General features: G+C 46.9%; 3 protein-coding genes and 2 pseudogenes across 3 annotated transcripts; 1 reads left to right on the forward strand and 4 right to left on the reverse strand.

Moving 5' to 3' along the window:
- Positions 1–3,493: 3,493 nt before the first annotated feature.
- On the reverse strand, positions 3,494–23,217 carry LOC123425188 (annotated as a pseudogene).
- Positions 23,218–24,841: 1,624 nt separating this feature from the next.
- LOC123424632 (putative kinase-like protein TMKL1) lies at positions 24,842–29,397 on the reverse strand. The gene has a single exon (XM_045108267.1). The coding sequence runs from the start codon at positions 27,258–27,260 to the stop codon at positions 25,236–25,238; it is 2,025 nt and encodes a 674-aa protein (XP_044964202.1). The 5' UTR covers positions 27,261–29,397; the 3' UTR covers positions 24,842–25,235.
- Positions 29,398–43,357: 13,960 nt separating this feature from the next.
- LOC123424633 lies at positions 43,358–46,830 on the forward strand (annotated as a pseudogene).
- A 10,850-nt stretch (positions 46,831–57,680) lies between these two features.
- On the reverse strand, positions 57,681–58,645 carry LOC123424634 (senescence associated gene 20-like). The gene has a single exon (XM_045108268.1). The coding sequence runs from the start codon at positions 58,299–58,301 to the stop codon at positions 58,002–58,004; it is 300 nt and encodes a 99-aa protein (XP_044964203.1). The 5' UTR covers positions 58,302–58,645; the 3' UTR covers positions 57,681–58,001.
- Positions 58,646–68,568: 9,923 nt separating this feature from the next.
- LOC123424635 (senescence associated gene 20-like) lies at positions 68,569–69,416 on the reverse strand. Its single transcript, XM_045108269.1, has one exon. It carries the CDS (start codon positions 69,107–69,109, stop codon positions 68,807–68,809), a length of 303 nt encoding a protein of 100 aa, XP_044964204.1. The 5' UTR covers positions 69,110–69,416; the 3' UTR covers positions 68,569–68,806.
- Positions 69,417–72,089: the final 2,673 nt, after the last annotated feature.

Genomic DNA, 72,089 nt, shown 5'->3' on the forward strand with positions numbered 1-72,089 from the left:
CGGGAGTTCACCGGAGGGGGGCAACCCACTCCGGGAAAGCCCATAGGCTTTTGGGGGACACACCAGCCCTTAGTGGGCTGGTGGGACAGCCCCAAGGGAGCCTATGCGCCAAGATAAGAAAATCAAAGGAAAAGAAAAAAAAAGAGGGAAGAAGTGGGAAGGGAGGGGGACTCCTCCCACCAAACCAAGTCCAACTCGGTTTGGGGGGGAGTCCTCCCCCCCTTGGCTCGGCCGACCCCTTGGGGATCCCTTGGACCCCAAGGCAAGGTCCCCCTCCCTCCTCCTATATATATGGGGCTTTTAGGGCAGATTTGAGACGACTTTCTCACGGCTGCCCGACCACATACCTCCATAGTTTTTCCTCTAGATCACGTTTCTGCGGAGCTCGCGCGGAGCCCTGCTGAGACGAGATCATCACCAACCTCCGGAGCGCCGTCACGCTGCCGGAGAACTCTTCTACCTCTCCGTCTCTCTTGCTGGATCAAGAAGGCCGAGATCATCGTCGAGCTGTACGTGTGCTGAACGCGGAGGTGCCGTCCGTTCGGTACTAGATCGTGGGACTGATCGCGGGATTGTTTGCGGGGCGGATCGAGGGACGTGAGGACGTTCCACTACATCAACCGCGTTCTCTAACGCTTCTGCTGTACGATCTACAAGGGTACGTAGATCACTCATCCCCTCTCGTAGATGGACATCACCATGATAGGTCTTCGTGCGCGTAGGAAAATTTTTGTTTCCCATGCGTCGTTCCCCAACAAATAGATATGGCAGTAAATGTACTAACATATTTGTATCTAAAGATATGTGCACCTGAACATATTAGTAACTGAAAAATGCAATAGAAATGAACACTTGTTAAAAATGCAGAAGTGAAAATAGGAGGGCCGGCCGGCGGCGGCGGGAGGGAGGCCGGGGCTGCGGAGGGCCGGCCGGGGCGGCGACGCTGCGGAGAGCCGGCGGGGACGGGGCGGCGCTGCGGAGGGGCGGCGGGAGTGGGGGCGGCCGGGGCGTGCGCGGCGGCGAGCGCGGCGGGAGCGGGGCCGGCAGGGGCGAGCGCGGGCCCGGCAGGGGCGAGCGCGGGGGCCGGCAAGGGCGAGCGCGGGGGCGGCGAGAGCGGGGCCGGCAGGGGCGAGCGCGGGGGCGGCCGGGGCGTGCGCGGCGGCGGGCGCGGCGGCGGCCGGGGCCTCCATGGCGGCGAGGCGGGCGCGAGGAGGCGGCGGCTGGAGACGGAAGCGGGATGAAAATCCCTCCCGCGCTGGAGAGGAAGTGGAGTGCGGGATGGGGACAGTTTCTCCCCCCAACCCTCACTTCTACAGGCTGCGATGGCGTTTGCGGGTTGGACCTTTAAAAAAATGTACGGGTTTAAGGGTTCTAGTCTACGTCGTTTTGTCGACAAAAACTGTAAAAAAACGATTATTTTTAAGAATTTGAGGGTTTGAGGGTTCTACTAGACTTGCTCTTAAAAGTGTCAAAAATGTGCAATTCTCAATCCTTAAAACTAGTTTTTGTTTTAAAGGTTTGAGGGTTCTACTAGACTTGCTCTTAGGCACCCGTAACTAGGGCGCTTCTTCACATTATCCTTTTGTGGCCGGTGTCGCTGGCCGCTCCGTCCCCGACCACCCCCTCTTCTCCTCCTAGCACACGTTCTAGATATGATTCCTCCCATCCACCTTGAGCCATAGTGATCCTCCCATTCTTCCTCTACATCCTCCAACAACGTCCTGGTCCAAGGAATCTAGTAGGAAGATCTGCTTGTTCTCTTCCATCAAAATTATCCACCGGTAATTCCCTAGCCATGGCGAGAGCTTGTGGCTATCCCCTTCCAATTTCTCACGGCAATATACCCAGGAGGTCCAACCGAACAATCGCTCGTCGTCAGTTTCAGCGGGGAAACGTTGCTTGCCTTTGCCCGGAGATGCCCTGCCATGGCCACACCTCTTGTGTGCTGGGGTGCCTCTTTCATGGCTTCTGTGTGTCTAGGCTACCTCCCGCTTGTGCGGTGAGCTACGACGGTTAGTACATCTTCATCGACGGGATCTGTCGTGCAACAGAATGATGTCGGTGCCCTCGGCTCCTCTATACTATGCTTTGGGCCAGAGATTAGAGATGGCTGAAGCTAGCACAGGGAGGCAAAATTTGTGTTTTGACCCTTTTAATGAAGTAAATCGAGATCTGACCCTTGTTTGCAAAAAAATTGAGATATGATCCTTTTCTTACCGCTGGGCCCATGACGGTAGGATATAACAACCTACCGCCAAGGTCCCTGGTGATAGAAAAAGGGGCCACATCAATGCAGTGCATCCCTACCGTCATAGATGTTGACGGTAACATATGCAACCCTATTACCAAGGTGTCTCGCGGTAGGGTGCGTGCACACACTATGTCTGAAACTTAGAAATTTTTACGATAGGGTGCGCAACCCTACCGCTAGAGAACTTAGCGGTAAGTTGTTATACCCTACCGCTATAGAAGTCCTCACAGAAGGAAAAAAGCTCAGATCCTGATTTTTTTTGTAAGCGAGGATCAGATCTTGATTTAATTCAACAAAAGAATCAAAACATGAAATTTAGCCGACCATGGACCCCTTTTGTATGCCACACAGGTGAAAGGGTAAGCAACTGACAACCCCCAAACCCGTGTTATTTTAAGTTTTAACTAGGCACGTGGCCCATTTTCCATCTAATCTGTTTTTACCATAGTTATTTAATTTTAAAATATTAGGCTAGTCATAATGAAATTATCATAAGTAGTATCATACATGATAATTAGGCCATTTTAATGAGGCGATGTAGAATTAATTGTAGAAAGAGATGGTTAAGTATCATATCATGATACCGTACCATATTAAATTATGTGCTACTATGTGTTATGCATATCCATAAATAAACTATCTTATAATACTAACATGATACTATGCACTATAAATATAGGATCATACACTAGTATCATAATCAAAGCCTGTCGTTCGAAGAAAGCATGATAAGGGCTCTTGACTTTTACCAACTCAAAAGTCATGAACTCACACTGGTAGTTAAATTTTGTGTCTAAAGCGACGTCGGGTATGATTCGTCCAATTGGATATGCTGACTTTCCAGACACGTTTCTGTGAAAAACCATGGTTGATGATTGAAACTTGCTTTCAAAAAGATTTATGTGTCGAAACATGTCATAATATAAGATGCTGATACTACTTTTCCATCCATGAATACCTTTGTAAGCGTATAACCCCCAACTTGAGGTGCTGCTACCAGGGGAAGACCACCTAGGTTGTCAACCCGAGGAGGATGATCCTCTCTACTCCAAGTGATTGAGTATTCATACCAATTTAAGTATGTTGGGACAGCCAGCTGAACCATATTGATGACTCTATAGTAACTAGTTAGCATGCACGTGCAACGCACGACTAACCGAATAATTTATAAATTGCTTTTTATATTAAAATTTTTAGTATATATATATATGCAAAAATATTGAAACACACACAATATACACATTACTTGCACTCCATTGAAAAATTGAAAACAAATGTATTCAGTGGAATAATGGAAAAAATGTTTGAAGTAACATAAGACAAGGAAAAACATTGGGCTCACTTGAAGGTTGCAGCAAGCTGGAATGAATCCTAACTTCTTCACTTGATGCATCATATCTAACTTCGATGTTCGAAAAAATAGCAAGCATATTGTCAGCAAATGCCAATAATTGGAGCATAAACAGTAACACTCTAAGTGCAGTGTAAAAATTTACCTGTCCCGATGACACAATGACAAGATCTCTCATCAGGTCAAGAGATATTGGGCAACGGAAATCTTCACGCATAGCTACAGTGTCAGACTTCTTAACTTTGTCAGGTGAGTCTTTTGCTTCATCACTTGTTTGGCCATCACCATTGGTCGGTTTTGCAGAAACAGAATTTGTAGTGTTTTCAAGTTCTTCAATTAGCTCAGATGTTATTTTTTTTAATGACAGATTTAGATATCCCGCTTATTTCTGAAATTAGTAAAGCAACATGTTGCAACTCCAGGTGATCACTGCTGACGTTTTCCAACGGCAATGTCTCTCGCTGGCTGTTTGGTTCTTCAGATTGTGACCCGACATTATCAACATGATGAGCTAAGATATCATGAATTTTTGAAAAAATATTTAGATCAAGGGCTCCCTTCTTCTCCATTTCTCTTTTAAGCTGACCCCGCACTAAATCAACCTACAGATTAATCAAATTCAAGCCGGTATGATTAATTAACAAAGGATCAATCTTAGTAATGTACCAGTCAATCGGGTTAACTATACCTCCTCTTGAACTTCATCAGATATTTGAAAGCAATTATGTGGTAGATTTGTTAGAGCTGCTTGCAACTGCCAAGTCACATACTTGAACTGAACAACAATATTCTTGTCGTTGACATCCTACAATGAAAACAATGAAGCATAAGAATTAAAGATACTACCATGTTATCACATGCAAAAGGACTATATAAAAGGGCATGAAGCATGTCAGACTGTACAGATTCGATACAAATGCATATGTGGTCATACCAAAAGGTTGTTTTCAATTGAGCCAACAGACATGCACATACCAAGCCATTAGAAATTGTATCTAAGTTGCCGGTAACACATAAAATGTCAATGTGATAAGAATACAATGTTGGAAAGAATAGTGAGCTAGATTTCATATTCACATGTTGTATGACAATTTAATTATTTAGACATGACAATTTTACATTATTATGAACTAACGCGAGAAAAGGGTTTTTCCTATATCCAATCTTGTCAGTTAGTATAATCATTGCTAGATTTCTAGGAGATATGGGATAAAAAGAAACGCGTGCTACTTATATCCTTCAAACAAGATCAGTTTGGCCCCACCTATATAACCAGCATGTGGAGAGAAGAATCCTGCAGGTAACACAAGCTAAAAGTATGATACTATTGTGCCTCCTAAAAGTAAAAAAATAGAATGATAACATCAGTTTCATCTATCACTCCACGTCGTTATCCATTTGTCTAACGCGGACACGCGGTGGAGTCGTCAATGGCTTACAGCCGAAGGAAACGACGTACTGAATGACCATAATGCTTCTTCCGCGAAATTCCACGCATTATTTAGGCATTTGGGTCGGAGTCAAGCATGACGAACGTGACATCCACGGCGATAATTAACACTGCCAGAACTATTTCCCTTCCGCACGAAGCATCTGCCTCGTTTTATGCCGCCGCAGCCCCGTGCTAACTTGCGAGTATCAATTTTCGCAGCAGCCTGCAGTTGCAGTTTCAGAGATGGAAGGCCCTGACCAGGTAATCAAATGGATCATTTCTCCGTTTCATTTTGCTATGGATAGGCACTCTTCATCGTCGATTTGATTGATATTTCGCTCCTGGATCAGAGCATCTTAATGATGTGTTTTTTTTGCGCATGCGTAGGAGAATCCTTGCGCCATCTGCCTCGGCGGCATGGCCGCCGGCGGCGGGCATGCCACCTTCACGGCGGAGTGCTCCCACACCTTCCACTTCAACTGCATCTCTCGTCGTAAAGGGTTACGTCGATGCAAGCTTTGACACTAATCCGAATAAACTATGAGTAGTGAAATGGATTCGTATAGTAGAGTAGACATTTGGAGTATTTCCGAATAGCACGTAGTAGCAACATCTATAAGATGACATAAAGTTTTGTAAAGAACACACGGATCTGAAAATTTCAGAACCGCTGACTAAAACCTCTCTCATGAGCAAGACGTGATCAGACCCCATAACTGTATGGGTGTTGGATTCGTTGGAATCACATGGTGATGTGAACTAGATTATTGACTCTAGTGCAAGTGGGAGACTGTTGGAAATATGCCCTAGAGGCAATAATAAATTAGTTATTATTATATTTCTTTGTTCATGATAATCGTTTATTATCCATGCTATAATTGTATTGATTGGAAACACAATACTTGTGTGGATACATAGACAAAACACTGTCCCTAGTAAGCCTCTAGTTGACTAGCTCGTTGATCAAAGATGGCCAAGGTTTCCTGGCCATAGGCAAGTGTTGTTACTTGATAACGGGATCACATCATTAGGAGAATCATGTGATGGACTAGACCCAAACTAATAGACGTAGCATGTTGATCGTGTCATTTTGTTGCTACTGTTTTCTACGTGTCAAGTATTTGTTCCTATGACCATGAGATCATATAACTCACTGACACCGTAGAAATGCTTTGTGTGTATCAAACGTCACAACGTAACTGGGTGACTATAAAGATGCTCTACAGGTATCTCCGAAGGTGTTAGTTGAGTTAGTATGGATCGAGACTAGGATTTGTCACTCCGTGAGACGGAGAGGTATCTCGGGGCCCACTCGGTAATACAACATCACACACAAGCCTTGCAAGCAATGTAACTTAGTGTAAGTTGCGGGATCTTGTATTATGGAACGAGTAAAGAGACTTGCCGGTAAACGAGATTGAAATAGGTATGCGGATGCTGACGATCGAATCTCGGGCAAGTAACATACCGAAGGACAAAGGGAATGACATACGGGATTTTATGAATCCTTGGCACTGAGGTTCAAACGATAAGATCTTCGTGGAATATGTAGGATCCAATATGGGCATCCAGGTCCCGCTATTGGATATTGACCAAGGAGTCTCTCGGGTCATGTCTACATAGTTCTCGAACCCGCAGGGTCTGCACACTTAAGGTTCGACGTTGTTTTATGCGTATTTGAGTTATATGGTTGGTTACCGAATGTTTTTCGGAGTCCCGGATGAGATCACGGACGTCACAAGGGTTTCCGGAATGGTCCGGAAACGAAGATTGATATATAGGATGACCTCATTTGATTACCGGAAGGTTTTTGGAGTTACCGGGAATGTACCGGGAATGACGAATGGGTTCCGGGAGTTCACCGGGGGGGGCACCCACCCCGGGGAAGCCCATAGGTATTGGGGGTGCCGCACCAGCCCTTAGTGGGCTGGTGGGACAGCCCAAAAGGGGCCTATGCGCATTGGGAAGAAAATCAAAGAGAAAAAGGAAAAAAAAGGAGGAGGTGGGAAAGGGAAGAAGGACTCCACCTTCCAAACCAAGTAGGACTCGGTTTGGGAGGGGAATCCTTCCCCCTTGGCTCGGCCGACCCCTTGGGGGTTCTTGGACCCCAAGGCAAGGCTCCCCCTCTCCCACCTATATATACGGAGGTTTTAGGGCTGATTTGAGACGTTTTTTCCACGGCAGCCCGACCACATACCTCCACGGTTTTTCCTCTAGATCGTGTTTGTGCGGAGCTCGGGCGGAGCCCTGCTCAGACAAGATCATCACCAACCTCCGGAGCGCCGTCACGCTGCCGGAGAACTCTTCTACCTCTCCGTCTCTCTTGCAGGATCAAGAAGGCCGAGACCATCGTCGAGCTGTACGTGTGCTGAACGCGGAGGTGCCGTCCGCTCGCACTAGATCGTGGGACTGATCGCGGGATTGTTCGCGGGGAGGATCGGGGGACGTGAGGACGTTCCACTACATTAACCGCGTTCACTAACGCTTCTGCTGTACAGTCTACAAGGGTACGTAGATCACTCATCCCCTCTCGTAGATGGACATCACCATGATAGGTCTTCGTGCGCGTAGGAAAATTTTTGTTGCCCATGCGACGTTCCCCAATAGTGGCATCATGAGCTAGGTTCGTGCGTAGATGTCTTCTCGAGTAGAACACAAAATTTTTTGTGGGCGGTGATGTGCGTTTTTCTGCCCTCCTTAGTCTTTTCTTGATTCCGCGGTATTGTTGGATCGAAGCGGCTCGGACCGACATTACTCGTACGCTTACGAGAGACTGGTTTCATCGCTACGAGTAACTCCGTTGCTCAAAGATGACTGGCGGGCGTCAGTTTCTCCAACTTTAGTCGAATCGGAATTGACCGAGGAGGTCCTTGGATGAGGTTAAATAGCAATTCATATATCTCCGTTGTGGTGTTTGCGTAAGTAAGATGCAATCCTACTAGATACCCATGGTCACCACGTAAAACATGCAACAACAAAATTAGAGGACGTCTAACTTGTTTTTGCAGGGTATGCTTGTGATGTGATATGGCCAACGATGTGATGTGATATATTGGATGTATGAGATGATCATGTTGTAATAGTTAATATCGACTTGCACGTCGATGGTGCGGCAACCGGCAGGAGCCATAGGGTTGTCTTTAAACTAACGTTTGTGCTTGCAGATGCGTTTACTATATTGCTAGGACGTAGCTTTAGTAGTAATAGCATGAGTAGCACGACAACCCCGATGGCGACACGTTGATGGAGATCATGATGATGGAGATCATGGTGGGACGCCGGTGACAAGAAGATCGTGTCGGTGCTTTGGTGATGGAGATCAAGAAGCGCATGATGATGGCCATATCATGTCACTTATGAATTGCATGTGATGTTAATCCTTTTTGCACCTTATCTTGCTTAGAACGACGGTAGCATTATGAGGTGATCTCTCACTAAAATTTCAAGACGAAATTGTGTCCTCCCCGACTGTGCACCGTTGCGACAGTTCTTCGTTTCGAGACACCACGTGATGATCGGGTGTGATAGACTCAACGTTCACATACAATGGATGCAAAACAGTTGCACACGCAGAACACTCGGGTTAAGCTTGACAAGCCTAGCATGTGCAGACATGGCCTCGGAACATATGAGACCGAAAGGTCGAGCATGAATCGTATAGTTGATATGATTAGCATAGAGATGCTTACCACTGAAACTATTCTCGACTCACGTGATGATCGGACTTGAGATAGTGGATTTGGATCATGTACCACTCAAATGACTAGAGAGATGTACTTTTTGAGTGGGAGTTCTTAAATAATATGACTAATTGAACTAATTGTCATGAACATAGTCTAATGGTCTTTGCGAATTACGATGTAGCTTGCGCTATAGCTCTACTGTTTTTATATGTTCCTAGAGAAAATTTAGTTGAAAGTTGATAGTAGCAAACTTTGCAGACTGGGTCTGTAAAACCGAGGATTGTCCTCGTTGCTGCGCAGAAGGCTTATGTCCTTAATGCACCACTCGGTGTGCTGCACCTCGAGCGTCGTCTGTGGATGCTGTGAACATCCGACATACACGTTTCTGATGACTACACGATAGTTCAGTGCAAAATACTTAATGGCTTAGAAGCAAGGCGCCGAAGACGTTTTGAAACATCGCGGAACATAAGTGATGTTCTAAAGAAGATGAAATTGTGATTTCATGCTTGTGCCCTTGTTAAGAGGTACGAGACCTCCGACAAGATTCTTTGTCCACAAAGTAAATGAGAAAAGCTCAATCGTTGAGCGTGTGCTCAGATTGTCTGAGTACGACAATCACTTGAATCAAGTGGGAGTTAATCTTCCAGATGAGATAGTGATGGTTCTCCAAAGACACTGCCACCAAGCTGTGAGAGCTTCGTGATGAACTATAAAATATCAAGGATAGATATAATGATCCTTTAGCGATTCGTGATGTTTGACACTGGGAAAGTAGAAATCAAGAAGGAGCATCAATAGTTGATGGTTTGTAAAACCACTAAGTTTCAAGAAAGGCAAGGGCTATAAGGGATACTTCGTGAAACGGCAAAACAGTTGCTGCACTAATGAAGAGACCCAAGATTAAACCCAAACCCGAGACTAAGTGCTTCTGTAATGAGGGGAACAATCACTGAGGCGGAGCAACTCTAGATACTTGGTAGATAAGAAGGCTGGCAAAAGTCGAAAGAAGTATATTTGATATACATGATGTTGATGTGTACTTTACTAGTACTCCTAGTAGCATGAGGGTATTGGATACCGGTTCGGTTGCTAAGTGATTAGTAACACGAAATGAAAGCTACGGTATAAACGGAGACTAGCTAAAGGCGAGGTGACGATACGTGTTGGAAGTGCTTCCAAGGTTGATATGATCAAACGTCGCATGCTCCCTCTACCATCGGGATTGGTGTTAAACCTAAATAATTGTTATTTGGTGCTTGCGTTAAGCATGAACATGATTGGATCGTGTTTATTGCAATACGATTATTCATTTAAAGAGAATAATGGTTACTCTATTTTCTTGAATAATCACCTTCAATGGTTTATTGAATCTCGATCGTAGTGTTACACATGTTCATGATATTGGTGCCAAAAGATACGAGGTAATGATGATAGTACCACTTACTTGTGGCACTGCCGCTTGAGTCATGTTGGTATAAATTGCATGAAGAGGCTCCATGCTGATGGATCTTTATACTCACTTGATTTTGAATCACTAGTGACATGCAAATCATACCACATGAGCAAGGCCTTGTTTTCATTGAGATGAAATAAGATAGTAACTTGTTGGAAGTGATACATTTTGATGTATGCAATCCAGTGGGTGCTGAGGCACGCAGTGGATATCATTATGTTCTTACTTCACTGACGATTTGAGTGGATACAGGAGTATTTACTTAATGAATCACAAATCTGAAATATTGAAAAGTTCAATTCTGTTTCAAAGTGAAGTTCGTCATAACAAGAGGATAAACTGTCTACGATATGATCATAGAAATGAATATCTGAGTTACGAGTTTTTGCACGCAGTTAAGACAATGTGGAAATTGTTTCGTAGTTCATGCCACCTGGAACATCATAGTGTGATGATGTGTCTGAACATTATAGCCACGCACTATTTGGTATGGTGCATGCTATGATGTCTCTTATCGAATTACCACTATCGTTTATGGGTTATGCATTAGAGACAACCGCATTCACTTTAAATAGGGCACCGCGTATTTCCGTTGAGATGACACAGTATAGACTGAGGTTTAGAGAAATCTAAATTGTCGTTTCTTGAAAGCTTGGGGCTTCGACACTTATGTGAAAAAGTTTCAGTATGATAAGCTCGAACCCAAAGCGGACAAATGCATCTTCATAGGATATCCAAAACAGTTGGATACATCTCCTATCTCAGATCCAAAAGCAAAGTGTTTGTTTGTAGAAACGGATCCTTTCTCGAGGAAAGGTTTCTCTCGAAAGAATTGAGTGGGAGGGTGGTAGAACTTGATGAGGTTACTGAACCATCACTTCAACTAGTGTGTAGCAGGGCGCAGGAAGTTGTTCCTGTGGCGCCTACACCAATTGAAGTGGAAGCTGATGATGGTGATCATTGAGCTTCGAATCAAGTCACTACAAACCTCGTAGGTCGACAAGGTCGCGTACTGCTGCAGAGTAGTACGGTAACCCTGTCTTGGAGGTCATGTTGTTGAGCAACAGTGAACCTACGAGTTATGGAGAAAGCGATGGTGGGCCCAGATTCCGACAAATGGCTGGAAGCCATGAAATCCGAGAGAGGATCCATGTATGAAAACAAGGTGTAGACTTTGGAAGAACTACTTGATGGTCATAGGACTATTGAGTAAAGACGGATCTTTAAAAGGAAGACACACGATGATAGTGATAAGCCACTATTAAGAAAAGTCGACTTGTCGCAAAGATGTTTCCGACAAGATCAAACAGTTGACTATGATCAGACTTTCTCACTCGTAGTGATGCTAAAAGTCTGTTAGAATTATGTTAGTAGTTGCTGCATTATTTATGAAATATTGCACGTAGGATGTCAAAACATTGTTTCCTCGACGGTTTCCTTGAGCAAACATTGTATGTGATACAACCAGAAGGTTTTGTCGATCCTAAAGATACTAACAAGTGTGCAAGCTCCAGCGATCCTTCAATGGACTGGTGCACGCATCTCGCAGTTGGAATATACATTTTGATGAGATGATCAAAGATTTTGGGTTTGTACAAGGTTTATGAGAAACTTGTATTTCCAAAGAAGTGAGTGGGAGCACTATAGAATTTCTGATAAGTATATGTGGTTGACATATTGTGGATCAGAAGTAATGTAGAATTTCTGTAAAGCATACAAGGTTGTTTGAAAGGAGTTTTCAAAGGAGTACGTGGATTGCGCTACTTGAACATTGAGCATCAAAGATCTATGAAGATAGATCAAAAGCGCTTAATGGAAGTTTCAACAAGATGCATGCCTTGACAAGTTTTGAAGGAGTTCAAAATACATTAGCAAAGAAGGAGTTATTGGTTGTGTTGTAAGGTGTGAATTTGAGTAAGACTCAAAACCCGACCACGGCAGAATAAAGAGAATAGACGAAGGTCATCTTCTATGCCTTAGCCATAGACTCTAAAGTATGCCATGCTGAGTACCGCACCTGATGTGTGCCTTGCACCAAGTCTGTTGAGAGGTACACAGAGTGATCCATGATTGAATCACTAGCAGCGGTCAAATATTATCCTTAGTAACTGATGGACTAAGGAATTTTTCTCGATTATGGAGGTGGTTAAAGAGTTCGTCGTAAAGGGTTAAGTCGATGCAAGCTTTGACACTAATCCGAATAAACTATGAGTAGTGAAACGGATTCGTATAGTAGAGTAGACATTTGGAGTATTTCCGAATAGCACGTAGTAGCAACATCTATAAGATGACATAAAGTTTTGTAAAGAACACACGGATCTGAAAATTTCAGAACCGCTGACTAAAACCTCTCTCATGAGCAAGACGTGATCAGACCCCATAACTATATGGGTGTTGGATTCATTGGAATCACATGGTGATGTGAACTAGATTATTGACTCTAGTGCAAGTGGGAGACTGTTGGAAATATGCCCTAGAGGCAATAATAAATTAGTTATTATTATATTTCTTTGTTCATGATAATCGTTTATTATCCATGCTATAATTGTATTGATTGGAAACAAAATACTTGTGTGGATACATATACGGATACTGACGATCGAATCTCGGGCAAGTAACATACCGAAGGACAAAGGGAATGACATACGGGATTATATGAATCCTTGGCACTGAGGTTCAAACGATAAGATCTTCGTAGAATATGTAGGATCCAATATGGGCATCCAGGTCCCGCTATTGGATATTGACCGAGGAGTCTCTCGGGTCATGTCTACATAGTTCTCGAACCCGCAGGGTCTGCACACTTAAGGTTCGACGTTGTTTTATGCGTATTTGAGTTATATGGTTGGTTACCGGATGTTGTTTGGAGTCCCGGATGAGATCACAGACGTCACGAGGGTTTCCGGAATGGTACGGAAACGAAGATTGATATATGGGATGACCTCATTTGATTACCGGAAGGTTTTCGGAGTTACCGGGAATGTACCGGGAATGACGAATGGGTTCCGGGAGTTCACCGGGGGGGCCACCCACCCCGGGGAAGCCCATAGGTATTGGGGGTGCCGCACCATCCCTTAGTGGGCTGGTGGGACAGCCCAAAAGGGGCCTATGCGCATTGGGAAGAAAATCAAAGAGAAAAAAGGAAAAAAAAGGAGAAGGTGGGAAAGGGAAGAAGGACTCCACCTTCCAAACCAAGTAGGACTCGGTTTGGGAGGGGAATCCTTCCCCCCTTGGCTCGGCCGACCCCTTGGGGGTTCTTGGGCCCCAAGGCAAGGCTCCCCCCTCTCCCACCTATATATACGGAGGTTTTAGGGCTGATTTGAGACGTTTTTTTCACGGCAGCCCGACCACATACCTCCACGGTTTTTCCTCTAGATCGCGTTTCTGCGGAGCTCGGGCGGAGCCCTGCTGAGACAAGATCATCACCAACCTCCGGAGCGCCGTCACGCTGCCGGAGAACTCTTCTACCTCTCCGTCTCTCTTGCTGGATCAAGAAGGCCGAGACCATCGTCGAGCTGTACGTGTGCTGAAGGCGGAGGTGCCGTCCGTTCGGCACTAGATCGTGGGACTGATCGCGGGATTGTTCGCGGGGCGGATCGAGGGACGTGAGGACGTTCCACTACATCAACCGCGTTCACTAACGCTTCTGTTGTACGGTCTACAAGGGTACGTAGATCACTCATCCCCTCTCGTAGATGGACATCACCATGATAGGTCTTCGTGCGCGTAGGAAAATTTTTGTTTCCCATGCGACGTTCCCCAACAAGTCTCCCAACGAGCCGATAGCATCGCCCCCCATGCATTCCGGGATGCCTCCGTTCCCGGCGCAGGTTCCGCCGCCGACGAACATGCATATCTTGCAACATCATCAACCACCGCCGCCCGTGCATACCATGCAGCATCATCAGCCGCTGCATGTACCTACGGTCGCCTTCGACGACGATGAGCAGGTGGAGCCGGCCTCCAGGGAGCGACCTGACAGCACACCGGCGGCTGCGTCAACTGGAGCAGTGGTCGTCAATACGCACGCCGAGTACCCGGCTGTCGCCAGGGCCTCGTCCAGCGATAGATTCGCCGTGCTCGTGTTGGGGAACGTCGCAAGGGAAACAAAAATTTCCTACGCGCACGAAGACCTATCATGGTGATGTCCATCTACGAGAGGGGATGAGTGATCTACGTACCCTTGTAGATCGTACAGCAGAAGCGATTAGAGATCGCGGTTGATGTAGTGGAACGTCCTCACGTCCCTCGATCCGCCCCGCGAACAATCCCGCGATCAGTCCCACGATCTAGTACCGAACGGACGGCACCTCCGCGTTCAGCACACGTACAACTCGACGATGATCTCGGCCTTCTTGATCCAGCAAGAGAGACGGAGAGGTAGAAGAGTTCTCCGGCAGCGTGACGGCGCTCCGGAGGTTGGTGATGATCTTGTCTCAGCAGGGCTCCGCCCGAGCTCCGCAGAAACGCGATCTAGAGGAAAAACTATGGAGGTATGTGGTCGGGCAGCCGTGAGAAAGTCGTCTCAAATCAGCCCTAAAACCTCCGTATATATAGGTGGGAGGGAGGGGAGGAGGCAGCCTTAAAACCTAAAGGTTTGGCCGAAATTGGAGGTGGAGGAGTCCTACTCCAATCCTACTTGGAGTAGGATTCCACCTTCCCACTTGGAAACTCTTTCCACCTTGTGTTTTTTCCTTCTCAAACCTTATGGGCCTTAGTGGGAACTTATTCCAGCCCACTAGGGGCTGGTTTATCTCTTCCCATAGCCCATGAGACCCCTTGGGGCGTGACACCCCTCCCGATGGTCCCCGGCACCCCTCCCGGCACTCCCGGTACACTACCGATGAGCCCGAAACTTTTCCGGTAATGCACGAAAACCTTCCGGTAACCAAATGAGGTCATCCTATATATCAATCTTTGTTTCCGGACCATTCCGGAAACCCTCGTGACGTCTGTGATCTCATCCGGGACTCCGAACAACATTCGGTAACCAACCATATAACTCAAATACGCATAAAACAACGTCGAACCTTAAGTGTGCAGACCCTGCGGGTTCGAGAACTATGTAGACATGACCCGAGAGACTCCTCGGTCAATATCCAATAGCGGGACCTGGATGCCCATATTGGATCCTACATATTCTACGAAGATCTTATCGTTTGAACCTCAGTGCCAAGGATTCATATAATCCCGTATGTCATTCCCTTTGTCCTTCGGTATGTTACTTGCCCGAGATTCGATCGTCAGTATCCGTATACCTATTTCAATCTCGTTTACTGGCAAGTCTCTTTACTCGTTACGTAATACAAGATCCCGCAACTTACACTAAGTTACATTGCTTGCAAGGCTTGTGTGTGATGTTGTATTACCGAGTGGGCCCCGAGATACCTCTCCGTTCACACGGAGTGACAAATCCCAGTCTTGATCCATACTAACTCAACTAACACCTTCGGAGATACCTGTAGAGCATCTTTATAGTCACCCAGTTACGTTGCGACGTTTGATACACACAAAGCATTCCTCCGGTGTCAGTGAGTTATATGATCTCATGGTCATAGGAATAAATACTTGACACGCAGAAAACAGTAGCAACAAAATGACACGATCAACATGCTACGTCTATTAGTTTGGGTCTAGTCCATCACATGATTCTCCTAATGATGTGATCCCGTTATCAAGTGACAACACTTGCCTATGGCCAGAAAACCTTGACCATCTTTTGAACAACGAGCTAGTCAACTAGAGGCTTACTAGGGACAGTGTTTTGTCTATGTATCCACACAAGTATTGTGTTTCCAATCAATACAATTATAGCAAGGATAATAACTAATTTATTATTGCCTCTAGGGCATATTTCCAACAGTCTCCCACTTGCACTAGAGTCAATAATCTAGTTCACATCACCATGTGATTCCAACGAATCCAACACCCATATAGTTATGGGGTCTGATCACGTCTTGCTCGTGAGAGAGGTTTTAGTCAACGGTTCTGAAACTTTCAGATTCGTGCGTTCTTTACAAATCTTTATGTCATCTTATAGGTGCTGCTACTACGTGCTATTCGGAAATGCTCCAAATATCTACTCTACTATATGAATCCGTTTCACTACTCATAGTTATCCGGATTAGTGTCAAAGCTTGCATTGACGTAACCCTTTACGACAAACTCTTTAACCACCTCCATAATCGAGAAAAATTCCTTAGTCCATTAGTTACTAAGGATAAATTTCGACCGCTGCTAGTGATTCAATCATGGATCACTCTCTGTACCTCTCAACATACTTTGAGTCAAGGCACACTTCAGGTGCGGTACACAGCATGGCATACTTTAGATTCTACGGCTAAGGCATAGAAGACGACCTTCGTCTATTCTCTTTATTCTGCCGTGGTCGGGTTTTGAGTCTTACTCAAATTCACACCTCACAACGCAACCAAGAATTCCTTCTTTGCTGGTCTATTTTGAACTCTTTCAAAAACTTGTCAAGGCATGCATCTTGTTGAAACTTCTATTAAGCGCTTTCGATCTATCTCCATAGATCTTTGATGCTCAACGTTCAAGTAGCGTAATCCAGGTACTCCTTTGAAAACTTCTTTCAAACAACCTTGTATGCTTTACAGAAATTCTACATTACTTCTGATCCACAATATGTCAACCACATATACCTATCAGAAATTCTATAGTGCTCCCACTCACTTCTTTGGAAATACAAGTTTCTCATAAACCTTGTACAAACCCAAAATCTTTGATCATCTCATCAAAGTGTATATTCCAACTCCGAGATGCTTGCACCAGTCCATTGAAGGATTACTGGAGCTTGCATGCTTGCTAGTATCTTTAGGATCGACAAAACCTTCTGGTTGTATCACATACAATGTTTGCTCAAGGAAACCGTCGAGAAAACAATGTTTTGACATCCTACGTGCAATATTTCATAAATAATGCATCAACAACTAACATAATTCTAACAGACTTTTAGCATCGCTACGAGTGAGAAATTCTCATCATAGTCAACTGTTTGATCTTATCGAAAACATCTTTGCGACAAGTCGAGCTTTTCTTAATAGTGACTTATCACCATCATCGTCTGTCTTCTTTTAAAGATCCATCTTTACTCAATAGTCTTATGACCATCAAGTAGTTCTTTTAAAGTCTACACTTTGTTTTCATACATGGATCCTCTCTCGGATTTCATGGCTTCCAGCCATTTGTCGGAATCTGGGCCCACCATCGCTTTCTCCATAACTCGTAGGTTCACTGTTGCTCAACAACATGACCTCCAAGACAGGGTTACCGTACTACTCTGCAGCAGTACGCGACCTTGTCGACCTACGAGGTTTGTAGTGACTTGATTCGAAGCTCAATGATCACCATCATCAGCTTCCACTTCAATTGGTGTAGGCGCCACAGGAACAACTTCCTGCGCCCTGCTACACACTGGTTGAAGTGATGGTTCAATAACCTCATCAAGTTCTACTACCCTCCCACTCAATTCTTTCGAGAGAAACCTTTCCTCGAGAAAGGATCCGTTTCTAGAAACAAACACTTTGCTTTTGGATCTGAGATAGGAGATGTATCCAACTGTTTTGGATATCCTATGAAGATGCATTTGTCCGCTTTGGGTTCGAGCTTATCATACTGAAACTTTTTCACATAAGTGTCGAAGCCCCAAACTTTCAAGAAACGACAGTTTAGATTTCTCTAAACCTCAGTCTATACTGTGTCATCTCAACGGAAATACGCGGTGCCCTATTTAAAGTGAGTGTGGTTGTCTCTAATGCATAACCCATAAACGATAGTGGTAATTCGATAAAAGATATCATAGTATGCACCATATCAAATAGTGCGTGGCTATGACGTTCAGACACATCATCACACTATGATGTTCCAGGTGGCATGAACCGCGAAACAATTTCCACATTGTCTTAACTGTGTACCAAAACTCGTAACTCAGATATTCATTTCTTATGATCATATCGTAGACAGTTTGTCCTCTTGTTACGACGATCTTCACTCTGAAACGGATTTGAACTTTTCAACATTTCAGACTTGTGATTCATTAAGTAAATATTCCTGTATCTACTCAAATCATCAGTGAAGTAAGAACATAATGATATCTACTGCGTGCCTCAGTACCTATTGGACTGCATACATCAAAATGTATCACTTCCAACAAGTTACTATCTTATTTCATCTCAATGAAAACAAGGCCTTGCTCATGTGGTATGATTTGCATGTCACTAGTGATTCAAAATCAGGTGAGTACAAAGATCCATCAGCATGGAGCCTCTTCATGCAATTTATACTAACATGACTCAAGCGGCAGTGCCACAAGTAAGTGGTACTATCATCATTAACTCGTATCTTTTGGCACTAATATTATGAACATGTGTAATACTACGATCGAGATTCAATAAACCATTGAAGGTGAATATTCAAGAAAATAGAGTAACCATTATTCTCTTTAAATGAATAATCGTATTGCAACAAACACGATCCAATCATGTTCATGCTTAACGCAAGCACCAAATAACAATTAGTTAGGTTTAACACCAATCCCGATGGTAGAGCGGGCGCGCGACGTTTGATCATATCAACCTTGGAAACACTTCCAACACGTATCGTCACCTCGCCTTTAGCTAGTCTCCGTTTATGCCGTAGCTTTCATTTTGTGTTACTAATCACTTAGCAACCGAACCGGTATCCAATACCCTCATGCTACTAGGAGTACTAGTAAAGTACACATCAACATCATGTATATCAAATACACTTCTTTCGACTTTTGCCAGCCTTCTTTATCTACCAAGTATCTAGAGTTGCTCCGCCTCAGTGACTGTTCCCCTCATTACAGAAGCACTTAGTCTCGGGTTTGGGTTTAATCTTGGGTCTCTTCATTAGTGCAGCAACTGTTTTGCCGTTTCACGAAGTATCCCTTCTAGCCCTTGCCTTTCTTGAAACTTTAGTGGTTTTACAAACCATCAACTATTGATGCTCCTTCTTGATTTCTACTTTCGCAGTGTCAAACATCACGAATCGCTCAAGGATCATTGTATCTATCCTTGATATGTATAGTTCATCACGAAGCTCTCTCAGCTTGGTGGCAGTGTCTTTGGAGAACCATCACTATCTCATCTGGAAGATTAGCTCACACTTGATTCAAGTGATTGTTGTACTCAGACAATCTGAGCACACGCTCAACGATTGAGCTTTTCTCCTCCACTTTGTGGTCAAAGAATCTTGTTGGAGGTCTTGTACCTCTTAACAAGGGCACAAGCATGAAATCACAATTTCATCTCTTTAGAACATCACTTATGTTCCGTGACGTTTTAAAACGTTTTCGGTGCCTTGCTTCTAAGCCATTAAGTACTTTGCACTGAACTATCGTGTAGTCATCAGAAACGTGTATGTCGGATGTTCACAGCATCCACAGACGACGCTCGAGGTGCAGCACACCGAGTGGTGCATTAAGGACATAAGCTTTATGCGTAGCAACGAGGACAATCCTCGGTTTTACAGACTCAGTCTGCAAAGTTTGCTACTATCAATTTTCAACTAAATTTTCTCTAGGAACATATAAAAACAGTAGAGCTATAGCGCAAGCTACATCGTAATTCGCAAAGACCATTAGACTATATTCATGACAATTAGTTCAATTAATCATATTACTTAAGAACTCCCACTCAAAAAGTACATCTCTCTAGTCATTTGAGTGGTACATGATCCAAATCCGCTATCTCAAGTCCGATCATCACGTGAGTCGAGAATAGTTTCAGTGGTAAGCATCCCTATGCTAATCATATCAACTATACGATTCATGCTCGACCTTTCGGTCTCATGTGTTCCGAGGCCATGTCTGCACATGCTAGGCTCGTCAAGCTTAACCCGAGTGTTCCGCGTGTGCAACTGTTTTGCACCCGTTGTATGTGAACGTTGAGTCTATCACACCCGATCATCACGTGGTGTCTCGAAACGAAGAACTGTCGCAACGGTGCACAGTCGGGGAGAACACAATTTCGTCTTGAAATTTCAGTGAGAGATCACCTCATAATGCTACCGTCGTTCTAAGCAAAATAAGGTGCATAAAAGGATTAACATCACATGCAATTCATAAGTGACATGATATGGCCATCATCACGTGCTTCTTGATCTCCATCACCAAAGCACCGGCACGATCTTCTTGTCACCGGCGCCACACCATGATCATCCATCAACGTGTTGCCATCGGGGTTGTCGTGCTACTTATGCTATTACTACTAAAGCTACATCCTAGAAAAATAGTAAACGCATCTGCAAGCACAAACGTTAGTACAAAGACAACCCTATGGCTCCTGCCGGTTGCCGTACCATCGACGTGCAAGTCGATATTTCTATTACAACATGATCATCTCATACATCCAATATATCACATCACATCGTCGGCCATATCACATCACAATCATACCCTGCAAAAACAAGTTAGACGTCCTCTAATTTTGTTGTTGCATGTTTTACGTGGTGACCGAGGGTATCTAGTAGGATCGCATCTTACTTACGCAAACACCACAACGGAGATATATGAGTTGCTATTTAACCTCATCCAAGGACCTCCTCGGTCAAATCTGATTCAACTAAAGTTGGAGAAACAGTCACTTGCCAGTCATCTTTGAGCAAAGGGGGTTACTCGTAACGATGAAACCAGTCTCTCGTAAGCGTACGAGTAATGTCGGTCCAAGCCGCTTCAATCCAACAATACCGCGGAATCAAGAAAAGACTAAGGAGGGCAGCAAAACGCACATCACCGCCCACAAAACCTTTTGTGTTCTACTCGAGAAGACATCTACGCATGAACCTAGCTCATGATGCCACTGTTGGGGAACGACGCAAGGGAAACAAAAATTCCCTACGCGCACGAAGACCTATCATGGTGATGTCCATCTACGAGAGGGGATGAGTGATCTACGTACCCTTGTAGATCGTACAGCAGAAGCGATTAGAGATCGCGGTTGATGTAGTGGAACGTCCTCACGTCCCTCGATCCGCCCCACGAACAATCCCGCGATCAGTCCCACGGTCTAGTACCGAACGGACGGCACCTCCGCGTTCAGCACACGTACAACTCGACGATGATCTCGGCCTTCTTGATCCAGCAAGAGAGACGGAGAGGTAGAAGAGTTCTCCGGCAGCGTGACGGCGCTCCGGAGGTTGGTGATGATCTTGTCTCAGCAGGGCTCCGCCCGAGCTCCGCAGAAACGCGATCTAGAGGAAAAACTATGGAGGTATGTGGTCGGGCAGCCGTGAGAAAGTCGTCTCAAATCAGCCCTAAAACCTCCGTATATATAGGTGGGAGGGAGGGGAGGAGGCAGCCTCAAAACCTAAAGGTTTGGCCGAAATTGGAGGTGGAGGAGTCCTACTCCAATCCTACTTGGAGTAGGATTCCACCTTCCCACTTGGAAACTCTTTCCACCTTGTGTTTTTTCCTTCTCAAACCTTATGGGCCTTAGTGGGAACTTATTCCAGCCCACTAGGGGCTGGTTTATCTCTTCCCATAGCCCATGAGACCCCTTGGGGCGTGACACCCCTCCCGATGGTCCCCGGCACCCCTCCCGGCACTCCCGGTACACTACCGATGAGCCCGAAACTTTTCCGGTAATGCACGAAAACCTTCCGGTAACCAAATGAGGTCATCCTATATATCAATCTTCGTTTCCGGACCATTCCGGAAACCCTCGTGACGTCCGTGATCTCATCCGGGACTCCGAACAACATTCGGTAACCAACCATATAACTCAAATACGCATAAAACAACGTCGAACCTTAAGTGTGCAGACCCTGCGGGTTCGAGAACTATGTAGACATGACCCGAGAGACTCCTCGGTCAATATCCAATAGCGGGACCTGGATGCCCATATTGGATCCTACATATTCTACGAAGATCTTATCGTTTGAACCTCAGTGCCAAGGATTCATATAATCCCGTATGTCATTCCCTTTGTCCTTCGGTATGTTACTTGCCCGAGATTCGATCGTCAGTATCCGTATACCTATTTCAATCTCGTTTACTGGCAAGTCTCTTTACTCGTTCCGTAATACAAGATCCCGCAACTTACACTAAGTTACATTGCTTGCAAGGCTTGTGTGTGATGTTGTATTACCGAGTGGGCCCCGAGATACCTCTCCGTTCACACGGAGTGACAAATCCCAGTCTTGATCCATACTAACTCAACTAACACCTTCGGAGATACCTGTAGAGCATCTTTATAGTCACCCAGTTACGTTGCGACGTTTGATACACACAAAGCATTCCTCCGGTGTCAGTGAGTTATATGATCTCATGGTCATAGGAATAAATACTTGACACGCAGAAAACAGTAGCAACAAAATGACACGATCAACATGCTACGTCTATTAGTTTGGGTCTAGTCCATCACATGATTCTCCTAATGATGTGATCCCGTTATCAAGTGACAACACTTGCCTATGGCCAGGAAACCTTGACCATCTTTTGAACAACGAGCTAGTCAACTAGAGGCTTACTAGGGACAGTGTTTTGTCTATGTATCCACACAAGTATTGTGTTTCCAATCAATACAATTATAGCATGGATAATAAACGATTATCATGAACTAAGAAATATAATAATAACTAATTTATTATTGCCTCTAGGGCATATTTCCAACAGCTCGTGCACGTCAAGGCTCCTGGGATGGCCGACACCATGGCGGACGGCAGCGACAAGCCGCAGCCGCGTGCGCCGCTGGACCTCGTTACGGTGCTCGACGTCAGCGGCAGCATGAGCAGGGACACCTGGCGCGCGAGGCGGCGGCAGTCGGCCCGCAGCGGCGCCCGGAGCAGGTCGGGCACCCAGGCCGTCGCCTCGGGCTCGGCCGCGCCGTCCTCCCCTGCCGCCTCGGCGACCTCGGCGACGAGGTGCGTGAGCAGGAACACCTTGCGCGCGAGGCGGAGGCAGTCGGCCCGCAGCGGCTCCGCGGCGGCGGCCAGGTCGGCGGCGCCCACGGCCGCGATCTCCCGCACGATCTCTGCGGCTGCCCCGACCGCCTTCGCCGCCATCGCGCCGCCCCGGGTCAGGACTCCGCCCGGAGGACGGGAAGGGGAAGCGGAGGGGGGAGGGGGCATGCCAATCTCCAATGTCAACGTCACGCAGTAATGTAGGAGCGGTAGTGGTGGTGGAGGTGGAGCACGGTCAGTTATGGGAATTTGCTAAGTGCACACATAGATGTATTAGGTAAATGCTGGATGTTGGATTAGGATTTGTGGGACTAATTGTGTGATGCTGATTGCTTCGTGTATTTTGTTGTACTAATTGCTGGGTGCACGTAAGAAAGTTTTTGTTTGCTTGTTTAATAGTAGTATAGAAGCTTGCGATCACGTCTGTAGGTACTGGTGATAAATACATGGTACTGAGCTCCGTTCAACTATTTTAGATTACTCTAGAAACCACTCCCATTACAATCAGCCTTACCCCGCGTTCGCCAAAAACTGTGCATATAAATATTTGCACATAGATTAAGGAAAACCTTCATACATATTTAATGCCTACGAATAGCAGACTTATGTGTATATATAAGCATTGAAAAAAGAAGATTAAATAAAAGCTAAATTAACTATCGGTTGATAATTAATGCATGCAATAATTAAGGATATACATGCAGCCAATAGCACGAGCACAAGTTGTTACATTAGTCACTTAGGCTGGTCACAATGAAGAGGAACTTAGCAGTAACATCACACACTCCAATACAACTTTGCTTATGTGGCACGTATTTAGTGAAGAGAGAGGTGCTTGTGGTAACTAGCTAAGTTACCGGAACATCACACACTTTAAGAAACAATGAGTCTATAGCCTAATAAATGCATTGTTGCATGACACTACATACATGTTACTCCCCATTATGGAGGTAGGAACATAGTCTAGGAAAGCGTGTAGGTTCCTACCTTATGTTACTCTCCATTGTGACCAGCCTTATTAATACCGATTAAATTAAAGGCTAAACGCATAGAAAGTGTAGATGCACATTCTATATAGGAAAAATTATAGTACTAGATGCACAGTTGTTTACGGAAGAAGGGAGTAGGGGCTAATTATGGGGGGAAAATCATTCTCCGAATCTAATACTGTCGGTCAGTGCAGTGATCTGGCGGGCAATTGGTCAAATGCACGAACATAACCATGCCTCGTCATCTAGGAAGCACCGATACGGGTACAACGGTATGTGCTACGATAATTTCTAAAAATAGTAATAACGCGATACTGCAAGCATACATAAGTAATCATAAAATGACATGTATAGAAACTAACATAATAAAATGTATGAGATGAAATTAAAATACCGCTTCACTGGTTGCCTAATTGCTTTCATGATTCATTGTTTTTCATTTTTAAAACCTCATTATCATCAAGGGGTAACACGGTCATAGACTGTCCCAATTTATTTTGAACTGTAATACCTATTAACATGATTACATAAAATCAATAAATCTTTTAAAGTTAAGAATTTGAGATTGTCAAATGACAAACATATATAAAGAGCAATCTTGGATTTCAGGAGTGAGCCAAATAATGAAGGGGGTACTGCTCTTCTTTCAATGTTTTAAAAGTTTTTTCATGATAACAATATAAAAAGCACAATCTTCATTGAGCTCTTTATTTTTATAACGATAAATATATGGACTCTCACCTATAAACATGACGATAATTAAAATCAACAAGAAACACACATCAATAATACTCAAATGATAATGAAAAAAAGCTAAAAATGTCATGATTTATAGTTGTATCTTTTTTTATTTTAAATTAAAAAAGACGATACTTCAAGATATCCGTATCAGTGAAATACTGAACGGTGATACGTAGATTTTTTAAGTATCGGTGCTTTGTAGCTCGTCATTTCTCTCTCTAATTAATTATGAGTTGTACTCTCCTACTACACATCTTGAAGTAGGAACACCTAGGATTCCTGACTGATCCATCAAAGCAGAAAGAAACCCATCAATGTTGTCGGAACGGGGATCGACCAGCATGCATCATGGACAATTCACTGGGCATCGTAAAAGCTATAGCTATACAGCTACGCGGCGGTCGTCGGCGTGCCGGCCTCGCTCCTCGTCTCGGCGGGGCTGTACAGCGCCGACCGGCTGGCCTTGGGCCGGCTCTCCTCCAGCTGCCGCGCCACCTCCGCCATGCTCGGCCTCGCCGCCGCCACCGGCGCGCAGCAGCCCATCGCCAGCTTCAGCGCCTGCACGAGGCCCTCCTCCGCCGGGCTCCGCACGCCCTTCGCCACCTCCGGGTCGAACACCTCCGCGGCCGTCTCCTCCAGCACCGCCGCCTTCACCAGCGACGGCAGGTCGTCGCCCCCGTTCGCCGCCGGGGAGGGCTTCCTGCCCATCAGCAGCTCCAGCAGCAGTATCCCGAACGCGTACACGTCGGTCCGTGGAGCGCACCGCTTCATCGCCAGCAGCTCCGGCGCGCAGTACCCGTCCGACTTCGCCGCCGACAGCACGGCCTCCGCCGCCGACGGCACCAGCAGCCTGCCCACCACCGCGTATTCGGTCACCCTCGGCACGAAGTATTCGTCCACCAGCACGTTCGACGACCGCACGTTGCCGTGCACCACCGGCGCGTCCCCGTGCCGGCTCTCGTGCAGGTACGCCAGCGCGCGCGCCGCGCCCAACGCGATCTTGTGCCGCCGCGGCCATGTCAGTGCCGGCCTGCTCTCGAGGCCGCCGCCGTGGAGGAGGTCATGGAGCGTCCGGTGAGGGAAGTAGTCGTACACGAGCAGCTTCTCGCCGCGCCGGCCCTGGTAGAAGGCCCGGAGCGGCACCAGGTTCTCGTGCCGCGCGCGCCCGATGCGCCGCACGGCCGGCCCGCACGACGCCGCGTCCTTGCAGCTCCCCTCGCGCAGCAGCCGGAGCTCGATGCTGCCGCCGGCGTCCGCCAGCTTCGCCTTGTACACCGTGCAGTAGCTCGCCTTCTCCACCACCTGCCCCGTCGCGTTCAGCACCTCCTCCAGCGTGAGGTGCTCCCCGCCCTGGAACACCACCAGCTTCCCCTCGCCGCCTTCCTCGGTCTCCACCCCCTCCTCCGCCGCTCGCCTCACCCTGTTCCGCCTCCACCTCCCCTGCGCCCAGCCGATGCACACCGACGCAAGCACGACGCCGCCGGCCATCAGCCCGATGACCATCCCCGCGACGCTGCCGGAGCTGAGGCCCGAAGGGGACACGCACGGCTGCTGCAACGGCGGGCCGCACAGCGCAGGGCTGTTTCCGAGGAACGATTCGGCGGTGAAGCTCGAGGCCGCGAAGCCCGGAGGCAGCTGGCCGGAGAAGTTGTTGTACGAAAGGTTGAGCATCTGGAGGCCTCTCATAGCGGCGAGTGACTCCGGTATGGGTCCCTCGAGGCGGTTGCCGCCGAGGTCGAGGCGCCGGAGGCCACGGAAGTCCGTGAGGAACGCCGGGAAGTCGCCGGAGAAGCGGTTGGCGCCGAGGTCAAGAACCCGGAGACCGTCACACGTATCATTCGGCCCCGCCGGCACGGGAATCGCCCCCGTGAGAGCGTTGCCGTGGAGGCGGAGCCCTGCGAGGCGGTCGCAGAGGTTCCATATAGAGGGCGGGAGCGCGCCGGAGAGGGCGTTGCCGGCGAGGTCGAGGTCGGACAGCGCGGGCGCGTTGCCGAGCTCGAGCGGGATTTCCCCGGAGAGCGAGTTGGCGGCGAGGTAGACGGACTGGAGGGCCGGGAAGGCGCCGAGCTCCGGCGGGAGGCGGCCGGCGAGCGCGGCGGCGGGGAGGCGGATGGAGGTTAGAAGCAGGGAGGCGTCTGTCGCGAGCGAGAGGTTGGCCCGCGCGCCGGGGGCGTCGCAGCGGAGCGGTCGGCCCGCGGGCGTGGACCAGCGGAGGCCCCGCCAGAGGCAGAGCGGCGTGGAGGCGTTCCAGGTGGCTAGCTGCGCGTTGCCGGCGGCGGCATTGCCCTGCAGCGCCGGCTTCAGCTTGTCGACGACGAGCGCGACGTCTCCCGCGGCCCCGGCGACGGACAGCGGGGTGCAGAGCAGGAAGAAGCCGGCGACGAGGAGGTACGAGTAGCTTGGTAGCGCGCGCATCTTGTGTGGAGCACTGTGCAGGGGGGGTCTATGGCTTGGCTAGCTGAATCTGAATGGAGCTGGAGTGGGCAAGTGAAGTGAAGTAGAGCAAGAAAGAAAGAAGAAAGCGAGGCAGGGCAGCTTGGTCGGTCGTCTCGTCTCAGTCTCGTCTCGTCCTTGTGAATGTTCTCTCTTTAGACGGCTAGCTTTCCACGCACACCACGCCAGCGGCTGCTAGTGGCGACGCGAGCGGGCCTGCTGCATGCTGCATGCTGACTGACGCGCGCACAATTTCTTTCATTTTGATTTTCGAGGATGGGAACGGAGGCGTTCACGACACACTTTGGTCGTCCTTGGGGAGAAGGTCAGCACGCAGCATTGCAGTGGCAGAGGGCGTGGGCGGCAGGCAGCCACTACGCACTCTACAGTTGCGCTCGTCGTGCGTGTGAAACGTCCAAGGAGCAGTACGAGCATCACACCGGGCTCACGTGTGGTGGTGGTGGTACGATGGATTGCTAATTGGGACGAGGCATGCATGAGTGGCTTCCGACATGAGCATGGGAGCATGTGATCCAGCAGCTACGTTGCCGAGAGTCAAGTGTGCACGCACGCACGCACGCACGCACGCCAACTTAAGCAAGTGAGTAATTTACTTGTACCGAGGTCTATCTATGTTCTTGCTCTTGTCCATTAGTCAAACACAAATCGTCCATGGTAAGATTCCCGTGTCGACTGCATGAGTGCACGGTGCTTTCACTCCGTTGTCCTGCTTGCCAATTAATTGCGTCGGTGTGAAAAAGGGAAAAAAACTGATCGTACAAATGCCGAAACACTTCAGATCACAGTGCAACGCAGTTTCTAGATTTCTAGACACGTTTTAGCGTTACAAACATTCATATATACATCCTCTGTTTCTAAATATAAGTTCTTTTAAAATTTCATTAAGTAACTACACAAAACAAAACGAGCGAATCTATGTTTTAAATTATGTCAATACATCTGCATACAGTCTTCTAATGTAACCTCTCAAAAAAATTATATTTAGAAACGAAAATAAAAATATAAACAATTTTAAGAGCAACTACGATAGTGGGCTTATAGCCCTTACATGACACTTTTGCCTATGTGAAGAAAATAGATGTCAAGAAGTAAATGAAGTGAGCTCTTGCAAGAGGCTAACTATATATACATTCCTAGACAACTACAATTAATGTGAAGAAAGAGCTAAAAAAGAAGATGGAAAAAGTACCACATTGTTATATGAGTGCATATAAATGATGACTATACATGGCATGACCATGCTCTAAGAGCAACTCTAATTGAACGATCCATTTCGTTCGCCAGTGTTAGTTTGGGTCGTTGCAGAAAGAAAAATTGGCCAACGCGTCGACTCATGCGGACGCCCGTTCATTTTTGTCCGTCTGCGACCCATTTCAGGCCCAAATTTGGACGACATTTGCATCGCCGCGGACACGAAGCAGACACGCTCGTCGCCCGCCCTTCTTTTTCCCTGGCCCGTCAGTTGGTGGCACGTACGCTATCATCTTCCTCGTTTGCCTCCAAACCAACCGTCCGCCCTCGGCTGCCCCACGCCTCCCACCATTGCCGCCCGCTTTCGCTGTCGCCATGGACTCCTTTCGGCAGCCTCGTCTCCCGCAACCGCCGCCAGGCTCCTCTCTGGCCGGTGTCTTCCACAACGTCCGCAAGGTGTTCGACGCTTTGCCCAAGATACAAATGGACTCAGATGGTGAGTATTTTTTTCTACAATGTTCTTTTGGACTCGGATGATTCTTCATGTGCAGATTCGTCCATGACCACGTAAGTATGAAGCGACCTCATTTCAAGGGCTCCATGCCAGGGCACACGCCGGCACTGAATCGCAACCGAGAAAGTGGTCATTTCCTACTCTTGAAAGACTATTTCGAGACTCCAAATCCGCTCTTCAAACATCACTTGTTCCGTCCCCGTTTTTGGATGGCTAGACATGTTTTCAACCGTATTCTAGAGGGGGTGGTTGAGTACAATAACTATTTCAAGTGCAAGACGGATGCCCTTGGAAAGATTGGCTTCTCCTCTTATCGGAAATGCACTGCAGCCATTGGGATGCTTGCATAAGATGTTGATACGTTCAAAATGCATCACTATTTTGTATTATAATTTGTCTCTATTCATTGATATATTTCACTTTATGATGGTGTACTTATAGTGTTTTGGCTTATTTTACACAGTTTCCAACTTTCCGGTGCCGAAACAGCAGACGCATGATTAAGCGGAGAAAATAGCACGAAGAGTTGCAATATAAGAACATCTCCAATTGAGCTGAAATTTTAAGGGGAGAAGTTTCCGAACGGATCCCGAAGACAGGCCAAAGAAGGGCCGGAGGGGGGCCACAGGTCATCCAGGCTACCTGCTGGCGCCCTCCCCCCCTAGGCCACATCAGGAGGCCGCCTGGGTGATGGGCCCCGCCTCCGGTGCTCTCCTTTGGCCTATATGTCCCTCTTGACCTAAAAGTTCGAGAGACAGAAGAGTTTTCGCGATTTCGCCGGGGATAACTCCTCCCGGAAGGGGAGATCATCCCCATCGTCATCACCATCGTCACGAGCATCATCGAGATCATCATCACTATCATCACAAACACCAACACCATTTCCACCTTCATCCCATCTACTTCACCATTGCAATCGGAGTTGTACCTTGCACTATTCATCCCCTCTACTCTATCGGTGTTGATTACTCTTTTGTGGTGGATGCTATTGAGTTTTGTTGGAGGATTATTGTTATGACCAGATTGTTAATCATATTTTCATCACCTCTGATCATGATCTCTTTTATGTATTGTGAGTAGTTCCATTAGTTATTGAGGACATGGGAAAAGTCTAGATGCTAGTAGTCATATGATTATGAAGTAATATGTGTTGATTGATATTTAAGTTATGGTGTTATTCTTCTAGTGGTGTTATGTGAACGTCAACTACATAACACTTCGCCTTTTTAAGGACCTAGGGGAATGCATCATGTATAAAGAATGCTTATGGTGGGTTACCGGAGTGGCAGAAACCTGAACCCCAGTTTGCATACTTTTGCATGAGGGAGTATTGGATCCTAAAGCTTATTGATATGGTTTCTCTCTTGTATTTGTGGATGCTTTTAAGAGGGATTAATCATAAGAGTGCACTTGTCTTAGCCTAGACGGTGCACATGTTAAGATTCACCCCCATAACACTTGTCAATACAAAACATAGTAGTAGACAAAGTATGGCGAAAGCACTTGACTATCTCCCATGTGTGTCCTCAGGAACGCCTTAGTCTTTATAAGTTCAGTCCATCGGCTTATACTTTGTGTTTAAAAGGATTGGGCCACTTGCTGCACCTCAGCACGATTTACTTTACTTGCATTTATTTCCTCGTTGCTTATACTAGAAAACCCATAAAAAGTTACCTTCGAGTACTTCCAGTTATTCCTTGCTCAAGATCACTTGTCAATACCTTCTGCTCCTCGTTGGGTTCGACACTCTTACTTATCAAAAAGGCTACGATAGATCCCCTACACTTGTGGGTCATCAGGTCTCATTGATGAGTATGTCCGGATGAGTAAGTCCACATGTCTTGAGTCCATGTATAGGTTCTGTAGGGCTGTCCTAGACGTGTTTGGGCCGGAGTACATGAGAGAACCAACAGCTACCGATATAGCATGGTTGTTGTCGATGAATGCTAGTAGGGGGGTTCCCAGGGATGCTTGGTAGCATAGAATGTATGCATTCGAAGTGGAAGAAATGTCCTTCTGCTTGGCAAGGGCGGTATAAGGTGTTGGAAATATGCCCTAGAGGCAATAATAAATTAGTTATTATTATATTTCTTAGTTCATGATAATCGTTTATTATCCATGCTATAATTTTATTGATTGGAAACACAATACTTGTGTGGATACATAGACAAAACACTGTCCCTAGTGAACCTCTAGTTGACTAGCTCGTTGATCAAAGATGGTCAAGGTTTCCTGGCCATAGGCAAGTGTTGTCACTTGATAACGGGATCACATCATTAGGAGAATCATGTGATGGACTAGACCCAAACTAATAGACGTAGCATGTTGATCGTGTCATTTTGTTGCTACTGTTTTCTGCGTGTCAAGTATTTATTCCTATGACCATGAGATCATATAACTCACTGACACCGGAGGAATGCTTTGTGTGTATCAAACGTCGCAACGTAACTGGGTGACTATAAAGATGCTCTACAGGTGTCTCCGAAGGTGTTAGTTGAGTTAGTATGGATCAAGACTGGGATTTGTCACTCCGTGTGAACGGAGAGGTATCTCGGGGCCCACTCGGTAATACAACATCACACACAAGCCTTGCAAGCAATGTAACTTAGTGTAAGTTGCGGGATCTAGTATTACGGAACGAGTAAAGAGACTTGCCGGTAAACGAGATTGAAATAGGTATACGGATACTGACGATCGAATCTCGGGCAAGTAACATACCGAAGGACAAAGGGAATGACATACGGGATTATATGAATCCTTGGCACTGAGGTTCAAACGATAAGATCTTCGTAGAATATGTAGGATCCAATATGGGCATCCAGGTCCCGCTATTGGATATTGACCGAGGAGTCTCTCGGGTCATGTCTACATAGTTCTCGAACCCGCAGGGTCTGCACACTTAAGGTTCGACGTTGTTTTATGCGTATTTGAGTTATATGGTTGGTTACCGAATGTTGTTCGGAGTCCCGGATGAGATCACGGACATTACGAGGGTTTCCGGAATAGTCCACAAAGGAAGATTGATATATAGGATGACCTCATTTGATTACCGGAAGGTTTTCGTAGTTACCGGGAATGCACCGGGAATGACGAATGGGTTCCGGGAGTTCACCGGGGAGGGCAACCCACCCCGGGGAAGCCCATAGGCCTTGAGGGTGGCACACCAGCCCTTAGTGGGCTGGTGGGACAGCCCAAAAGGGCTCTATGCGCCAAGAAGAGAAAATCAAGAGAGAAAAGAAAAAAAAAGGAGGAGGTGGGAAGGAAGGGGGACTCCCTCCCACCAAACTAAGTCCAACTCGGTTTGGGGGGGGGAGTCCTCCCCCCTTGGACTCGGCCGACCCCCTTGGGGCTCCTTGAGCCCCAAGGCAAGGTCCCCCCTCTCCCACGTATATATACGGAGGTTTTAGGGCTGATTTGAGACGACTTTTCCACGGCAGCCCGACCACATACCTCCACGGTTTTTCCTCTAGATCGCGTTTCTGCGGAGCTCGGGCGGAGCCCTGCTGAGACAAGGTCATCACCAACCTCCGGAGCGCCGTCACGCTGCCGGAGAACTCTTCTACCTCTCCGTCTCTCTTGCTGGATCAAGAAGGCCGAGATCATCGTCGAGTTGTACGTGTGCTGAACGCGGAGGTGCCGTCCGTTCGGTACTAGATCGTGGGACTGATCGCGGGATTGTTCGCGGGGTGGATCGAGGGACGTGAGGACGTTCCACTACATCAACCGCGTTCACTAACGCTTCTGCTGTACGATCTACAAGGGTACGTAGATCACTCATCCCCTCTCGTAGATGGACATCACCATGATAGGTTTTCGTGCGCGTAGGAAATTTTTTGTTTCCCATGCGACGTTCCCCAACAGTGGCATCATGAGCTAGGTTCATGCGTAGATGTCTTCTCGAGTATAACACAAAAGTTTTTGTGGGCGGTGATGTGCGTTTTGCTGCCCTCCTTAGTCTTTTCTTGATTCCGCGGTATTGTTGGATTGAAGCGGCTTGGACCGACATTACTCGTACGCTTACGATAGAGTGGTTTCATCGTTACGAGTAACTCCGTTGCTCAAAGATGACTGGCAAGTGTTGGTTTCTCCAACTTTAGTTGAATCGGATTTGACCGAGGAGGTCCTTGGATGAGGTTAAATAGCAACTCATATATCTCCGTTGTGGTGTTTGCGTAAGTAAGATGCGATCCTACTAGATACCCATGGTCACCACGTAAAACTTGCAACAACAAAATTAGAGGACGTCTAACTTGTTTTTGCAGGGTATGCTTGTGATGTGATATGGCCAATGATGTGATGTGATACATTGGATGTATGAGATGATCATGTTGTAATAGAAATATCGACTTGCACGTCGATGGTACGGCAACCGGCAGGAGCCATAGGGTTGTCTTTATACTAACGTGTGTGCTTGCAGATGCGTTTACTATTTTGCTAGGATGTAGCTTTAGTAGTAATGGCATGAGTAGCACGACAACCCCGAGGGCAACACGTTGATGAAGATCATGGTGTGACGCCGGTGACAAGAAGATCGTGCCGGTGCTTTGGTGATGGAGATCAAGAAGCACGTGATGATGGCCATATCATGTCACTTATGAATTGCATGTGATGTTAATCCTTTTATGCACCTTATTTTGCTTAGAACGACGGTAGCATTATGAGGTGATCTCTCACTAAAATTTCAAGACGAAATTGTGTTCTCCCCGACTGTGCACCGTTGCTACAGTTCGTCGTTTCGAGACACCACGTGATGATCGGGTGTGATAGACTCAACGTTCACATACAACGGGTGCAAAACAGTTGCGCACGCGGAACACTCGGGTTAAGCTTGACGAGCCTAGCATTTGCAGACATGGCCTCGGAACACATGAGACCGAAAGGTCGAGCATGAATCGTATAGTTGATATGATTAGATAGAGATGCTTACCACTGAAACTATTCTCGACTCACGTGATGATCGGACTTGAGATAGTGGATTTGGATCATGTACCACTCAAATGACTAGAGAGATGTACTTTTTGAGTGGGAGTTCTTAAGTAATATGATTAATTGAACTAATTGTCATGAACATAGTCTAATGGTCTTTGTGAATTACGATGTAGCTTGCGCTATAGCTCTACTGTTTTTATATGTTCCTAGAGAAAATTTAGTTGAAAATTGATAGTAGCAAACTTTGTAGACTGAGTCTGTAAAACCGAGGATTGTCCTCGTTGCTACGCAGAAGGCTTATGTCCTTAATGCACCACTCGGTGTGCTGCACCTCGAGCGTCGTCTGTGGATGCTATGAACATCCGACATACACGTTTCTGATGACTACACGATAGTTCAGTGCAAAATACTTAATGGCTTAGAAGCAAGGCGCCGAAAACGTTGTAAAACGTCACGGAACATAAGTGATGTTCTAAAGAGATGAAATTGTGATTTCATGCTTGTGCCCTTGTTAAGAGGTACGAGACCTCCAACAAGATTCTTTGTCCCCAAAGTAAAGGAGAAAAGTTCAATCGTTGAGCGTGTGCTCAGATTGTCTGAGTACGACAATCACTTGAATCAAGTGGGAGTTAATCTTCCAGATGAGATAGTGATGGTTCTCCAAAGTCACTGCCACCAAGCTGTGAGAGCTTCGTGATGAACTATAACATATCAAGGATAGATACAATGATCCTTGAGCGATTCGCGATGTTTGACACTGCGAAAGTAGAAATCAAGAAGGAGCGTCAATAGTTGATGGTTGGTAAAACCAGTAAGTTTCAAGAAAGGCAAGGGCTAGAAGGGATACTTCGTGAAACGGCAAAATAGTTGCTGCACCGATGAAGAGACCCAAGATTAAACCCAAACCCGAGACTAAGTGCTTCTGTAATGAGGGGAACAGTCACTAAGGCGGAGCAACTCTAGATACTTGGTAGATAAGAAGGCTGGCAAAAGTCGAAAGAAGTGTATTTGATATACATGATGTTGATGTGTACTTTACTAGTACTCCTAGTAGCTATAGGGTATTGGATACCGGTTCGGTTGCTAAGTGATTAGTAACACGAAATGAAAGCTACGGCATAAACGGAGACTAGCTAAAGGCGAGGTGACGATACGTGTTGGAAGTGTTTCCAAGGTTGATATGATCAAACGTCGCACGCTCCCTCTACCATCGGGATTGGTGTTAAACCTAAATAATTGTTATTTGGTGCTTGCGTTAAGCATGAACATGATTGGATCATGTTTATTGCAATACGATTATTCATTTAAGGAGAATAATGGTTACTCTATTTTCTTAAATATTCACCTTCAATGGTTTATTGAATCTCGATCGTAGTGTTACACATGTTCATGATATTGGTGCCAAAAGATACGAGTTAATGATGATAGTACCACTTACTTGTGGCACTACCGCTTGAGTCATGTTAGTATAAATTGCATGAAGAGGCTCCATACTGATGGATCTTTGTACTCACCTGATTTCGAATCACTAGTGACATGCAAATCATACCACATGAGCAAGGCCTTGTTTTCATTGAGATGAAATAAGATAGTAACTTGTTGGAAGTGATACATTTTGATGTATGCAGTCCAATGGGAGCTGAGGCACGTAGTGGATATCATTATGTTCTTACTTCACTGACGATTTGAGTAGATACAGGAGTATTTACTTAATGAATCACAAGTCTGAAATGTTGAAAAGTTCAATTCCGTTTCAGAGTGAAGTTCGTCGTAACAAGAGGATAAACTGTCTACGATATGATCATGGAAATGAATATCTGAGTTACGAGTTTTGGTATTTAGTTACGACAATGTGGAAATTGTTTCGCAGTTCATGCCACCTGGAACATCATAGTGTGATGATGTGTCTGAACGTCATAGCCACGCACTATTTGGTATGGTGCATACTATGATGTCTCTTATCGAATTACCACTATCGTTTATGGGTTATGCATTAGAGACAACCGCACTCACTTTAAATAGGGCACCGCGTATTTCCGTTGAGATGACACAGTATAGACTGAGGTTTAGAGAAATCTAAACTGTCGTTTCTTGAAAGTTTGGGGCTTCGACACTTATGTGAAAAAGTTTCAGTCTGATAAGCTCGAACCCAAAGCGGATAAATGCATCTTCATAGGATATCCAAAACAGTTGGGTACATCTCCTATCTCAGATCCGAAAGCAAAGTGTTTGTTTCTAGAAACGGATCCTTTCTCGAGGAAAGGTTTCTCTCGAAAGAATTGAGTGGGAGGGTAGTAGAACTTGATGAGGTTATTGAACCATCACTTCAACCAGTGTGTAGCAGGGCGCAGGAAGTTGTTCCTGTGGCGCCTACACCAATTGAAGTGGAAGCTGATGATGGTGATCATCAAGCATCGAATCAAGTTACTACAAGCCTCGTAGGTTGACAAGGTCGCATACTACTACAGAGTGGTACGGTAACCCTGTCTTGGAGGTCATGTTGTTGAGCAACAGTGAACCTACGAGTTATGAAGAAAGCGATGGTGGGCCCAGATTCCGACAAATGGCTGGAAGCCATGAAATCCGAGAGAGGATCCATGTATGAAAACAAAGTGTAGACTTTGAAAGAACTACTTGATGGTCATAAGACTATTGAGTAAAGATGGATCTTTAAAAGAAGACAAACGATGATGGTGATAAGTCACTATTAAGAAAAGCTCGACTTGTCGCAAAGATGTTTTCGACAAGATCAAACAGTTGACTATGATGAGACTTTATCACTCGTAGCGATGCTAAAGGTCTGTTAGAATTATGTTAGTTGTTGATGCATTATTTATGAAATATTGCACGTAGGATGTCAAAACATTGTTTTCTCGACGGTTTCCTTGAGCAAACATTGTATGTGATACAATCAGAAGGTTTTGTCGATCCTAAAGATACTAGCAAGTATGCAAGCTCCAGTGATCCTTCAATGGACTGGTGCAAGCATCTCGGAGTTGGAATATACACTTTGATGAGATGATCAAAGATTTTGGGTTTGTACAAGGTTTATGAGAAACTTGTATTTCCAAAGAAGTGAGTGGGAGCACTATATAATTTCTGATAAGTATATGTGGTTGACATATTGTGGATCAGAAGTAATGTAGAATTTCTGTAAAACATACAAGGTTGTTTGAAAGGAGTTTTCAAAGGAATACGTGGATTGAGCTACTTGAACGTTGAGCATCAAAGATCTATGGAGATAGATCGAAAGCGCTTAATGGAAGTTTCAACAAGATGCATGCCTTGACAAGTTTTTGAAGGAGTTCAAAACAGATCAGCACAGAAGGAGTTCTTGGTTGAGTTGTGAGGTGTGAATTTGAGTAAGACTCAAAACCCGACCCCGGCAGAATGAAGAGAATAGACGAAGGTCGTCTTCTATGCCTTAGCCGTAGAATCTAAAGTATGCCATGCTGTGTACCGCACCTGATGTGTGCCTTGACTCAAAGTATGTTGAGAGGTACAGAGAGTGATCCATGATTAAATCACTAGCAGCGGTCAAAATTTATCCTTCGTAACTAATGGACTAAGGAATTTTTCTCGATTATGGAGGTGGTTAAAGAGTTCGTCGTAAAGGGTTACGTCGATGCAAGCTTTGACACTAATCCGAATAACTATGAGTAGTGAAACGGATTCGTATAGTAGAGTAGATATTTGGAGCATTTCCGAATAGCAAGTAGTAGCAGCATCTATAAGATGACATAAATATTTGTAAATAACGCACGGATCTGAAAGTTTCAGAACCGTTGACTAAAACCTCTCTCACGAGCAAGACGTGATCAGACCCCATAACTATATGGGTGTTGGATTCGTTGGAATCACATGGTGATGTGAACTAGATTATTGACTCTAGTGCAAGTGGGAGACTGTTGGAAATATGCCCTAGAGGCAATAATAAATTAGTTATTATTATATTTCTTAGTTCATGATAATCGTTTATTATCCATGCTATAATTGTATTGATTGGAAACACAATACTTGTGTGGATACATAGACAAAACACTGTCCCTAGTGAACCTCTAGTTGACTAGCTCGTTGATCAAAGATGGTCAAGGTTTCCTGGCCATAGGCAAGTGTTGTCACTTGATAACGGGATCACATCATTAGGAGAATCATGTGATGGACTAGACCCAAACTAATAGACGTAGCATGTTGATCGTGTCATTTTGTTGCTACTGTTTTCTGCGTGTCAAGTATTTATTCCTATGACCATGAGATCATATAACTCACTGACACCGGAGGAATGCTTTGTGTGTATCAAACGTCGCAACGTAACTGGGTGACTATAAAGATGCTCTACAGGTGTCTCCGAAGGTGTTAGTTGAGTTAGTATGGATCAAGACTGGGATTTGTCACTCCGTGTGAACGGAGAGGTATCTCGGGGCCCACTCGGTAATACAACATCACACACAAGCCTTGCAAGCAATGTAACTTAGTGTAAGTTGCGGGATCTAGTATTACGGAACGAGTAAAGAGACTTGCCGGTAAACGAGATTGAAATAGGTATACGGATACTGACGATCGAATCTCGGGCAAGTAACATACCGAAGGACAAAGGGAATGACATACGGGATTATATGAATCCTTGGCACTGAGGTTCAAACGATAAGATCTTCGTAGAATATGTAGGATCCAATATGGGCATCCAGGTCCCGCTATTGGATATTGACCGAGGAGTCTCTCGGGTCATGTCTACATAGTTCTCGAACCCGCAGGGTCTGCACACTTAAGGTTCGACGTTGTTTTATGCGTATTTGAGTTATATGGTTGGTTACCGAATGTTGTTCGGAGTCCCGGATGAGATCACGGACATTACGAGGGTTTCCGGAATAGTCCACAAAGGAAGATTGATATATAGGATGACCTCATTTGATTACCGGAAGGTTTTCGTAGTTACCGGGAATGCACCGGGAATGACGAATGGGTTCCGGGAGTTCACCGGGGAGGGCAACCCACCCCGGGGAAGCCCATAGGCCTTGAGGGTGGCACACCAGCCCTTAGTGGGCTGGTGGGACAGCCCAAAAGGGCTCTATGCGCCAAGAAGAGAAAATCAAGAGAGAGAAAAAAAGGAGGAGGTGGGAAGGAAGGGGGACTCCCTCCCACCAAACCAAGTCCAACTCGGTTTGGGGGGGAGTCCTCCCCCCTTGGACTCGGCCGACCCCCTTGGGGCTCCTTGAGCCCCAAGGCAAGGTCCCCCCTCTCCCACCTATATATACGGAGGTTTTAGGGCTGATTTGAGACGACTTTTCCACGGCAGCCCGACCACATACCTCCACGGTTTTTCCTCTAGATCGCGTTTCTGCGGAGCTCGGGCGGAGCCCTGCTGAGACAAGGTCATCACCAACCTCCGGAGCACCGTCACGCTGCCGGAGAACTCTTCTACCTCTCCGTCTCTCTTGCTGGATCAAGAAGGCCGAGATCATCGTCGAGCTGTACGTGTGCTGAACGCGGAGGTGCCGTCCGTTCGGTACTAGATCGTGGGACTGATCGCGGGATTGTTCGCGGGGCGGATCGAGGGACGTGAGGACGTTCCACTACATCAACCGCGTTCACTAACGCTTCTGCTGTACGATCTACAAGGGTACGTAGATCACTCATCCCCTCTCGTAGATGGACATCACCATGATAGGTCTTCGTGCGCGTAGGAAATTTTTTGTTTCCCATGCGACGTTCCCCAACATAAGGGCAATGTGCAGCTAGGACGAGCCGCCCAAGCGATAGTACCGCTTCCATGCGCGGTAGTACCACTTGTGTGCGGGGTGAGAGGGGCTACGGTTGGCTATTCCACCCCACTATAAAAGGGGGTCTTCTTCCCCAAGAAGATCACCTCTTCCTCCCTCAAGATCCATTGTTGCTCCAAGCTCTATTTTAGCCCGATCTCTCTCCCTAGCAAACAGAAGTTGTTGATTCTCTAGGGTTTGGTTTAGAGGGCCCAATCTACGCTTCCACCAAGAGTAATTTGATTCCCCCACTAACCCCTTATGGATCTTGTTACTCTTGGGTGTTTGAGCTTAGGGGAGGAAGAGGTAATCTTGGCACCCTAGACTGCTGAGGTCAGCTCAGACCCACAATCCATTGTGGTGAAACTTCATGGTAGTGTTGGGAGTCTCCAATTAGGTTGTGGAGATTTCCCCAACCTTGTTTGTACAGGTTCGGTCGCCGCCTTCAAGGGTATCACTAGTGAAATCACTACATCTTGCACTGTGTGAGGGCGTAAGGAGAATACGATGCCCCTAGTGGCTTCTTGGGGAGCATTGTCCCTCCACACCGCACCAACTTAAACATACATCCCCTCAAAGGGAAGGAACTTCTACAACATATCCTCATCTCCACCGGCTTCACTTGTGATTATTTATTACCTTTACTTGGTGTAAGGTTTACTTGTGTTGTATCCTTTGCTCGCTTGTATTGTTGTTGTTGCTAGCATCATATAGGTTGCTCATCTAATTGCATATCTAGACAACCTTTTTTTGCTATACCTAATTTGTTAAGAAAGGCTAAATTGGTAGTTGCCTATTCACCCCCTCTAGTCAACCATATCGATCCTTTCAACTGTTGCACGTTGGTGGGACGATAGGCAGCCAGAGGACATCGACGTCCCAATGTAGGACGTGGCAGTCGACGAACTAACGCTTCCCTCCTCTTCCTTCTCTATCGTGCCACCCTCCTCCTTCGTCGTGTCTCCCTCGCCGGCGCACTGCACCATGACCACCAACAAGGCACGTGCCCATTACATGGACATGGTGCGAGAGGAGCGGGTAGAGCCGTTCCGGGAGGCGCAGGCCGTCGCCGCCTACAACCACCACCTCTCGTAGGAACACCTACAGGCGGAGGAGCAACTCGTCGCCGGTAGGGCGATCGCCCGATGGGACCTAGCCGAGCAGGAGCCTCTTCTAGTCCTACTGCTTCGCATGCGAGATTCGCCTCGCTCGCTGGCGGTACAAGCCGCGGGTGGCGGCCAAGGCCAAGGACAAAGATGAGGAGTTCATGTCACTGTTTGGCGACATCGACAAGGAGGAGGAGGACAACACCGAGGCCGCTCCCAACAAAGCTGTCGCGCCTGTGGCGTCGCCGACAGCAACGAAGAGTAGTGCATGAGAGGCCTCCGCTGCTCAGGTCCAAGGAAGGCCATCGCTCCTCCCCTCCCGTCGATGCCAAGCTTGGTGGGTTGAACAATGTAGGCCGATTAACCGCTTAGCAATGACGTGGATGTGGACATCTGTGCTTGTCGGGTCTCCAGAGGAGGAGGTTACGGAGGCGGAGCTGGAGAGCGCCAAGGTGGAGCTCGAGAAGGCACAACTTCAGTTCTCACGGTTCATGGCCGGTCACGGGAAGAGGTGTCGACGATAATCTAGATTAGGTATTAATTATACCCCTAGAGACGGATTGATCTAAACTAGAAGGGTTGAACGTGCTTTGCTGCATTGTTGATTTTTTGGATTTTCATAATTTTTATATTTAATCTGTCTAAAATATAAGGTGTATTATTTTTTTGAAAAGTCAAACTCTTTAAATTTAACCATATTTTTGTACAAATATATTACTATTTAGAATATCAAATCGGATTCTTAGATTCATCATGAAATGAATTTTCATATTTTATTAATTAGTATTGTGGGTTTTGATATTTTTACCTCTAAACTTGGTCAAAGTTTTAAAAAAGTTGACTTTTCAATATCCTAATAAACCTTAGATTTTAGAATGGAGTGAGTATTAGGTTTGGTTAGTGGAAAAGATGATGGAGTGTATTTCATCTTTTATTCATATAATGCATTGTTTTGGTGGATTTCCGCTATGTGATTTTATGATGAGCTAATCAACTCATACTTGTGTGTGAAAAATTTCTGCGCCGGTGGCTACTTGTAGCATATTGATCCTACGGTATCACATGTTGACACTATTTTTTTCTAGGTGACGAGGGTCCCTAGGATTGATAAGTTTTTATAGGCAGGTTGCTTTCAATTAATTTGTAAAATTGTTAACCCTGTCAAAATCATGAACAAAATCCAATATTTAATTTCTTAATTAAATAAGAAAGCACAGTGAACTAAGAGTGATTGTTGACCCTGTCGAAATCGATAACCCAATTCTAAATTAGTGACCTCAATTGAATGAGAGGTCTCCAATTTGAAGGAATTTAGTGTTATAGTATACGTAATAAAATTCATTGTGTTTGTACGAAACCGGACTGACACAAATTTCATTGAATTGTTTTAAGTTGTTGTTAGAACATACTCCGTATATAGTTATGATTGAATATCGTTTTCCCCGCATTCATGTTCATGGATTGAATATCGTTGCAGTTGGAGAGGCCCTTGAAAGGAGACCATATGGATGGGTTATCGACAACTCCATCAGTTTTTTTTCTCTTGAGAGAAAGTAGGGTCTACCTTCACTGTTGCCGCAATGACCATCAATAATTGCAGGGCAACATACTCCAACCATGGAAGGCATCCCCCCCACTGGAAGCGGCAGGCAGGGCCCAGGCGTCGCCGTCCTCCTCGAGGCTCAGGCCATCGACATCCAGATCTCGTCTCCGCCCGCCGGCCGGCCGGCCGGTTAATCAATTGGTCACACTTCACACATCGACTGCCGTGGTACGGATGTTCTCCTCTTTCTGTAAATCTCTCTCTCCCCCCTCCCCCCCTCTCCTTTGATTCATCCTAGTTAACCCCCTCCTTCCTCCTTTGAGTTCCCTAATTTCTTGTTGCCTGATATACTACTCCCAAGATAGCTATTGTTCGGCCTTGTGCCTGCTAATGGACCAGATTAAATCAGGCTAACTATTGCTCTGCTACTGTACACCCGTCAGCGCTGGTAAAGAAAGTCGGATTAGATAAATCAGAAAACAGTATTACTAGCCAGTGTCTGTGATAGATCCATAAGCTAGACTTTCGATCTCCATATGCGTATGTGCCACAGTAGTTAGTACCAAATCAATTGTTAAGGAAGGTGTATCTTATCCTAAACCTGTCACTGTCAAGAGTCAACCATGTGTGTGTGATGTAAGTAAATCTAAGAGAAATATAATCCCACTGCCAAAACAAGTCCTCCTGAGGGAAGGCTGGAGTTTGAAGCGTCTCATGGCGGCTCCTTTGTCTCCTGTCGCCGGGGTTTGGGTCTAAGATTCTTGCTGAAATTCAGCGTATTGTTTGCTTTCAAGGATTCAGAGCACAAATTAGTGTTTCAGATCAACTGATGTACAAATTTATGCTTCGAGATCAACCATCATCATGCCAAAAGTTGGAGAACTGACGTTAGCAACAAGATAAGAGAGCTTACTTGTAGTAAGCATAGACCAAATTCCAACACTTCTTGGCGCTGCAATTTTTGGCTTACGTGCTGCCTACTTTGAAGTCACTGAGATTTTCTAAGGCGAGAATTAGCAAAGTTTTATGAATTAGCAAAGTGTTATTCCTTCGATGATTATACCTAAGTGACTAGGGAGTTGGGATGCATGTGATCTTCATTCTCTTGTTCTATATAATGTCATTTGTGTAATCTGGTACGGTGGACCCGTAAATAATGGCATTTGCTCTTATCCAAGGGGTACTGCACATAGTACATAACGGCAGATGGAAGACAAAATCAGTACTAGACACAATGCTCTGGAGCGCATGCTAATTGATGGAAATGCGGAGCCAACGAATCTGCCGCTATCACTTCTAGAAGATATCACAAAATGTTTCTCCGAGGATCATCAAATCGGCATCGGTGGGTTTGCGGTGGTTTATAAGGTATGACACTCTAATTTTTTTTCCATCCAATTACAGTTGATCTAGAAAATAAACTGGCATATGTTCAACTGATGCCACAATCATGCCACCACACGCACAGAAAAGTTTGCACTGACAATTCGTTACGTGTTTGTGACCCCAGGGAATGGTCGGAAATGGGACAGTCGCTGTGAAGAGGCTATCCACGACATTTGATATGCAGGAGAAGAAATTCCACAAAGAGGTTGAGTGCTTGATGAAGGCCAAGCACAAAAACATAGTGCGTTTTCTCGGATATTGTTCTGACACACAAGGGAAAATTGTAGACTATGAGGGGAAGATGGTCATGGCGGATATACGAAATTGGTTGCTCTGTTTTGAGTATGTACCCAACGGCAGTCTTGATAAGTACATTACCGGTAAGATCAAAACTTTCTTTTCCATCTTTATTCACTTTATTTTATTTAGCGCAAGGATCCCCTGTACAGATGCTTACATTGCGTGCCATTTGTAGTTTTATTACTTACGTTATACATTTTTTGTCTGAAGTATGGTAATCCGGAATCCCTATATCTGCAGATGCATCTCATGGACTTGGATGGAGGGAGCGTTATCAGATAATTAAGGGAATATGTGAGGGACTATGTCATCTTCATGAGAAACGCATTCTGCACTTAGATCTGAAACCCGCGAATATTCTAATAAATGATCACATGGTACCCAAAATTGCTGATTTTGGTCTTTCAAGGTGCCTTGACAAAGAGCAAACCCGGGATTTTACTTCAAACCTCTGTGGATCGTTGTAAGCTAGCCTCTAGAGAGCTCTCCTTTATTTCATTTTGTTCGCGATGAACTTAATTTATATTTCACAGCCAATGATAAGTAACTTTACTAATGTTCTTGTAGGGGATATTTGGCACCCGAATTCTATAGTGGACATGTCTCATTCGCGTCGGACATATATAGTCTTGGCGTTATAATCGTGGAGATACTGACAGGACAAAAGGGTTATTCCGAAGATGATAATGTGAGAATAATTTAAGCCTTTTCTCCAAGTTCAAGCGTAAAATTGTAAATAAACAATACTGTATTACTACCTCCAGTCCAATGAATAAGACGAGCACACATTTCAACATTTTACTTTGAGGCGATGTTTAAGTAAATTTTGGTTTGTTTCTCTAAGCACCTCTTTAAGCCCCTTGGAGGCGATGACCTTATTTTATGTTCTGTATATGTTTCATGTTTGAATAGTCATCTCAGACATCTTTACTAGGAAAGTAAGCATTTTGTAAATACAAATTGTCTCAGTCCAGTATTATCAATGTGTCCTTCATGTATACATCCTTTTTAGCACAAGGTTATCTTTCGGGATTCTTGCAAAAAATGCTTTAAAGATCCATTAAGATAAGTTTTCTACATCAATCATCAATCCTTGTCTTCACATAGTTTACCCTGTAAGCGAGACAACAGATGGCCACGTTAAGTGGTACATGCCGGTGGTCCTCCTCCAAAATGATTTTGCAATGCATGTGTGCATGTGGTAAGTGGTAACATAAGTATAGTGTGTTGTATGTACACAATATTCTAATAGAAATACATATACATACACATTGCACACTTGGGGCTAAATAGTTTCTTGTAGAAAGGATGTGATGAGGATCAAGCATACCAAACTCTAAGGTTGTCATTTTTCATACCTGCGCAAATTTGCACGTTCTTTTTGTCCGAAATTTGCAGTTATGCACATACGCATTTGAACTTTTTAAGAACTTGGGAGTGTATAGTTTCAATAGGTGAACAAAATACTAGTAGTTTTGGAGTTCTCTTTTCTCTCTCTAGAAACTATAGATATAGATAACCTATCATCAGAATAAATCCTAACTCAAAATTTTGCAAATGCAACTTTATAGGTAATTGATGGTTGGATGATTCAATTGGAGACATCAGACCAGGCGGACACTCTGTTGGAACAAGTAAGAGTATGCACAAAAATGGGGATAGAGTGCATGGATCTGGACCCAAAGAAGAGACCTGTCGCCAGACACATAGTCGATCTGCTTGACAAAACGGAAAGTGCTATGTATGCAGAAGAAACTGCCATCAGCTTCCCTGCCAAAAAAAGGATGAAAGAAACTACCATGAGCACGGAGTGGTGGGACAGCCTGAGCGACCCGGAGTTCCGGCGGGCCTTTCGCATGTCACGCGTCACGTTTGATGCGGTCTGCGACGAGCTCAGCGCCACCGTCGGCGAGGAGGCGGACGCCATATCCCCATGCACCAGCGTGCTGCTGTCTGCCTCTGGCGCCTCGCCAGCGGAGAGCCCTTCGCCGAGATCTCCTGCCGCTTTGGCCTCGGCATTTCTACCTGCCACAGCATCGTCCTCCAGGTCTGCGCTGCCATCACCGACATCCTCATGCCCAAGGCCATCCGCTGGCCGTTGGATTCCCTCCCCGAGGTCGCCGCTGGGTTCCAGGCCATGTCTGGGATCCCCGGCGTCGTTGGCACCGTTTGCACTGACCACATACCCATCGGCCTACCCAAGGAGAACGTCGACGAGTACTACAACCACCGCCTCTCGGTGCGCAACAACAAGGCGTCCTACTCGGTCGCCCTGCAGGTCGTCGTGGACGCTGGCGGCGCCTTCACGGACGTCTGCATCGGCATCCCGAGCGCGCTGTCCAATGCAGCCGTGCTTAAGCGGTCGGCTCTGTACATCCGCTGCGTGACTGGGCTACTCGGAGATGACCAGTTTCGTCTGGTTGGCGGCGTTAGCTACCCGCTCACCGACTGGATGATCGTGCCATACAAGCACCTTAATCTGACGTGGGCGCAGCATGTCTTCAACGAGCGTGTCGCCGCCGCAAACGCAGCATCACACGGCGCGCTCCACAGGCTCAAGGCGCGGTGGCGTTGCCTGCAGCGCCGCACTGAGCTCAAGCTGCCGGACCTTCACAACATGATCGGTGCCTGCTGCGTACTGCACAACTTTTGTGAACGCAGCGGCGAGGAACTCGACATCGACCTCGAGTCCCAACTTTGCTGCGACGAGGACGACGTGGTAGCAGTAGCAGATGCTGAGAATGAGCGGGACAGGATTGCGAAAGACCTCCTCCACCACCCATCGCAATGATACATTCTTCCAGGCCTCTGAGTTACTGTACTAGCTCAGAGCATTCACAGCCTGAACATGTAAATCTAGCCCCTCAAACGTCCACGGACGCGTCCTGTCAGTGATCGGGGTGTCCGTTTTGAACCTCTATTTTTTCATCTGTGTAGTCGTATTTCTTATAAATTTTTCGTATGTCCGATCACTTATACGTGATTGATGAAGAAGAAGAGAAAAAAAAAGAATGAATAAAGAAAGAAAAAATGTGATTCAGAGTGGGGTCACGTCCTCGGTGGCGGATTAATCGGGCGCATTCGCGAGCTCTCATATCGTCCTCATATTGGATATGAGGATATCGGTCAGTCCGGACGATTGAAATGGATACGAGGGGTCTGGTTGGGTTGATTTTTTTATGACCGGTGAGTGATCGGACGTTTTGTCCGGACATTTGATATGGATACGAGGGGTCCGGCTGTAGATGCTTTTATAGTGCATTTTCCAGCCTCAAGCTTTAGTCTAGCCTAGTTTTCTTTTTTCTAGTGTTGTTTTTCATGTTTAACCTAAGTATTGTGCATGTGGAAATTGACTTACACCCGTTGTATGCGACGTAGAGTCTATCACATCAATCATCATGAGGTGCTTTAAAACAACAAACCTTTGCAATGATGCACACTTGATGAGAACACAATTTTATCTTAAAATTTTGTGAGGAATCATCTTATAATCCTACCGTCGTCCTAAGCAAAATAAGATGCATAAAAGGATTAACATCACATGCAAATCATATAAGTCACATGATATGACCATCATCATCTTGTGCTTTTGATGTTGATACGTATCTATAAGTTTTGATTGTTTCATGCTGATATATTATTATTTAGAATACTTTTGGGTTATTTATTTATCAATTTATGTTTTTTAGCACTAACCTATTAACCCAGTGTCGGGTGCTAGTTGCTGTTTTCTGCATGTTTTTTATTTTTCAGGTTTTTTCATACCAAACGAAGCCCAGTTGACCTAAAACTTTTTGATGATTTTTTCTTGATCAAAAGAAGACCGAGGAGTATCGGAAGAAGGCTGGAGGCTGCACGAGGGGCTCACAAGCCAACATGGTGCGGCCTGGAAGGTGGTCGCTAATGGCTTGTGTCTCTCTCGTGGCCCTCCCGACTCAGTTCTCTCGTTTATAAATTCTCTTTTACCCTAAAAACAACGTTTACGCCATTTACGCCGTTTCAAGTCTCTGTTTCGACGGGAGGCCGTCTGGAGCTTCGTTTCAGCACCCTGCCGAAGGGGGGTCGATCACGGAGGGCCTCTTCATCAACCTTGCCGTCCTCATGATAATGTATGAGTAGTTCACCATAGACCTATGGGTCTATGACCAGTACCTAGATGACAATCTCTCTCTCTCTCTCTCTTGATCTTTAATATACTGATCATCGCATCTTCGCTTTGATCCACATGATGTAATTCTTTTTGTGCAGTTCCTTTGTTGGGATCCGATGAATTATGGTTTTATGTTTAAATTATTCATGATAAATATTTGAGTATCCTCTGAATTCTTGTATGATTCTTATGTGCATGATTATGATAGCTTCGTAATTCTCTTTAATCTATCAAAATAGTTTGGCCAACTAGACTCATATTTCTTCGATGAGAGAGGTGTGTTATTGTAGGTTCAACCTGGCAAATTTCTATATCTCAGTGACAGAAGGGGACAATATGTGTATTTGTGTTGTTGCTACTAAGGATAAAATGATGGAGTTTATTCATTTTCCTTCAGTTTACTTTATCTACATCTTGTCATTATTCTTCATGCATTACTCTATTTTACTCCCCCCGTTCCTAAATATAAGTCTTTTTAGAGGTTCCACTAGTGGACTACATACGGATGTATATAGACATACTTTAGAGTGTAGATTCACTCATTTTACTCCGTATGTAGACACCTAGTGAAATCTCTTAAAAGACTTATATTTAGGAACGGAGGGAGTATTTAATACTCTAGGTTTATGCTGGATTGCGGTCGATGAGTGAAGTAATAGTAATAGATGCATGCAAGAGTCGTTCTATTTATTTATGTACATGATGCATTCCTGATTCGACAACCGAGCTTCTTGTTGTCTGAGATGCGCACCATTTGTTTTTTTGTTTTTGTTTTTTTGCGGTTGAAAACCATATGCAGTTTCGAACGCCTGAAAGCAACATCAGTCTGGAGAACATGTCTGCATTAGAGCGTGTGGGTGTGAGCAAGCAGTTGTTTTCAAAAGAATGCGAGTTTATTTTATTTTATTTTATTTAGAAACTCGGAAGAATGCGAGGGAGCAGTGGATCACTCGGTAACTGAACTGGGTCAAGCCCATCCCGTTTGAGAGCTCGCTCAAAAGAGAAGAGAATGAGAGATGGGCTAAGCCCAGCCCAAAAGCATCTGCTTAATTTCCGCAATGGGAAGACCTCCCTCCCTCCTCCTCCGCCGTCGCTGCCACAGCGGCAAGCCCTCTGGCTCCTCCCAGCCGGCGGCCATGGCGACAGCAGGAGCTGCGCCTCTCCGCCGCGGCATCCCCGGACGAACTCACTACCTGGGAGATCCTCGTCCGACTGCCCCCGAAGGCCCTCCTCCGCTGCCGCGCCACCACCACCCCGCGACTTCCGCCTCGCTCACCACGGCCACCAGCCATCCCTCCCCCTCATCTACGGCGAACACGGCGATTCCCTGTACATCACGCCCTTTCACCACCGGGCAGGGCTCGTCGCCGCCGACCGGTTCCAGTCCGACGGGCGACTTGACGGCTTCCACAACTGAGTCGTTCCGGCAGATGCGCTGTCCGAGTGTTCCTGCCTACGCTCACCTGTTTGATATGGATAACGTGCTTGGCGTTTCCATTTTTAGTCATGAAGGGGCAACCGTTGATATCTGGGTGATGCAAGACTAGAAAGGCGAGGTCTGGGCCTTGAAATGCCGGGTTGAATTCCCGGTTGCAGATATCATGGTGCAATTTGGAAAGTTTAAAATCAAATATTGGCGTGTGATGGCCGCGTCTTGTGATGGCGATGTGCTGGTGCTGGTCAAATTTTACGATCGCTACTTCAAGTTGACATCAATGGCAAGTTGGTCGCCGGATTCCATCGCAGAGGCCTCATTCGTACCCCAGTCCGGCTCAAACAAACTCTAGTTTTGCATACTTTCTTTCTAGCGTACCCCAGTCCGGCTCAAACAAACTCTAGTTTTGCATACTTTCTTTCCGACACTAGATGATTAGAGCATCTCCAACACCGCGCTAACTAGCGCGCGCGGCAAAATAGCCTGTTTTAGCGCAAGCGCAACGCGGCGGGTAGCTCCAGCGGGCGCGCAAAAACGACGCGCGTGGCATATGCAGTTCAGCGCGCTGGCTGAAACGCAATCGCGCGCCTGCGCCAGCTCCCGCGCGCTGGACTCTCCCGTGCTCGCTCCTTCACTCTCGCATGCTCGCTCCCCACTTCCACCCCCATCCGGCCGCGCCGCCGCCGCCGCTCGCGCCACGGGCGACCGTTCAGGCGCTTCCCCGGTCTATCCCCAAGCCGCCGTCGCCGCCCACGCCCCCCGGTGACCGCTTCCCCGGCCTATCTCCGCCGTCGCCACCGCCCGCGCCCCCCGGTGACCGCTTCCCCGGCCTATCTCCGCCGTCCGCGCCCCCCGGTGACCGCTTCCCCGGCCTATCTCCGCTGTCGCCGCCGCCCGCGCCCCCCGGCGACCGTTCAGGCGCTTCCCCGGCCTCCCCGCGCTTCCGCCCCACCCCCTCCTGGTCCCGCCGGCCCTCGCGCGCCTCCGTCGTCCGAGGAAAATCGCCCGAGCGCTCGCTGCCGCGCCGCGCCCGCAAGGTGTTCGACAAAACGCCTACAAGGTATGTATTGCTCAAACTTATGAATTTGGTGCATGTTTTGAATTGTAGTTTTTATAGTATAGTATTGAACATTGTAGATGAGTTCGTCGTATGATTCTTTCGAAGAAGAATTTGATATGGAAGAGAGGAGGATCTTGCAATGATCCTAGCTATGCATATCAATAAAAAACCGAAGCACGGTGGTTCGATTATGGGTCGGGAGAAAATTTGGAGAGATAGGATTGATGCCCATAACAGATTGATGAAAAACTATTTCGTGGAGAATCCCACATACCCGGAGTCGTATTTTCGTCGCCGGTTTAGGATGAGCACTGACTTGTTCAAGCGCATTGCAGAGAAACTAGCGAGCCATGACCGGTTTTTCCAGCAAAGGAGGAATGCCGCCGGAGAGCTCGGGCATAGCACCTTTCTGAAGGTGACAGCCGCTTTGCGTATGTTGGCATACGGTATCCCGGCTGATCTAGTTGATGATCACTTGGCTATGGGTGAGAGCCAATCCATCATGTGTGTCAAGCGCTTTGCAGTGGGAATTGTGCAAGTGTTTGGCGAGGAGTATTTAAGATCTCCCACTGCTGAAGACGTCGCAAGGCTATTGGAGTTGGAAGAATTGTCTAAAGGCATGGCATGGGCAATTCCACGGCCAAAAAAAAGGGTTCCACTATAATCCTTGAAGCGGTGGCTGATCAGTAGACTTGGATTTGGCATGCATTCTTTGGAATGCCTGGATCTTTGAATGACATCAATTTTGTCGACCGGTCACCAATGATGAATAAGATTGCAGATGGTGAGTTGCCACCGATGCAGTTTGTAGCAAATGGCCGTACGTACAACTATGGCTATTATTTAGCGGATGACATCTATCCAAAGTGGCAAACCTTCGTGAAGCCGTTGAAAAAGCCGGAAGGAAAGAAAAATCTTGATTTCCACAATGCTCAGGCGGCGGCTAGAAAAGATATGGAGAGAGCATTTGGGATTTTGCAAGCCCAATTAGCTATTGTGAGAGGACCGGCTAGATTTTGGGATCAAAAAATTCTTTGGTACATCATGCACGCTTGTGTGATCATGCACAACATGATCATCGAGAATGAGCGTGGCCAAGATTTAGACTACTCACAGTATGAGCTCTTGGGACATCCCGTACGAGTGCGACGGAGGGCTGAAAGGGTAGCCCGTTTTGTTGCCTCCTATCATGCCATTCGGCGTCCCGCAACGCACAATGAACTTCAGAAGGATCTGATTAAAGAGTGGTGGCCATGGCATGGACGAGAAAGAGCATGATTTCTGCATTCGACATTATAGTTCATGAACTATTGGTTGTGTTTATTGCATTATTTGTTGTACTGAACGATAAACTATTTGTTTGAGTTGTAATGACTATTTATTGTTGATTTATTTTGTTTGTTTGATCATTTTTGCTCCTATTTTTTAAAATGTATATGTGGTTTATGCGTGCTGCGCGTCCTGTATTTTTGGGCGCTGCTGGGCGGCGCGCGCGCTGCATTATAGCACGATCGTTGGAGCCAGCGCCTATCCCCGCGCTAAACCAGCCGAAGCACGCGCGGCAAACACATTTTTTAGACGCGGCACCAAGCGCGGCTGTTGGAGATGCTCTTATGTTGTGAACGCTTGCCAGGTGGTGATTGCCCAGACTGAACTGAATAATTGGCAATTCAACTGAACTGAACAATTGACTTGGTTTTTAATCGAGGTTTTCTTCTCTCGTCAAGATCATCCAGGGGTTAAAATGTTTAGCCAATATACATTCGTTTTCTGTTTCTAAGCCCTCTTATAGCTGATGTTGAAATTGGGGCGTTCTCCTCTTTGATGACTAGCAAGTTGAACCTCAGTTTTGGAAGAGCTTGGAGCATTGCTCATCAAATTGCACGATAGCATCATAGTCGACTTCTCAGTGAAACGTCCTGTTGCAATTCATTCTTCTTCAAGTATCCATTGCATCTGTTCAGTTGTTCGACATGTTCTTCTCTGTTGCATTGTTTGGGATCATCTCTACTCAGGTTTCAGATGGTGTTCTTGATATGCGTGGCAGTACACGCAATTGTAAAAGTAAGCTGAAAAATTCATTCTGATCATTTGGTACTGCACGTACTATGTTCCATTGCAGGGTAATTGCTCGGCTGCCCACATCACTTGTAGGCTACATACTCAGTTTTCCGTCGCGTGTGCGTCTCTTCAGGCATACGCGTGTCTGATAGTATTCAAAATACTTGGAGTGTGGTGTTACAGTACACTGTCCAATTAATTTAACATCTCCAGTGCGCGATATGATTATATGAAACCGTCGAGAAGTCTTCATCTAGACGCTTGATCAAAGTCTTGCATAGGTACCTTCTCACTCCATAATTTGTTGTGATTAGTCTACACTATTTTGTTAATCCAGGATTTCGATGCAGGGAACTGCAATATAGCGAAGCACGGCAAAAATGATGGATAACACAAGAAAACATAATTCAATATAGCAGTATATATGCCACATGATGGAGGCCTGTCATAGTGTCATTTATATATTTCCTCTAGCTAGTTGTTGCTTTTATATGAAGCTCGAATTGATAACCTTGCTTGTTGCTGTCTGAGATGTGCGCCAGTTGATCAACCAGACGAAGGAAGAGCCCGCCTGAAAAGCATAATCAAGGCATATGCAGTTTCGACGCCTTGACAGCAACATCGGTTTGGAGAACATGTCTGTTCTGTTTCTTGGTTTCTGCAGGTTGTTCTTTACAAGTATGGCCAACTTCCCCCTCAACCTACCGTGCTGTACGTCTTTCCCTGCATCACTGTCTTCACTCATAGCGTTCCACACCACTTTTCCAGGTTCTTAATTGCTTTCGACACTAGTTTTGTTACCTTTACCGAATGAAATCAAATCGGTTCGTTGTCCTATGAACCTGTTGTTCTTGTTTCCTTCGACTAATTCGACAAAGAAGAATTATTAAAGCATCCCCGTCATGAAACAAACAGTCATCTATGCCATTTGATCATGAGAACTGACCAGTCTGTTTTTTTCTTCTGAAGGAAGAGATGATGTTCTAGTGATGTATAGCAGTATATGGTTCTGTTTTCCACTTCAGAAAGTCTAATTTTATTGTTCCTTTTCCTCATGATATCTCCCCATCTCTCTCACAACGACTGAAGGAGATTGTTTTCTCCTCATCAAACTGAAGCTCCGCTGTTCGATACATACTTCGATCTGTCGGAGCATATGGAGCCGAGCATAATGAGGACGCATGATGTTTTTTTTTATCCGATAACCTTGCTTGTTGCTATCTGAGATGCGCACCAGTTGATCAGGGGAAGAGCATAATCAAGACGTATGCAGTTTCGAAGGCCTGAAAGCAACATCGGTTTGGAGAACATGTTGTCTGTTTTATTGCTTGGATTCTGCAGGCTGTTCTTTACAGGTATAGGCAACAGAGTTGTGTTTCGGTACACTGCACTTTCAATCTGTTGTACTGTACGTCTTTCCCTGCATCACTGCCTTCTCGACTTCTCCCCTTCCAAAGGTACACTGCACTTATCCCGATTCTTAATTGCTTTGGACGCAAGTTTTGTTTGCTTTATCGAATAAAATCAAATCAGTCCGCTGTCCTATGAGCCTTTTGTTCTTTCTTTCCTTTGAATTTATTGGACAGAGCAGAATTATTAAAGCATCCCCGTCATCTAACAAAGTTCATCTATGCCATTCCACCATGACAACCGAACAGTCGTAAGCGAGGATAACTTCTATGCCGGTTCTATGCCATTTCACCATGACAACCGAACAGTCGTAGCGAGGATAACTTCTATGCCGGTTCTATGCCGGAGAAAAAGTTCTATGTAGTACCAGTTCTTGAATGAATTGCCACTCTTCTTGTGATGAGTGTTCATGTTTTTATTCTTAACTTGTTAGCCTGGTCTCATGCATGAGTAAAAATTTCAGGAAACTCAGATACTACTGTTCTTTTTCTTCTTATATCTTCCCATCTCTCTCTCACAACAACTGAATTTTATTTCTCCGATGCTAATCTATGGTACTAACTCACAAGCAGTAACATCAAACAATGATGTCCACCTGCCACGCTTGACAAGGGCTCACCCTCTATAACTACTAAGAAAGTGTGGGTTTAGAAAAGTGTCGCTTTTAAAAGTAGACACTAATTTCTCTAATCGGCAATGGCACATTATTTACGTATGGTTGAGATCGATATGTTGAATCGACGTGCTATTCGCCTGTTACTTACGACGACATATCGTTTTCTTCGCTCCCTTTCGGAGATGTCTTGTAGCTTCATGGGTCATGTTCATCCCCATCACCACTAGGCCAGCACCGTCGAGATGCTGGTTCCTGATACTAGGTCCCATGTACCCCCTCCGTAAACAAATATAAAAGTGTTTAGATCACTATTTAAGTTATTTAAACACTCTTATATTTCTTGACGGAATGAGTACCGGATAATTTGGTTAGAGCTGGGCATCAAGACATATTCTTCGACGCCCACCTTGTTAGACCAATGCATGCTTTATCACTCGATCTTCATCCCCAATCCCAATAGGGAGATGCTAGTTAGGTACTCCGATCGGTCGGATCATGTGGAGCGGAGCATAATGAGGATGTGTGATAATGTGCATTTTTGATTCGATAACCTTGCTTGTTGCTGTCTGAGATGCGCACCGGTTGATCACAGGAAGAGCTTAGTTAAGACATGTGCAGTTCCGAACGCCTGAAAGCAACGTTTAGTTTGGAGAACATGTCGTCCGTTTCGTTGCTTGGATTCTGCAGACTGTTCTATACAGGTATACAGGTATAGACAATAGACTTGTGCTCCGGTACAACGCACTTTCAGTTCACTGCACTGTACGTCGTTCCCCCACAGCCTATTGCCCCACTTATCCGGATTCTTAATTCCTTTTGACACAAATTTTGTTTGCTTTATCGAATAAAATCAAATCAGTTCCCTGTTATACGGACCCTTTTGTTCTTTTTCCCCTTTGAATTATTTGACAAAGCAGAATTATTAAAGCATACTCGTCATCGAACAAAGTTCATCTATGCCATTTCACCATGACAATTGACCAGTCATAAACGAGGATAACTTCCAGCCTCTACATGGGTTGGTGGACAGAGCCGGAGAAAAAGAAGTTATATGTAGTATTACTAGTTCTTGAGTGAATTACTATTCTTGGGATGAGTACTTCTTAGCCTGGTCTCACACATGAGTAAATTTCAGTCAATTCTGATAGTCCTGTTCGTTTTCTTCATATCTCCCCATCTCTCTCTCACAACTACTGAGAATTTTATTTCCCCGATGCTAATCTACGGTACTAACTCTCAAGCAGCGTTGTCCATCTGCCGAGCTTGACAAGGGCTCACCCCCTGTAACTACGAAATTATGGGTTCTGAAAAAGCGTCGCTGTTAAAAGTAGACACTGATTTCTCTAATCGCCAGTGGCACACTATGGTTGAGATCGATATGTTGAATCGACGTGCCATTCGCCTGTTAGTCGAGGACTACATATCGCTTTCTTAGTGCCCTTTCAGAGATTTCTTGTAGCTTCATCTTCATTGGGTCACGTTCTTCCCCACTACCACTAGGCCGGCATGGTTGCGATGCTGGTTCCTAATGCTCGGTCCCATTATTCGGAGCATTTGGTTGGAGCTGGGCATCAGGACATATTCTCCGGCGTCCACCTTGTTATCTGAGATGGGCACTAGGTGATCACCATGACACCACAACGTGCACAACATGCAGACATGTATGGTGGCCGGATTCCAAGCACGGTTCTTCAACTTGAAACGTGAGTTCAGAAGATGGACTACTTCGATTTGGACGCCGGAAAGCAACGTTAATTTTGGGAACATGACCCTTTTGTTGCTCGCTTGGATTCTGCGGATTGTCGACGAGTAGCTCGCCACTACCTTTTCCCCATTTAAGTACACTGTATTTCAGTTTCATCGCAGCTCAAACAAAATCTTTAGGTAGGTTCGTTTGCTTTCTCAAACTAAATTAAACCAAATCAGGTGCCACGGGAATCTTTTGTTCTTTCTTCTTTCGTTAGAATTATTCAACCAAGCAGTACCCGTAATCGACATGGATCTGAACTTCATGGGTGCATGCCTCTGAATTTGACCGGCGCATGTCTTTGTTTGTGCTAGTACTGTTCTACTCTATGTCTCTCTTTGTAAAGATGTTACTCTGTTATGACTTATGAGCATGCAATAAGAGCAGCAATCAAGCAGTGTTGTGCACCTGCCGAGCTTGACAGGGGCTCAACCTCTGTAGTCTGTAACCAGTAAGAAAGTACGGGCTCAGAAAAGTGTCGCTGTTAATGTTAAAAGTAGCTTAATTTTTCTAATCGCCAGTGGGACATTATTAACGCCACCCTTGAGATTGATTGATTTGTTGAATCGACGTGCCATTCGTCTGCTACGAGGACTGCATATCGTTTTCTGAGATGTGCACTATGTGATCACCACCACAACGTGCAACATGGCGGCCCTGATCAGAAGATGGACTTGAAATGTGTGAGTTGAGAAGATGGACTTCGATTCCGACGCCCGAAAGCAAGCCCTCTGATTCGGGGAACATGTCTGTTCTGTTCCTCGCTTGCGTTCTGCGACGAGTAGGTCGCCACTAGCTTTTCCCCCTTTCAGTTTCGGCCCAGCTCGATCGATCCTTTGCTGTCATGACAAGCTTTGCTTGCTTTCTCCAACTAAACCAAATCAAATCGGGTGCCATGACGGGAATCTATTGTTCATTCTTCTTCGACAAAGCAGAACCCGTCTCAACTTTATCTCTTTACGCATCTGAACTTTATCAGTGTATATACCAACCTTGTTTGTACTACTGGCCCGATTTTCTACTGTCTACTGCGCACGCAGGTCAAAGATGAGAATCGCGGTCAACCGTCGATATCTTTCTACAGCAATCAAAATCATCAACTGGTCCAAGTCCAATATGTGAACAAATCAACAGAGCGACCCGATAGAGATTTGCAAATTGCAGCGAAGGTAAATTACGTCCAGTACAAGCCAACTTCCTTTTATCACTATTACTATGATTACACCATGACAGCAACGACGAAGACACACAAGCAGTAGCAGTGAAGACGCAGCCGCCATGACGGCGCCGCGTCGCCATCACCGGCCGGTTGGTCGGCGGCTATTCAGCTATGCTACGTACGTTCACCAGACACGCAAACAAGAAACAACTAGGCCAGGGAGAGCAGAGCAGAGAAGGGGATGGTTGATGAAGAAAGAAAGAAAGACAGCAGCGTCAGCCCATGCGTGCGCCCAAGTGGTGGCCGTCGTCGTCCGGCTTGGCTTGGGTTGGGTGGCTAGAGGGCGAGGACGAGGCCGGGGAGGGAGTTGCGGGCGCGGTCGGGGCGGCGGCTCTGCCAGACGCACTTGGACGCGGCGGCGGCGGCGAGGCGCGTGACGGTGAGGTCGGTGTTGAAGTACTCGCGCAGCTGGGTGATCACCCCATCGCCGCCCACGGTCCAGGCGTGCACCCAGTAGGCCTTGGTGGCCTTGTCGTCCACGCCCTCGGCGATGACGGTGGAGCCGAAGGCGTCGACGGAGCGCGGCTGGAAGCGGAAGGAGGACGGTGATGTGCCGCCGGTGAGGAGGCGCATCATGTGCTGGTGCGCGGGCGGGCCATGGAACCACCACTCGAGGTCGGGGGCGAGGAGGGAGTGGACGGCGGCGTGGTCGCGCCCGTTGAGCGCCTCGTAGAGGCGGAGCACCAGGAACTTGTTGCGCTGCTCCTCGGTCTCGTGCCCGCGCGGCGCCGAGGCGAACCCGCCCTCCAGCTGATCCAGCTCGTTAGCCAGCTCCTCCCGAGGCTCCCTGCCGGAGACGAAGAAGAAGACGACGACGGCGATGGCGACGGCGGCTCGACCTCAGGCTGAGGTCCTCAGCTACTTACCTGGTGCTCGTGAGGTGAGCAGGAGTCTCGGAGAAAAGAGGCGAGATACGGTGGGTTTCGAGAGATTGGATTGTTTGGGGCGGGTTTTATAGCGGGCGGGCGATGATGGATGGATGGGCCCGTACGTGCGCGCCAGGGTGGATGGCAACTAAATCGGGCTCGGACTGGGCCCCGTTGCTGAGTCGGATGATGGGCGGTGGTGGGTGGGACCCACCGACGGGGAACCCATCCGAATTAACATTGACGGATTTGCCCCTTTTTATAAAAACACAATTAACCGGGTTAAAAAATATGTTCGTAAAATGACGCGCATCTGCATGACACCCGGGGCTTGGGGCGTCATGCTAGAGAGCATGGCGCCCCGCGCTCCGACCAACATGGCGTCCCAAACCCCGAGCGTCATGCACAACGGACAATTTATGAGTTTTTCTCTGAATCAGGTTTATTTTTTATGTTAATATAAAGTCTTCAAAAAAGGTTAGATTTGCCAACTTTCACCCAATTAGAGAGGGGTCGAGGAAAGGGGGCCATTTATGCAGTGACCGATCCAACTCGACATGGCAGGGTGGTCCAACAATGTAATTCTTTATAAAAATACATTATTTTAATTATTTTTCATGATATATATAGGCTATATGGAAATCTCGGACCACCCTGTCCAACCCCTAGATTCGCCATTGTATTTATGTGTTTCTGTATTACAATGTCTATATAGCTAATAATAAAGCGGCTGTTGCTTCCGTCGGAAAACCCACCGCGATATTTTTATAAAAAGCTTCTATAATTTTTGTTATTCAACTCGCGCTCCATCATTTATCTGCAACGCAAAAGGAAAAAACGATTCGCTGCAAAAATTATACCCGTACGCATCGCCTCCTCCCGTCTACCCTGGGCCACCCTGGCCTGTGCCCAGGCCGCCGCCACACCACTCGCCGCCGCGGCCGACCTCAACCGCCACCGCTGCCGATCTCAACCCACCCGCCTCCGCGGCCGTACCTCTCCCCGCTCACTGCCCCCGTTGCGACGCTCGAGCGCATCGCGTCGACCCTGGTCCACCCTGGCCTGTGCCCAGGCCGCCGCCACACCACTCGCCGCTGTGGCCGACCTCAACCGCCACTGCTGCCGATCTCAACCCACCCGCCTCCGCGGCCGTACCTCTCCCCGCTCACTGCCCCCGTTGCGGCGCTCGAGCGCATCGTGTCAACCCTGGTCCACCCTGGCCTGTGCCCAGGCCGCTGCCACACCACTCGCCGCCGCGGCCGACCTCAACCACCATTGATGTCGATCTCAACCCACCCGCCTCCGTGGCCGTACCTCTGCCCGCTTACTGCCCCCGTTTCGGCGCTCGAGCACAGCTTCTGGATCAAATCAATGCGACAACTACAGTGACTGGGGATGATGCGTCTGCTCGATGCACAACGGCGGCGGAGCGAAGTACTTGCAGGTGGAGGCGGGCCTCCATGGCTCACACGGGGAACTCCGAGGTTATGGCGCGGCAACGACGACTCCTTATGGCCAGATAGAGGCGCCTAACCCTTGCTCCCCTCATCTATCCCCTCCTCCGGCAGGAACTCATCATCTGGTGAGATCCCCTCCCCATGCCTCCAACCGTGTGTCAAGCACCGGCAAGAAATTTTGTTTTATGGGGATTTGTTTGCTAATGAATGAATGTATTGAATGTAAGATTGTATTGTTGTAGAGACAGAGAATGGAACACCACCTTCAGTTTGTCATATGATCCCACATTCTCTACCCCATGAGTGAAATAAGATAACAGTCCATTGATCAATTCACGTAGCCTATTTGTTTTGCTTTGCTTGTCCCGCTCAATTTCTTATCATGGTGGAATTAACAATGGACGGGTTGATTTCTAACAAAATAGGATAGGACTGACTACATTAATTAGTTAGCTTATTATTTTAATAAATCAAAATAATTATAAAAAGATTAAAAGCATGTGGTATTTTTTTTTCTCCCGTTGCAACGCACGGGCCCTTTTGCTAGTTTATTATTAAAAAAACTAGTCTAGTTTTCCCAAACAACAAGTATTTAGAAACGGAAAAAATACATAACTTATGGAGACTGCTTATTTGTGATTCTAGTTCTCCAAAAAGTTATGAAGCACGCTGCATACTCTTGGATTGGTTGTTGCTGATTGAGTGGCGGTGAAAAGAAGAGTGATATGAGCGCAGTGTTATCTCTTCCTTTTTCCTTCGGGCTGGCAGCGACAGGCCACGAGTGCACGATCGAGCCGGCCGGCCACTGTGTCTGTATGCCAGGTTGCATGTGGCGTGTGCGTTCTGGGGGAGGTTCCATTTGATTTTGAGCGGACGATTGGTCCGTTCAGTACATGACGTGGCTTTCCAAACGAGATCCGGCTGACTAAGCTAGGACACAGCGACCACCGACCCTTCTTGCATGCATGATTGGTTTGGGTGGGAGCAACCGCCAGTTTGTCCGTTTGCTCGTTGCTCCTCCGATCCTAGCTACAGTCCTGCAACGTGTGTGGGCATGCCTGCTTGGCGCATGGTGGCCGGTCACTTGTCTTCCACGCACGCACGCACGCAGACCGTGCCATGGCAGCATGTAGGCTACCTCCAGTAGAATAGAAGTAGTGGAGTTGTACGCATAGTCGCGGCCGCTGGTCCAACGAGCAGCATTGGAAGCTAGCACTGCTGGGGGAGTGCCACCCGGGGCCGGGACTAGCCTAGTCTAGTGCACTGAATGGACATGGAAAAGGGTCGGCCGACGGTGACGTTGTGCCGCACAATAAGCTACCCATCCCGATCGACGACGTCCAACCGTGCGAATCGCCGCCGCACGCCATGCCATGCAGCGATGATGCCAACTGTGGGATGCATGCATATGCGGGCAAGCCAACCGGTCGTCCCACCGGGTTAATCACACGCGGGCCGGCCGGAGGCGATCGACCCACCGTCAGCCGGCAGCTCCCCTCCGACACATCGGTCGACTGGGACGGCCGATCGAGTGGCGACGCACCAAGCTTCCCGGAAGCTTCGGCGCCCGTTCGCCCGCTCGCTCGCTCGCTGCCTTATTATCTTCACCCATCACCGCTTCTAAATTTACTCCATTAATTATTATAGGCACACGATCGAGTACATAAGGCTGGTTCTAATGGACAGTATCATGCATCTAATACTAGTGTATGATACTACATCCGTAATGCATAATATCATATGTTAGTACGTACTCCCTCCTTCACAGTATATTGGGCGTATCTTACAGGGCTCTCGGACCTAGATGTTTTTTTATCGATAGGAAAACCGAGCCGATGAGCTGTAAAAGCGCTTAATTAATCGAAAAACTGATGCATTAATAACCCCACGTCTATTAAACGAGCGACTTCCTCACATGCATTCGTGGAGACTGTTTTCAGAATACATCAATTAATAGGCTAATTAAGGTCATGCGCCTTATTTCCTTTTAATTGTGAAAAATTATCGTTTTGAAGATACGATCAATATACTGTGATGGAGGGAGTATCATAGGATAGTTCATTTATTGCCATGCAAGACACATATATAGTAACACATCATTTAATATGATACGGTATCATAATATGATACTCAACCCTCTCTTTCTTCATTTAATTATATGCCACCTCATCAAAATTGCTTAGTTGGCATGCATGATACTACTTATGATACTTCCATTACGGACAACCTAACATCGATGTGCAGCTACCGCTGCTGCTGATTATGATGAATATCCTGTTCCTCGCTTCAATGCTCCCGGCATTTGGTGACGTCACTCGGTTAGTCATCAGCTGTAACGAGAGCTTGATAGCGTCCATCTATTGTGTCAATATTGACCTTGATGACATTCTTCAGGCCTTTCCGACTGTCTATACCTCTTTTCACTTGCGGTATCTTCGTCTTTCCCGGTCGGTCACGAGACTCAAGCGTACTAATTTTCAGTAACTCGAGGACAAGATTATTGGCAAACTACCGCCTTGGTCGGCTATGCATGTAGCTGCCCCTCGGTGCATTGTTTTGGTCGAAACGGTTTTCACGACCATTGCGATATATCACCTCTTGTCGCTAGAGCTCCTAGCTAAGGTTTGGGAAAAAGATTGATAGCCTGCAACGTTCTTATTTTTAGGCTGGCGCTGAAAAAGTGTCTGACGAAAAGTGTAAGGTTGATTGGGAGCTTGTCTGCAAGCCCAAGATCTTTGGCGGCCTGGTGTGCTTAATCCAGAGAAGCTTGCGACCACCCTTCATATTTGCTGGCTTTGGTTCGAATGGGCCGACCCTCCTAAGTCTTGGGTGGAAATGAGAACACCCTGTAGCGGCAATGACAAGGACCTATTCTCGGCATCCACAATTGTGACCATTGGTGAAGGCAAAATTCAATTAATCCTCTTGGTTAAATGGCCTCCGGTCAAAATATATTGCACCAAAGATCTTTAAAATATCCAAAAAGAAGGCATGTTTGGTCAGTAAGGCTCTTGACAACAACTTCTGAATCCGACAGATCAGCATAGCACAGGGACTTACTTTGATACATATCCAGGAGTTCGTGCTCCTTTGGAAGATGATTGTTGGTGTAGCTCTCAATCATAATAGGAAGGACACTACATCATGGAAGTTCACTTTCGGTGGCAAATATTCGACGACTACGGTGTATATGGCGCAGTTCGAGGGACTAGTTCTCAGCCCAACTTCCTCCACAATCCGGTGGAACTAGGCTCCCCCGAAATGCAAGGTATTCACTTGGCTTATCATTCAAAATCATGTGTGAAACGCGGGACCCTGTTGCAGCGGCATGGATGGGCAAACTACAGTCTATGCCCCCGATGCAATCAAGTCCAAGAATTCGCCGTCCATCTTCCTTTATAATATAGATTCACTGCCCGTGTCTGGAATGAGATGGTCGCTTGGAGCGGCATACACGACCACTCACCACTGGCATGGCGCAAGGAAGCCACGGTTTAAGATTAGTGGATGAACGAAGATGATTAACACGGAAGGACATCTCAAGAAAGCTTTAGTCTGTGTTCTGATGTTTGTCATGTAGAAAATTTGGAAAGAGCAAAATGCGAAAGCTTTTCGCAACACGGCTTCATCGACCATCATTATTATCGTTAAGATAAAAAAGGAGGCTCATCTTTGAACGTTGTCGGAAGCTAAACACCTGAATGCAATTATGCCACGAGAGTAGATAAAATTTATCATTTTGTGGCTTTTGTCTAAACCTTTTCGTTAATTAATAAAAATGAAAAGTCTTTTACCTTCTTTATAAATAAATAAATATCCGAACTGGTATGCGGGATTAGTTAATGTGGACCTGGCCTGGTACCTGCCGTCGATTATCAAGGCACACACATCACTGACCGACTCAACCAGACGTAATGTATCTGCATAAATATGTATATATATGATTTGGTATGTCTGCGCGTACACAAGCATCAAACTAACCCAAGATTGGTGGAAGATGCAGCAGCATAGGAGATTCTTTCGTTTACGATATGTGTCACTGTCGACATGCAGTCTGCACCCACACGGCTCAAGTAGTGATCTGCTTGCCTTTGAGGGATTGATTGGTTGCTGATAACACATCTTTCGTCAATCCATCTGCAACTGCATGCTACGCATGCTTTCCCGTAAAAAAAAAAAAAAACTGCTACGCATGCTTTCGTGTTTTCCGCGTGATTGGCATTGCATGCATGATACTCCTTATGTTACTAAATATAATATTTTTTAAAGATTTTACTATATATTGATATGAAACAAAATAAGTAAAATTATATTTTAAAATATGACTACATACATCCGTATATGTAGTTTCTCCGTTTCTTAATATAATTCTTTTAAACGATTACACTAGAAGATCAGATACGAATATATATATATATATATATATATATATATACATACTTTAGAGTGTAAATTCATCCATTTTGTTTCATATCTATACACCTAATAAAATTTCTAAAAAGACTTATGTTTATAAACGAAGGGAGTAGTTCATAGTGAATTTTTGAAAAGATCTTATATTTAAAAACGAAGAAAGTATTTATAATCATGTAGCTAGCTAGCTGGCAGCCGTGGTACTTGATCATTATGTTTCCCCGACTAATTTTCTAATTATGATGATATATAATGTGGAAAAAGCAGCGTGCCATCTCCATCGGTGTTTATAGGTCTACGGATTGATCGATCCGTCATTATCAGCATACATGATAGATCTACCTGCCTACTAATCCCAGTTATCACCAACACTAGTTACCTGGAATACTCCCCCTTCCCCATCATCAAATATATAAGAGCATTTCCACTCGTGAGACACCCCCGCCCCTCAAGACGCTTTTTTACTGATGACGAAAAAGGCGGTCCATTTAGCATCGATTTGGACCGAAATAATACTCGGCGAACCCGAGCCAAACCGGGGGGGGGGGGGGGGGGGGGGGGGGGGGGTGGGGTGCGTGTCGGGCGTTGGCCGAAGCAAAAAGTCGAGTGGGTTCGCGTTGTCAGCAATAGACGGGCCTATTCCCCCCGTTTACTTCCTCTTTACCTTCATTTCCACATTGCTTCCCTTTCTCCACCGCCCCCCCCCCCCGCCCCTCGCGCCGTTGCTGTTGTCGATTCCACCCGACCGAAGCAGAGGAAGCCGAGGGTGCCGATGCGTAGGCCGGCGGGCATGTCGGACGCCTAGTGGAGGGCGGATGTCCAGTGCCGGGAGGCGGTCATAACAGACCGGCGGAGAAGGCTCGACGCTAAGAGGGTCAGGAGTGCGGCGGCGGCGGCGGCGATCGATCATGGAGAGGCGTCTCTGGCGGGGATGATGAATCCGCCCGGTAGCAACTCGCAGGCCGTGTGGAGCCAACAACAGAGCCTCGTGTCGCCGGCGAAGATCTCGGACCGCCGCCGGCCTGGGGTACGCACCCTCGCCTGGCAACTCCGACGGCGACGTGCATGACGATTTCAACCCCAACACAATCTTCCTGCATGGCACGCCGCAGCGTTCCTCCGCCATCGGCTTCAGCCACGACGCGCGCACTCCCTCCCCCTCAACACCCAGTACAACTACTCGGCGTCGGCGTACTTGTCAGCCTCGCCTGCGCCGCCTCTGCGCCGTGGTGCCCTTTCCTTCGTGCCCGGCTCGGCGCTACAGTTTAACCACGCCGAGGACGAGCCCGACTACGCCAACGACGAATCCGACTACGCTGTCGTCGAGCCCGACCCTGGCCTGTCCCGCGGCACAGGAGCCGCACTACGCCGGGCCGGCCGCTTGATTCGTTTCATGTCTATGATCCCTTCCTTTTGATCGTCGAACTATTGCATGTGTTTGATCGCCATGATGATCGTGGTCTTGTGACATGATGATTTCTGAATTAATGACGTTTTTTGGCAATGGGAAAGACAAGTTTGAATTACTCATTTTGATCAACCGAACGCGGTTAAAAACAAAAAAGCATAGGTGCAACGCCAAATGGTTACCGTTCTCGATCAAAGGTAGATTTCTCTTTCAAAAGGTAAAATAAAATTAGGCGAATGGCGCAAACGATTTAGTAAGTACACATTCGTGGTGTCATCTCTACCGTATATATACTCTTTGCACACAAAGAAACAACATTGATTGCAAGTTTTGTTGATAGATTACCAAGCTGGCCGCTTCGTCCTTTTATATACCCTTTGGAAGTAGAAACCATCTTGTAAACATCTTTATTAAATAAAAATATTTTTTATCTCATTTTATATATAAAGCAACGAACCTCATACATCCGAACCATACAACATGCATCCAAATGCACACACTCAAAGTAAGATATAAAGACGTTGATGATCAGCTAAGCCAACTTGAAGCGAACAACAAATGTACAATAAGCATCACTATGAAGATGACAACAAATGTACAATAAGCATCACTACGAAGATGACAAAGCACTCCACCGAAAACAAGCCACTGTGAAGAACGTAGCTGACCGCCAACGAACCCTGAGCCCCAAGGTAGTTCCTTCACAAAGGGCACGGCACCATGATGGCGCCACCACCCGATCCAAATGACCAAGATTTTCATGTGGAGCAACATGGAGGATCAGAAGAGACTGTGACTGAGCCTACAAGAAGGGGATGGCGCCCGCGGACGCCACCACCGTCGGTCTGACCACCGTCAGACAAGGATTTCACCCCGGCATACCGCTCCACCTTCGATCTGGGTGCGCCCGATCAAGAGACCTACCGCACCATCGCCACGGATCGCCAAGCCTTAGCCACCCCACCGCCCACGCGACTGGGGCCGCCAGTCCGCACCCGAGCTGCGAGCTCCGCTCATGAACACCGTGGCTCCCACCGCAGAGCCACCGCCCTGCCACCCGACACCCCCATCGGCCGCCCAAAGGAGCAAATCACCACTACCAGCCAACCCCTAGTAGCCTCGGAGCCACCAGCGCCGACACGCCTCGACAGATGGAGCCGGAGGCAACCAGGCGAGAGGAAAGAGGAAGGGGCGGAGCGGTGCGATACCTCGACCGGTGCACCCCTGTGCCGGTGATGGGTGGGCAGACCACATATCCCTCCAGCCAGTCTCCTCATGTTGTCCCCTGCAACGCCCCACCACGGCCTCCAGTTCAGATCAGCAAGGAGCACACCGGACACCCGCCCGACGACGAGGGAGCCCGGATGGATAGGATCTGCCCAGAGACGGCCATAGGAGGTGCCACGCCGGGCCTTGCCCACGGGCTGCCCCGCGCCGTCCGTGGCCACCGGGCCAGAGATCTGGCCGAACCAGACCAAGCCGGCGCCGCCCATGTCATGGACGCGCACACGCTCGCGTTGCCCACCACGCCGCAGCCACGCACCCGAGACCCCGCCGGTGGCGCCCGCCGCCACGCCCCTCGCCAGCGCGACGCAACGCCTGTCGCCGCCGGCCCGTGCCAGCCACCACCAGACGAAGGAAGGAAGGGCCCTGCCGCCGCCGACCCGTGCCAGCCACCACCAGACGAAGAAAGGAAGGGCCCTGGCGCCGCCGGCCCGTGCCAGCCACCACCAGACGAAGGAAGGAAGGGCCCTGCCGCCGCCAATGCAGGCAGGCTTTGCCCGTCAGCGCGCCTCGACGGCGGCGAGGAGGAGAGAAGGGGAGGAGGACGTGCCGAGGCTGGCGGCTAGGGTTTCTTCCCGGATAGATCGCGGGAGCGATGCGGAAAGAGGGAGGGGGACATCTTTAATCTCTTGACGTCGAGCCTAGCTGCCTTGGATACATTTATGATGTAACCAACCAAAATCAGGTCATAGTTTCGTCACCATATCACATCATCGATATACATAACCGATTTTGTCAGTGTTAGTTTAGCTTTGTGTTAAGTCACACCATGGCAATCCTGTTTAGTGAATTTCAGAAACTATATTAATTTTAGTACATATTGATTTTTTGTGTTTCGATCAAATTACTTCAACAATTTTAGTCCCAAAAGGCATTTTCCGCCAGTGCCATCTACCGTGGCAAAGACCCGCCAAAAATCCAAACTCTAAGGCCGGTGACAGATTCAGGGGATGGACAAGGTGGCCCATGGACCACACTGAGATTTTTAGTTAGTCTATATATCATCAAAGAAAATATTAAAACAATAAACTTTTATTACACTATTAAATCACCATGTAATGTTTAGTTAGATCCGCCAAGGCCGGTGAATCGCTCACACCTCTCCCGTGCTTTGCAGTCTTGTCCTAGACGTCACAATCCAACCAAAACCCCCCCTTTTTTTTTTCTCTACCAACATCCACACTGAATTCCACTGAATTTGCAGAAATTAATGCCGAGTTATATATATGATCGCTGGAATCCAAGATCAAGGAGTCAGCTTTAATCTTCTGGTATCACGACGTGACGACTCTACGACAATGGGACTCCACTACCTTCCTTTTGCTTTCGCTCATCTGTCATTTTGTGGTCAATTTGGATCCATGGTGGGAGCTAATTAAAGGAACCATAAGTGCCTTTCGATGAGCCGTATGAAATGACATAAATTAGCATCGTGTGCACCAGTGGGGCGCGATGTTTTGTTGCTATAGGACAATGAAAAACTCGAACGTGTTGCGGTTCGTTTAGAAATTCCTATGTCTTAATTTGAAGACATGCAAGACTTCCACTCGTGGTAATTTACTACTACCAGTTCATCGTCATCAAATCCACGAGACATGTGGAAATGTGGTAAGTAGTCCCACACACTAAAAGAATGTACATATCACATTGCAGTTAGAGGGCGAGGACGAGGCCGGGGAGGGAGTTGCGGGCGCGGTCGGGGCGGCGGCTCTGCCAGACGCACTTGGACGCGGCGGCGGCGGCGAGGCGCGTGACGGTGAGGTCGGTGTTGAAGTACTCGCGCAGCTGGGTGATCACCCCATCGCCGCCCACCGTCCAGGCGTGCACCCAGTATGCCTTGGCCTTGTCGTCCACGCCCTCGGCGATGACGGTGGAGCCGAAGGCGTCGACGGAGCGCGGCTGGAAGATGAAGGAGGAGGAGGCCGGTGATGTGCCGCCGGTGAGGAGGCGCATCATGTGCTGGTGCGCGGGCGGGCCATGGAACCACCACTCGAGGTCGGGGGCGAGGAGGGAGTGGACGGCGGCGTGGTCGCGGGCGTTGAGCGCCTCGTAGAGGCGGAGCACCAGGAACTTGTTGCGCTGCTCCTCGGTCTCGTGCCCGCGCGGCGCCGAGGAGAACCCGCCCTCCAGCTGATCCAGCTCGTTAGCCAGCTCCGCCTGTCGGAGACGAAGAAGAAGACGGCGACGGCGGCTGGACCTCAACTACCTGATGCTGGTGATCGTCTCGGCGAGAGGCGGCGAGATACGGTGGGATCCGAGAGATTGGATTGTTTGGAGCGGCGGGTGGGGGCAGTTTTTATAGCGGGCGCGCGCGCGCGATGATGGATCGATGGGCCCGTGCGTGCGCGCCAGCGTGGACGGCAACCAAGTCGGGCTAGGATTGGGCCCCGTTGCTGAGTCGGATGATCGGTGGTGGTGGATTGGACCCACCGTCGGGGAGCCCATCAGAGAGAAATTTGACGAATTTGCCCCCTTTTTAAATTTTAACACAAAATAAACCGGTTTTAAAAAATATTCATAAAATGGCCCACATCTGCATGGCATCCAAGGCTTGGGATGTTATGCTAGACAACACGGCGCTCCATGTTGGGCGTCGTGCTATCTACCATGGCGTTTTAACCTTGGGAGTCATTCAAGTGGGTCATTTTATGAAGAAAAAATTTAATTTAAATTCATTTTTCGTGCTAATTTTTTGAAAAGAAGGCAGATCTATCATTTTTTATCAAATGAGAGAAGGATCGAGGAAAGGGAACCATTCGCTTCCTCCTTGCCGCCTGGGAATTACGATCTATCTTCATCGTTACTGTCCCTCACCTCTAGCGCCACTAGGAGTTCGGAGAGCCGCTTAACTCCGGTTTTGACAACGACCTAGACAAGACACACCTACCCTCCTCCTCCTCCTTTAACAATTAGACAACTTCGTGTGTCCCAATTTATTGCGTGCCTATCTAGTCTAAAAATGCAGGTACTCTCTTAACTTTATACTAGATCTAATATATAGTTATATCAAGCTTAAAACATTTATTTTAAAACGGAGGAAATATTCTTTAGTCTCAAATCGTATGTAAAATGCGACGAACTTTGCCGCAAACCATAAGAACTTGGTGCTGGAATTTTATCCAAATATGGGCCAGCCCAATATATATGATTTCAGAAATTCCTTACAAATTCTAGAGGCCCACGCAGCCCATTTGTGCAAGGCAAGAGGTGGAAATGTTTAGTCCCACATTGCTAGTTTAGTGGGAGTTGGACCTCCTTATAAGGGAGGATGTTTTCACACATGTATGAGCTTGAGAACAAGAGAGACATACACACGCGCTCCTCCTCCGCCCGCCTCGCCTCGTCACGACGCGGGTTACGGGTACGAGCCGAACTAAATTTTTGTCACGCACGACTGATATACGAAAGTTCACTCGGAGAAGCTGAACGTTTTGCTAGTGGATTTGAAAGCGAACACTGCAGTTTCGGCTGCTGCCTGTTCGTTTCATATCACGTCGCTCTCTTCGGTTCCCGACGCTGGCCTCTCGCCTCCTTCTCCTGCGCCTATAAAAGAGAGGTCGCTCCTCTCCAGAGACTACGCATCAGAAGTTCCCTTCGCCAGCGGTTCCTTTCCCTGTGCTACTGCTACGTTCTTCCCCATCCCGTCTTGCGGCATGCACCGTTCGTCGGAACAGTAGGCCTCCGAAACTCCATCTCATCGAGTCCTGTACGGGAGAAGGGCGATAAGGTTTTTGGGGAGCGCTCAGCGCGACTACCGGCTTCCATCACGGACACGACGATTTCTTCCCGGACGACGACTACTTCCCCGACGTCGACCACCTCTCTAATAACATGGCGAACGACAACGCCAACATCAATCCTACTGCTGCTGCAACTCAGTACGTACTCATGTTCTTCTTCTTTCAGTTCCTACCGCAACTTTTTACTATAGTATCTCTTCTAGATATGTTCCGTTTCTGCTCATCACTTCATATGATATCTTGCGTATATAAAACGGTTACACATATGTTCTTTTCTAAATCATACGTGCACATGTCTTTTGTCATCTCATCTCTATATTGCATGCCTTCTTCAGTCTTTATCATGGTGGTTATGTTTATCCTAGTTTTTCTTTTAATAAAATCCTACGGTAAATTACTCATATTTCCAACAATCCAAAAACCTTATTATAGGCAATTTATCCCGAGTGGTTTTGCTGCCTCCATGAGACCTCCTATGTTTGAGGGTGTTCGCTACAAGAGGTGGCGCATGAGAGCTGTTTTATGGTTTCAAACCATGAACTGCTATGACGTCACTCTTGGCAAACCTAAAGGAGATCGTGATGCTCAACAGGAGCTAGCCTTTCAGAAAATGGATACCTTGTTTAAGGCTGCTCTCTTGAGCGTTCTTGGTGAGAACATAGTTGATGCTTATGCGTCAATTGATAATGGAAAACATATGTGGGATGCACTCGAGACCAAGTTTGGGGTCTCGGATGCTGGCACTGAGCTGTACATCATGGAACAATTCTATGACTACAGGATGACTGAAGAGCGCTCCGTGGTTGAGCAAGCTCATGAAATACAATCATTTGCAAGAGAACTTGAGCACTTCAATTGCATGCTACCGGACAAGTTTGTTGCCGGAGGCATCATCACTAAACTTCCTCCTTCGTGGAGGAACTTTGCTACCTTACTGAAGCATAAGAGACAGGAGTTTTCCGTTCCGGATCTCATAGGTACTCTTGATGTGGAAGAAAAGGCGAGAGCAAAAGACACACGTGCTCGAGCTATTGAGGGAGGTTCTAGTGCCAATCTGGTACAGAAGAAAAACTTTCAGCCCCACAATTTCAAGAACAAGGGCAAGTTTGATGGTAAAGCAAAGTTCGATGGAAAAAACAAGGCTGTACAGCACACCAACTTCAAGAAGAAGAATGACAAGAAGAAAGGTGTTTGTC

The sequence above is a fragment of the Hordeum vulgare genome, chromosome 2H (genome assembly GCF_904849725.1).
Source record: "Hordeum vulgare subsp. vulgare chromosome 2H, MorexV3_pseudomolecules_assembly, whole genome shotgun sequence".
Classification (NCBI taxonomy): domain Eukaryota; kingdom Viridiplantae; phylum Streptophyta; class Magnoliopsida; order Poales; family Poaceae; genus Hordeum; species Hordeum vulgare.

Coding starts and splice junctions, on each gene's coding strand:
- LOC123424632 (XM_045108267.1), bottom strand. CDS start 27,260: ATGCGCGCGCTACCAAGCTACTCGTACCTCCTCGTCGCCGGCTTCTTC.
- LOC123424635 (XM_045108269.1), bottom strand. CDS start 69,109: ATGATGCGCCTCCTCACCGGCGGCACATCACCGGCCTCCTCCTCCTTC.
- LOC123424634 (XM_045108268.1), bottom strand. CDS start 58,301: ATGATGCGCCTCCTCACCGGCGGCACATCACCGTCCTCCTTCCGCTTC.